At 38.2% G+C, this 72,089-nt stretch overlaps 1 protein-coding gene across 1 annotated transcript; it reads right to left on the bottom strand.

Annotated features, from left to right (window-relative positions):
• Positions 1-30,823: 30,823 nt before the first annotated feature.
• Positions 30,824-35,760, bottom strand: LOC149165737 (acyl-coenzyme A oxidase 2, peroxisomal-like). The gene is made up of 7 exons (XM_089432375.1): positions 34,934-35,760; positions 33,207-33,322; positions 32,240-33,120; positions 31,965-32,144; positions 31,693-31,859; positions 31,478-31,601; positions 30,824-31,322 (listed from the first exon to the last, which is right to left on the bottom strand). Exons 1-7 carry the CDS (start codon positions 35,359-35,361, stop codon positions 31,167-31,169), a joined length of 2,052 nt encoding a protein of 683 aa, XP_089288501.1. The 5' UTR covers positions 35,362-35,760; the 3' UTR covers positions 30,824-31,166.
• Positions 35,761-72,089: the final 36,329 nt, after the last annotated feature.

The following is a 72,089-nucleotide window of genomic DNA, read 5'->3' on the forward strand; positions in this document are numbered from 1 at the left end:
TTTAAATTATAATTGATAAAGTAAAAATAGAAATATTCACAATAATAAGATATTAAAAGACATTCATATTTTTATAAAGTTATATTTAGAATATTGAATATCTATGTGTTTTTCATTCCTGGCAATAATTAATAAATTGTAAGTTAAAATAAATTTATTAATAACATGTATATATTCTAACTTAATTTGGATTGATGTCAATTTAATATTGGACATTTTAAAATTTCGGCACCCAATTTATTTTTATTTTTTAAAATTATTAAAAGAAAAGAAAAACCATAATTTTATTACGTACAATAACAATACATGCATATACGCGTAAAGGCATTCATGCGGCTTGAGAGTTGCCACATATGTGATGTTACCAAAGTCAAAGTTTCAAAAAATAAAATAAAAATTGCCTATCAAGTGATTCACGCATCATCATTGTTTTCCAGAATATAGAATGAATTTATCAAATATATAGGTCCACCGACAATATTAACTTGTTTTGACTTTTTTCCTCCATTTACAATTAACTTCCACCGACAATATTAACTTGTTTTGACTTTTTTCCTCCATTTACAATTAACTTCCCTAATGTAGTTGTATATTATGAATAAGTGGTGATGTGCAGAGAGAGATAAAAAAAGACATGCAGAGTGATGTGGGTTTAATCAAATTCTTAGCTTTGTTGGTTGGGTATTTTTTGTTTTCTCATAGGTTTCACTCTATTTTTAAGGGTGATTTTGGATAATTTTTTTGTTTTTTTATTCATGTCTCTCTGAACATGATCAAATGAGATATAAGAGAAAAATGATACTTTTAGTTGAATAGGTTGAAAAATAAGTTATAAATGGTAATTTTTAAGTCTTTTATTTTTATTCATCTAATTTATGAATGCTAAGGAATCTCCATGCACATGAAGTTGAGTGATCCTTCGATCCTAATCTTGTTGAAGTAGGAATTTAAGAGCCAATAGCTTTGGATAGTTGAAGTTGGCTAAGCCCATGGCAGCAACAAAGGAGATCTAGTGTTATCGGGAGAGGAAGAGAATCCCCCCTGCTCCCCCTTTTGATGGAGAACCTTGGGCAGCTCCGTCAAAAAAAGCCCAAGGGTGATATGTTTTTATGGAGATGTAGTTGTGGGGGTGATTTAGTACGAAGGGTTTTTAAGGCACATAAAAGCTCATGATAGCTAGGCTTTGAGAGGCTACTTTCAATGAAGAGAAGTTGGCATTCTCAAAGATGGCATGGTTTCATTCTGACCATACTCCCCATGCAAAAACTAAAGGAAGATCACAATGTTGAGCCTTACAGTGGTCTAGAAGCTAGTTTTTAGGGCCTCCTCAATGAAAAGCCCTTTCCAAACATAAGAATTGTCTTCATAACTATGGATATCCTACCAAACCAACCACATAAAGGGGAAACTAATAAAGAAATCTTCTATTGTTTTAGAGGATTGGGAGTAGAGGGCACATTTGTTGGGTTCGTGGAAGGAACACTTATGCACATTGTCCTAGGCCATGGTTTTATTGTAGAGGGGTGATCACATGAAAAAAAGTGTCTTGGGAGGGCAACTTGGTTTCTGAAGTCTCTTCCCCCACCATAGATAAATTGGTTGATGATTAGAGAGGTATTGCTAGAGATATCCAAATTTTGGCACATATATTACCACAGGGTTTGAATCCCATATGATCTAATACTCTTTATCAAATAGGGCTACAAAGGAGAGTTTTAGAGATATTGTGTAAGATTCTCAGGAAGTTTCATGATCCCCTTCCAACTGTAAATCGAAAGCAATTAGCCAATCATATTCTCTTGTAAGAAAGCTTCTCTCAGCGATTTTATTCAAGAAGTGATAACCTTATCTCTTTATCTTTGAAATGAGCGATTCTAAGAGGACACGGTTTTGTATACTTCCATTCCAAGGATCATTCCCAAGGAGAACCTAGGATTTGTCCCTTATCTTCCATCTCAGCCCCTATCCCACTAGTAGAAATAACTGAATGATAGTTTTCCATATGATGGATCCACTTTTTGAAGCTTTGCTTGGGGATCTTGCCCAATCAATGGTTGTAGAAGGAATAATGTATTTTTATTTGATTACCTTAGGTCATAATGCTTCCCCTTGAACTAAACTCCATACACATTTTTCTGCTAAAGCATATGCAAAACAGGTAAAATATTTGAAGCCCACCCCTCCCCAAACCTTCCAAGCAATTAAAGAAAAGGGGTTTTTTCCGTTCTCCCCTACCCACGAGAACCTGAAAGAGATCTACTTGATTTTAATTAGGGTGCCCCTAGGAATCCTTGCTAGGGAGGCTCACTATACCACATTTGCTTCTATAAGATCTTTATAAGGACCAATCTACCACCACACAGAGCCACCTATTGCACAAAATGTTTTCCCTCTTCTCAATTTTGGCTAGAATCCAATTCTAGTCTACCCTTAAGTAGAGTTTTGGTTTTAGGAAAAAAACCTAGATATGTTATGCCTCCTTAAATGTTATCCCACTGAGTGGAGAAGAGATTTTCAACCCTTTCCTGTTCCTCTTCTATCATGTCCCCCTAAAGAAATTGAGATTTAGAGTTATTGATGACCATAGAAGTTCCCAATGAAAATTTAAGTAAGATATCAGCGAAGCATTCGAGATATTTGAAGTTCCCTTTTGACAATATCAAAGTGTTATCCACAAAGAGAATATGGGTGAGGAAATAGTCTGGATTTATATAAATACCTTTAAAAAGATTCTTCGAGATAACATGTTTTATCAGTCTACTTAATCCTTCCGCTACCAATAGGAAAAGTAAGGGTGAAAGGGGTCACTCCTAGTGAAGACCTCTTTCTGCATTTAAAAAGGGGGTTGCTACCCCATTGATAAGTAGAGTGAAGTAGGTAGAGATGATGCAATTTAAGACCCAAGCTACAAAGGATTGACAAAAACCAAGGTAAATGAGAAGTAGCTTGATGTATAACTAGCTCACTTTGTCAATTGCTTTTGAAATGTGTACCTTGTATACCACCACTTTCTGAGTCCCAATTGAATGGAGTGGAGGCCTTCTTAATCCAAGCCAATGGCCTCATGAATTTCTCTCCCCTTTAAGAATCCAAACTACTCATAGGAGATGTCATTAGCCAAAATGTCCCTCAGTCGAACAATGATGGGTTTTGAAATGATTTTGTAAATCGAGTTGCAAAGCGAAATAGGCTTGAAGTGGTCAAAGGATGAAGGGTAATTATATTTGGGAATGAAGGAAATAAAGGTGGAGTTAAAAGGAGCCAAAATTTGTCTCGATGTCTTGGATAAATCCCCAGATGGATGAAACTAGATCCGGGGTCTTCAAACTCATTCAATCTTTGCCCGATGTACAAGTCGATCCATGTGAAAAGATGTCCTGAAGTCAAACATGGAAAGACATCACCTGATTATCAGCCAATAATGTGAGCTGTTAACAGACGCGAGAGGAATCATCGATAATGATAATGACCCTCAAGGTACTATAGTACAATTCACGTGGTGTGAATATATGATCCGATGTTGAACACCACACAAAATCTTTCGGTCGAAGGCCATTGATATTAACCTATCGCCGGAAGTGAGAAACTTGCCATTAAGGCATGCAAGCTTCAAAGTATTGAAAGGGTTGTTTCTAAGTCAACTTCTTAGATAATTAGTTGATATCTACAAGAAGTGACCCATCGTAGGAGGGCCTTAATGTATCCCACATCTACAACACGAAACGAAGCAAATGATTTTCTGGAGGTGAAAACGATCGACGACACAAGGTTCAGGAATGGTGGTCATGAAAAATGGAGGTTGAAGGTATTGCAGTGGATGAGGCATTAACTGGATGGTGAATTCTCAACTGAATGACTTCTCTTGAACATATCGGCGACACTGAGATGGATTGGTAGCATTAACCCCAAAAATGGATGGTGTGAAAGACCAATGGTGAAATGACCGGTGAACGGAATAACCCAACCCGACTCAATCATGGTGATGGAGTGAAAGTGTCATGTTCAAGAGCGACCTGCTACCATAAAATTCTTCAAGTTTTCTTCCCTTTTTCCCCAGTCATTGCTGACCAGTACCTCTTTATTTTTGTCAAGCTTGAGGAGGATAACATATGCTTGTTCTATAATTTTCTCGCTATGTTTTATCTCGTCTAACGACAGTGAAACTCGTTCTCGTCTGGGTGGATAAGTTTGTCGCTATTGTTTTAACGAGTTTAACGACAAAGATAACTCGATCCTTTTCATGTTTAGAGAGTTTGAAAAGGGACGAAAAGGAAACTCCAAAAGTTCTTTTTCGTAGCATAATCCCTTAGGTCCGAAAAAGATTAAAATAATACAAAAGGGATGACTTTTCGATCATTTTAGCGAGCCAAAAAAGACAAATGCTAGATCTTTTTCATGAGATAATCCCTCAAGTCCAAAAAAGATTAAAATAATACAAAAGGGATGACTTTTCCGATCACTTTAGCGAGCTGAAAAAGACAAGCGCTCGATCTTTTTCGTGAGATAATCCCTCAGGTCCGAAAAAGGATTAAAATATACAGGAGGGATGGCGCTTCCAATCACTTTAACGAGCTGGAGAGGCTAATTGCTTGACAATCTTTTCATATTTAAGGAGTCTGAAAAGGGTTTAAAGAGGACTCATTTTTTAGGAACGAGTGGTGTTTTAGGGTAGCAACTGGTTCCGGGTAGGTTTGGAACTTCTTAAAACATGGTGATGTGAAGAGGTTGACTAATGAAACCATTCATCGCAGATGTTCCTCAAAAGGGTAAATAATCAAGTGGAAGCGTATGATCGGCCAAAAGAATGGAGGTGATGGCAGGAACACAACCAAGGCTCAAAAGGTTGATGTAATGGCAATCACAAAGGTTATTTACCGAAGGTAGGTTCATTTTTTACTGAGCTTGAACTCTGGGGGAACATATGCTCTGTGTGGGTGCGGGTTCATTTTTTAACGAGCTTGAACCTTGCGGAAACTATGCTCAGGGGTAGGTTTATTTTTTAACGAGCTTGAACCATGCGATAACATATGCTCAGTGAAGTGGTCAAAGATGTTCAATTTACTGTTTGGCACATGAGATTCTTTCGACGGTCATTTAACCTGCTCAATCACTCCATCAAATTGATTAGAAATACATATATATGTATGAAAAAATGAATTAAAACTAACATTTTACTTGAAGTACGTGAATAGTAAACATAAAAAGTAGTTTTACCTTTCATTTTCATCATTTTATTTCAAATTTGGAGCTTTGGAGTGGTTTTCCCTCTCAAATTTCATTAGTTGACTTCAGGGGATTCAGTGGACTATTCTCCGCGCCATTAAGACCAGGTAGGAGCTAACCTTGAGCTCTTCATTTTCATTCCATCTTTTCTTGATTTTGAGCAAGTTTTTCCATTTTTCTGGGCCCCTGGGGTTTGAAGAATTCATTCTCCAACCATCACACCTAGCCTATATCGAAAGGAGCGATGCATACTGAGTTGTACACTGGCCAGTCAGTATGCATCTCACCTTGCTCAAAGGTAGGGTGCGATGGGCGCAGAAGGGAAACTTTATACAGTGATTTTTCATGTAATTTTTGCCTTTTTTTGCTCAAATTTGGATCCTAACCCATCTTTTATTTGTGCTTCAGATATTTGTTGGATCAAGATGGTCGTCACATGGTGTGAACACAAACATGAAGAAGAGGACATGACCAGGGCACAGTTTCTGCATTATGAAACTGTGGCTTGCTAAAGTTCTTCCGCATATCCAACATGAGGCAACAAATCAGTTTGTTGCAGTATTTTCTCGATGCTTGGGATCCGATCGACCAGGTATTCCATATCAGAGGCAAATCTATTCCATTGACAGTCGAGGATATTTACTTTCTGACAGGGTTATCGAGGCGTGGTGCCCCTCTTTCACTATCAGGATCCGCCCGTGGAGGTGAATCTGTGAAAGATTACATTCGTCAGTTCTGTAGAGATGGATCTTAGCCCAGCAGAGATGGCAAGATCAATATCCGGGATGTCACTGATCGGCCCTTGAGGACCATTTTATTTACTTTTGCTAGACTGGCTGGCAGCGCGGCTTTACACTTGGCAAACAGATCTTACATGCAGTACGCCTTGGAATGCCTGGAACCGAAGGTGTTCAACTAGTGCGAGGCGGTACTTCCTGTCATAAAAGAACAGCTCTCCAAAGTAAAGAATGGAAGATCCAAGAATTTTGGCTACGGTTCCATATTGACTGCTTTCGCTTTGGAGAGGATTCCACTGATGCAGCCTCAGAACATTTCACTGGGATTGCCAGCACCGAGGGAACCACGGATGTAGAGATGGGTTGATCTTATGGCCAGACATGCCAGTCAGTCACAGATTTCCTTCTCTGATGCCTTTTTCGAGTATTTCAACTGTCAAGAGATGGTCTTTGCCGAGTATCCATATGTCGGGATGGATTTTCGAGGCGCCCGGATTTGGCGTTACCAGCGGGCGAGCAGTGGAGTGCTATAGGTAAAATGACTCGACCACATCTTTGTTTATCAATTTTATAATTTTTTTGTGTTTTTTAATGTTATCAAGACTAATGAAACTCATATGTGTATGAAGATATTGGGCCAGTGCGACCAGCGACACGCCCACGGGCGGCAGCTGACGCTCCAGCAGGAGAGACTGTAAGGAGGGCCGTCCTTCGGGATTTGGACATATCGGAGACCCTGGCAGTGCTGCAGGATCAGATCGAGGGCCTCATTCTCGATATTTAGGATGCCAGGACCAATGAGTTACCTTTGAGATTACAGTGCCATATTACTGGTGTGCCGAGTCGATGGACCAGGCTCTTGTGCATGATCGCACAGGCGGTGACATGTTATCACCAGCATCATTAGTCTAGGATGCTTCTCTGCATTCATTTTTGAGTTTCTTGGTCACGTGACTGATTTTGTCTTGGACACAAAACATTTTGTAAAGACTATAAACAGTTATATATTTTTTATTTTCGGAGTTTTATTTTGGTTAAGTTATGAAATCACGATGCAAATGTTAATGTGAAATGCTTTCTTTACAAATGTTGCAAATGTCTATCTAACACATAGTTGCTAATGAATCAGTCAATGTGTTTAAGTTTCTGGAAATATGTTGATATTGAATGGAATCAAACTGCCTTTCCAAAATCCTGACTCTTAGGAACATACGATAAATAGTTGGGTTCCAAACGGAATAAACGCCAGTAAGTTGTAGAATGACGAGCTGTGAATCTAGCCTGACAATAAGTCGATGTATGCCATGTGAAATGGCATCAGAGAGAAGTTCAATCAACGCACTATATTCAGCGATGTTGTTTGTCGACTGACCAATACATATCCTCCTGAAACTCACTAGGTCGCCACTTGGAGCGAAAATGGCCTAGGCTGCAGAAGATAGGTTCTGTGTACTACGACTGGCTCCGTCAGCGTACCCAAAAAATGGTTCCAAAAAGTTTGACATCTGCAACAAATGGGAAGTGGATTACCTAACCAAAATGACAACTCTAATAGAAAACACAAAAAAATATAAATAAAAGCATATTTACAATGAGTTTACTACACTTAATCAAGCATAGTAACGTTTAAGATACAACCCGTTTCGGGGCTGCGATAGTGGAATCCCATCATAATCGACTAGCTCGTAGGCTCCTTTTGTCAATACCCATTTAACAATGTAGGGGCCCATCCATAATGGTTCAAATTTACCTGCTCCTAATTTGTCAGAGTCCTGATTGTAAAGCAAGACCAGGCCACCTTCTGAGAAGACACGAGGCTTGACATTTTTGTCAAATTGCGCCTTGACACGTTTCTTATGTGCTTCGTTAGCCAATGCAGCATCACGACGGGTTTCATCCAGGTGGATTAGTTCTAAGAAACGAGCCTCTTCCTCAGAAGTTTCGGGAAGCAGATCAATTGCAAGCTTGAGGGACGAGATTTCGCACTGAATTGGTAAGACGGCTTCCAGACCATACACCAATTGAAAAGGCGTAAATCCGGTTGCATTTCTCACCGAAGTCCTATATGCCCACAGAGCTGAGTACAGGATTAAATGCCAATTCCGTTTGTGGACTCCAATCATTCTCTGCAACATGCACTTAAGGACCTTGTTGATTGCCTCAACTTGTCCGTTAGCCTGCGGATAATATGGAGTAGAACTGTCGTGGGACAGCCCTAATTTGGAAGTCAATTCAATCATCATGTGATTGCGAAAATGCGACCCATGATCTGTGACTATAGCCTGTGGAACACCAAATCTAGAGACTACATGATTGAAGAAGAAAAGAGCAGTCGTTTCGCCACTGTTGTTTAATGTAGGCATTGCCTTGGCCCACTTTGTAAAATAGTCGACAACGACTATAATATACCCATGCCCCCGGCCGAGGTGGGGTTACATGTCATGAAGTCAATGCCCCATTTAGCAAATGGCCCAACAACAACTACTGGATGCAGCGGTGCAGGTGGTAATCTAGTTTTGCGATCAAAAATCTGACAAGCATGGAAACTTCTGACTGTAGTGATGTAATCTTTGAATATGGTGGGCCAGAAGTAACCTGCTCGTAAGATCTTTTGTGCAGTAGCGTAACTAGATAGATGCCCCCCACAAGCACCTGAATGACAATCATTCAAAACCTTTTCGGCCTCCTCATGTGTGAGGCACCTTCGTAGAACTGTATCGACACCACGACGGTAAAGCGTATAGCCAATGATTAGGTAGTCTTTGGCTTGGTATCGAGTTCGTCGTTGTTCAGAGCGAGAGGTGTTAGGCTGAAAAGTTTGTGTTTGGAGATAGACCAGTATATCCCCATACCACGGATCACTTGACAATATCAGAAACAGAGTCTCATCCACGATTGTTGCTTTGGATGTTGAATCGTTGGATGACGAGGGAAGGTCACAAAGTAACTCCGCAAAGACGAGAGATTTCTTTGATTTGGATTTGGTGAATTCCAGATCAAACTCTTGCAAAATGGTTATCCATTTGGAATATTTTCCCCCCAGCAATTGACGCGACAGAATGTAGGTCATAGGGTTGCAATCTGACACAATGGTAGTTTTGCGAAAGAGAACATAGTGTCGGAATCTCTGTATTGCTTGAACGGCTACTAAAGCCAATTTTTCAACATATGAGTACTTGCTTTCTGTATCATTAAGATTTCGACTTAAATAATATATAGGATGTTTGATTCCATTATCTTCTTGCACTAAAACCATGGCGATGGTTGTATCTGTAGCGGCGAGATATATGTTAAAGTCTTTTTGATAGTCAGGAGCGTACATTAATGATGCTTTTATCAGGGAATCTTTTAAAGCATCAAAGGAAGCTTGCGCAACCTGATCCCAGTGGAAGGGTACTCCTTTTTTCAAAAGACGTGTATAACCTTTAGCGAGTTCAACATAATGTGGAATGAACCTCCTCAGAAAGTTAGCTTTGCCTTGGAGTCTCTGAATCTGAAGTAAATTTGAAGGTGGAGGCATGTCAAGGATTGCCTGAACCTTAAATGGGTCGAGTCGAATTTCGTCCTTAGAAACTATGAAACCAAGTAGTCGACCAGAACCAACACAAAACACACACTTGTGCAGATTGAGTCGTATCTTGTAGTGTCGACAACGTAGAAATATGGCTCTCAAATGCTGCGGATGATCAGTCCGCTTTCGCGAATGAGCCGGTAGATCGTCGAGATACGGTTGAACGATGTGTTTGATGTCATGGAAGGCGTAGTTCATTGCCCTCTGAAAAGTTTCCCCTGCGTTCTTCAAACCGAAAGGTAATTTACGATATGCGAATGTGCCCCACGGACATATAAATGCAGTCTTTGACTGGTCCTGTGGGCGGATATTGATTTGATTGTATCCGGAAAATCCATCCATAAATGAAAAGATTTCGCATCCAGCACATTCATCAATTATCTGGTCGATGAAGGGTGTAGGATAGTTGTCCTTTGGACATGCTTGATTTACATCCCTATAATTGACGCACACTCTAATTGTTCCTTGTTTTTTCATTACAGGAACAATGTTCGATACCCAATCAGTGAGAGGAACAGGGTAAATGAAACCAGCATGCAAAAGTTTTTCAACTTCTACCTTAATGGCAGCGGCTTTCTTCGGATGGACAAGTCGAAGCCGTTGTCATACTGGTTTGACATCTGGATACATCTTTATTTCATGTTCAACAATTCTCGAGTCAATGCCTGGAATTTCCTCATATGACCATGCAAAGACATCTCTGAATTCGCGAAAGAGAGTGCAATAAATTTCCAGTTCTGTTGGAGAACAAGATTTGCCAACGTGAATATTCTCTACAACATTAGGTTTGGTCAACATATTAATGGCGATAGGTTCTTCAATATTGGATAGATTTCGCTCAAAATCCACTGTATTTACAGTATTTGATAGAAAATCAAAAACTGAAGGATGATTAAGGACGCTTGAATAATCTTCATTATTATCTTGAAGGTGGGAACGATGGTGGTAATCTTCCCACAGCGTCTTTCCTATCATCATTGAATGGATGATTCCTTCGTTTGTAGAATGTACTAGAGACCAAGGATCGGAAGAGGTACCATACTCTAGAGACATATCTATCCAAACACTCGTTGAGTGCTGATTTGGGTTCGCCGCCCAGGCCCAGAATATTGATTGCTACAAAGATTCTATGGGGCTTGGGGGAAAAACCTCGCGGTGATCCACACTATCAAAATGGTCAGAGTTCTTCTTAATCTTAGATGATGTAGAAGAGATCATATGACAGGTTTCCACTGTGGCCACTTCCGCAAGTCCAGGTGGAGGCGGGAGGGCAAAAGTACCCATTAATGAAGGGTCTTTTAGGAGACCTACTCCGACATTTTGAAGTGATTGAGAGTTTCCATGGATCAATGGAATGCTTCCAGTAGCTTGTGAACTGTTGGGAAAAAAGGATAGTTGGTCAACGATTGTAATTCCGCCTTGGAAGGGAAATGCAATATTTCTAAAATATGTAGACACAATGACAGCCATAGCATAAATCCAGGGCCTTCCCAGTAAGATATTGTAATCAAGGTTTCCATCAATGACCTCGACTTCAATTTCTATTGTCTTGCCCCCCAGTTCAACTTGCAAGTTACTTAAAATCTTGTATGGTGTGTATGTTCTTCCATCGAATGCCTTTAATGTCGTTGATGATCGCGACAAGGGTGGTGAACCTAAATTTTTCCAGCAACTCATTGACATAATACAAGTAGATGCCCCCTCATCAATGATTGTTCGATGAACAGTTTTATTGAGGGCTTTTACCTGTATAAGGAAAGCGAGTTGGGCCGGTAACTGAGGTGTATATCCTTTATGGTTAAAGGCCACAAGATTGGAATCTGCTAGGTCAATCCCACCTATTGCTGATAACAAATCCTGCTTTTGGGAGGGGCAATTTTGCAGTGCTTTGAGTGTTGACATAGCAGATGGCGATTGAGCCAGATCTTCCACTATATTATAATTCTATGCAGCTCATGCACGAGGATTAAATGTCGATTTATGAACGACTCCCTTTGGTGGCTTTATTGTTAATTCAGGAATGATGGGCGAAACAACTTCAGGCGAAGTCGTTGTCGAACTAATGGGTTGATCTGTAGCCTTATTGTTCGATGATAGTGGATTCCCATAATCTTTATTCCTTGTTGACATCAAAGCATCATTTTGTTGTTTTGAGATGGATAGAAAAAGCACTTGGGATGGAGAAGCATGATCAATAGTAACCAGATTGGTCTCTGGGTTCGAAAATGGATCTGTCAACACCGCTAAGGTGTTTGAAGTCTTTAAAAATTTCGCAACCTCAGCTCGATGTGGACAATCTTTCGTGAAATGCTCGTCGTCGCATATGAAACATGGATAACGAGGTTTCTTTTGCCCAGTAGGGTTTTGAGAAGACTTTTCAGGAGTTGCATTCTCCTGTTTCTTCTTGTTATTTTTCCCTTTCTTCTTGCCCCCTGGTTGCTTTGGATTCTTGCCCTTGTCAGATGACACGGCATTAATCTCTGAGGCAAGAGGTTTGTGATTTGTTTTTTGACTAGAAACTGTAAGGGCTTTTTTAGATGGAGCCTTTCTGGTTTGCGTGCTTGAGACACCGATGACACCATCACCGACATGAGAGTCCTTGTTTGATTTAGGAGGGGGTGAAACGGAAAATTCTGGTCTAGGAGCGTCAGGAATTTTGTCGTAGAGTGTGCCAAATTGAGTATAGATCAAGTCTAAATATTGGGCACGAGCAGTGACTTGCTCTTCAGTGACAACCCCTCCTTTCGCCACGTCCTCAGTTATAGAAGGCAATAAGGACTTAATAAACCACCAGCTAAAAGCTGATCAAGAACATACGTCTTTACCATTCCACAACGACGTCGCGACTCATGAATATGATTGTATATGTGAGTGGTCGTGGTCTGTTTAAAATTGGTAAGGAGTTATGTTCATGTTTCGTACCTTATGGGTAACTGAAAGTGGGTTAGAAAAGTAATGGCAAGGGCGCTGAAGTTATGGAACGAAGCTCTAGCCAATTCAATATACCATTTCGTTGTCGGACCAGTGAACATTCTCTGACAAAGGTGAAGCCTAATCGAATCATCATTCAGGGTGTTAGATGAGCACCACAAATGAAAAGTCATTATGTGATTCGATGGATCTTCACCTGGATTTCCATTGAATTTAGGAATATCGGAGGGAAGTTTATGAGGAATCGCTGGCCACCAAGGGGCGTATGCAATTGGATCATTAGTCAACCGATTCAAATATGGTAATTCTAGAGTTGCTACAAAAGGAAACTGTTGATTCAAGTTAGGTGAAGCATACCTAGGATAAGATGGAATCGCCTGAGCAGTAGGTCTTTGCATACCAGCATAATGTATCTGATGTTGGTAACTTTGATAAGGTTGTTGGACATAACCATTATAGTATGGTTGTTGATAACCGTTTTGAAAATGCGGTTGTCCATTACCTACAAAGCCTTGTTGCTCTGGTCCTCAGTAGGTTTGTTGGAATTGCGGGCTTGTTGGTATTGTACCAGCCATGGTTGTTGGACCATTTGCTTTTGCCTAATACTGGAAGATTGACCAAGATGCAGAGTGATTATACCCGTTTGAGCCTGAGTCGTTACAGGTAAAGAAGCACTGACTTGAGGTTGTGATTGAGCCTTAGAGACAAGAGGTTGTTGTATTGCAACCTGAGAGACTTGAGGTTGACACACAACAGGCGGTGCTTGTACTTGCGACACAGTCACAATAGCAGGTGTAGTGGGAATATTCGACACAGGTTGGGTCGGTTGTATTGAATATACAACCCTTGGTTGTTGAGGCAGTATTGGTACCCAACCGCTGGATGTAATTCCAATTTGACCTGAATTTTGTTGTAAACTCTCATATGGTTGTTCTCCAGGAGGGAACAATGAAAAAGCATACTGCCCTCCATATGACGGAAGTCCAGTGTTCAAAGGATATATTGGCCTTTGAAGACTGGTCTGCCAAAATTGATATTGGCATGCCGGATCAACTTGCTGAGTTTCAACATAAGAAATACCAGATGGGACTCCGGATGAACAAATAGGAACAGACCATGTCGTCGAAACAACCCCTGAATGGACTCCATCTAGTGATTGATAACTAGCCGGGACAGATGGTATACCAGCAAACATTGTAGGAATGGTAGCAGGAAGCTCTGTTGTAGCTGTATCAGATGATACAGTCCTAGATGTTGATGGTTGCTCAGACATATTTAGTCTATCCAAAATATTTTCTAGCGATTCGACAGGAACTTGCGATGAAGGATGATTAAAAGAACCAACTTCAGGAGTAGAAGGATACAAATGAATCCCAATTCCAAAATGTAATGGGGTACTGGTTGGAGGATCCTCTACTATCTCCTCTATAGCAATCAGACCAGGAGGAAGAGGTAGACCGTCAAGTTCGTAAAATATTTCTGCAGTTGAAGAAGGTATAGCTTCCGCAGTGACAGATATTGGAGGGTGACACCTTCTGAATTCTGAAACTCAATTTCCAGATGTTCAGGTAAGTGAACTTCAATCTCTGAATCAACTCTAGATGGAGTTGTTTCAGGTATAGAAGTGTCTACCATTACACTAGGATCAGTTCGAATGTCCTCTTGTAACTACGGAACTTCTTCTCTAAAGGCAGATGTACAAGAAATAATCGGAGTAACTGTAGTCTCTGACAATGTTGACACAAAAGTTTCAAATAAACCAGATGAATTGGACTCAGTTAAACGAGACCGTTTTCCCCAGAATGGCTTCGTTTCTGGAGTCAAAGACGATTGACTCGCTAGCCTCCGCGAACGACGAGGTTTTGATTGACTTTCTTCCACGATTGCGGATTACTTGATCAACTCAAAATTAAGGAGAAAATAATGTTATTTCGAATTTAATAAATTTTAATGACGCTTTGACACAACTTTGCTTTTTCAATTTTTAAGAGTCGAGAAAAAACTAAAGATGACTCTAGTCCCCTTCGAATTTTAATGAGCCTGAAGTGACAAGTGCTCAAATGGACCTTTTCTTTTAAAGAGTCAAAAAGGAATGAAAGTGACTACTCTGGAAATCTAGACAGAGAGATTACGAAACCAATCGCAAAACTGCAAAATAAACCTTGGTGATAAATTAAAGAGAAATTACCAAGGACTTATGTACGGCAGTCAATCTTCCCGAATGTTGTGTTCAGTGCATTGCGATCGATAGGGCGGTAGACACGGCTTCCTATGGATAAAGGATATAAGCCTATTGTGGTCTCCCAATATATACGCGACGGTATGGGGAGCACAAGTCTGTGTTAGCACTTGTCGTATCAAGGAGGAGGAATCACCCAACCTTCAATGAAAACAATAGTTACTAGATTTTACGACGCCGGAACACGTCTCTAGCCTAGACCTCTAGATGTGTTGCGTTAGGTTCCAAAGCATTGTTAAGTTCATTAAAATTTATTTTAGAGTTGATCTTGTTTAAAAGTTTGCCTTTCAATGCTTCACCGCGTGATGTAGATTTAAAATTCCTAAATATGCAGTCTACAATGATAAACAATCGTTGTTTATTTTGAGCAATGAAAATCCTAGCTACTAAGGAAAGAAGATTATGATTCTTTCAAACAAAGAGCAAACAGCACACACTAAATGCACTTTTCCTAAATCATTTTTCGCACACAGTCTAAATGCAAATGCAAATGCATGTATTTGTTTTCGTTCTCTTTAATGTGAAAATGCCAAAAAAGAAAACTAAATGTAGTAAAGATCTGAAATATTTTTACTCAAAGCGACATTTCGACAATTTCTTTTTCAAAATAGAAAGGAAGACTAAACGAGACTTTTCAATTTCGAATAGAAAATGCTTTCAAAACTTCAATTATCAACAAATCAAATCAAATACATAACAAAAAGTTCAATCGACTATCTAGGGAAGGAAGACTCAACGACACTTCTCTTTTTGACACAAAACGACAATTACGACACTTCTCTTTTTGACACAAAACGACAATTACGACACTTTTTTGTACCAAAACGAGAGATCGATTTAAGAAACTTTTCGACAAAGGATCGTAAATGATGGACAAATACATAAAAACATCTACTAATCCTAATCAATGGAGGCTGATCTATCTGATGCAAGGAGGCTTCAGTAATGAGGTATTGTTCATAAGCAGCAAAACAACTAAACAGAGCTGAAAACAAGGACAAAAACCCCAAATTTCAAGAAGGGAAATAGGCTCAGTCAGTCATCACACCTAGGCTTCACAGAAACAAGGATGCATCACACTTTTCAGACTTGGGAGGTGCGATGCATACTGGCAGACAGTGACAGACAGTGCGATGGGCCAGGGAGCGCAACTGAGATGGGTTTTGGCTCAAATTTGCAGCTGATTTCAGTGAGTTAAGCTGAGCTATGATAGACAGTAAAAAGCAAAGTACAGAGGTATGATCTTGAGAGGTTACTGAGCTACCACAAGGGCATCTAGAATGTTTGTAAGTCAGATGTTCAATTCATAAACTAAACCAGAGATTGACTGAAGCAGCATTCATCTACTATGCAATTGCAGAGCAAGAGCAGTTCGAAGGCTATCTGGCTAACTTTAGGCTTCGTCTATAGTTTATAAAACAAACAACAAGAACAAACAGACATCTATTCGATCCCCAATGGAGTCACCATTTTGTTTCTGGGAAAACTAGTGTCTTTTCAATCGACTAGCCCTCTAGGATTGGCAGCTACCCTAGAAACAAACAGTTCAAAGCAATTTGCGATTTCCTCTATGTATGATAGATAAGAAAAAGGCAAAGGAACCAACTTGGATCTTCCGCTTAACTCCTTGCTTGATCTCTCTCCCCCTTGACATAGCTTGCACCTCTTATCCTACTTATCCCGCTTAGAGAATACCTGTAGAAACAAAGTAAAAAAACACCATCAAAGCATCTTGATCTATTATATCATAAGCATTGCAGAATCAGAAATACAATGAACATACAATGGCATTCACAAATAACAACATTCACAAATATGCAATTTTATGGAGGAAAACTCAAAGAACTTTATTAAAATAGAAGGGAGAATTACAACCCAGCTGTCTGATCCAGCATCAAAGCCGTCTTCACCTCATGAAAAGCAAGATCACCCAACAATATAATGCTCTTTCTCAGACACAAACTATCAGCACCTCCTTACAAATTACAAAATTCCAACCTCCAGATCTCTTAGATGAGGGATCCATTTATAGATGTATGCAAGGGTGTGAGTCATCTCTGGGTTTTTTATTAGTGTCATTCCACTTGTTGTTTTTGGTTCCTCTTGGAGATTTCTTGGATCTCTTACTCATCCCTGGGCGAATTCAAAGAGGCACGTGTCATAGGAGAAGTTTCTAGAAGATTCCATGAGCATCCACTTAGCAAACTGTCTCGAACATTTGTCCATCCTCGCTCATCGCACCCTACAGAAGGCCTCATCAATATGCATTGCACCTGGCTAGTGTAGAAGTCAGTATGCATCGCACCCTGACAGTGGAGCAGTCAGTATGGTCCTGTTTTGGCCAGTTCTTGATGGTTTTTCAAGTAGAACTTTTGGGGAATGATGTAATCAGTTGACCATGATTTTTTAGGGTATGAAACAACACTTTTAGGGGTTAAAGAGCCCTAGTTTATCGACATATAAGATTGGGGTTGAAGTGCCAAAATATTTCTATAACACATGTATGTGTTGAGACAATTGATATGTACTTGAATGTAGTTGATAGTTGTAGCATTATGTCTAATGACTATGGATTATGACATGATTGTTTGTAAAAGTTGATTTCAAATTGATAAATATGATTGTCTTGATATTTGGAACATGTGGTTGACATGTGTGAGCATGATGCAGGGAGTTGCATGGCAAGAGAGATTTCCATGAATCGTGAAGAAGGCTTAGGTTGAGCTTTCCCTTGGATGCACTGGGAACCATGGGGATTGAGTCATGGTGTTTGTTGTTAGTCTTGTGCTTTTCTTCTTTTGTGATTTGCTTGCGCTTGATTTGTAGATTTGTTTATGTCTAGAGTATGGTCATACCACTTTGTTTGTGGAGTCGTGTTGTTATTGGTTTTCATGATTTTCTTCTTCTTGTTATTTTCGTTCTTACCTTTTATGTTTTGAGTCTTGGGAATTGGTTGGGAAAGAGGAAAGTTGATGGAAATTGGGAGAATATGTGTGGTACCCAACCAATGATATAAGACCCAGATGAAGCTTTGTGCATGAGTAAGCGCAGCGGAAGGTAAGACTATGTCAGTTGGTTTCACTGGTTGGGTACATGGTGGTAAATGGACAGTAGCAGTGCAGACACAAGAAATGTAACCAGAAAAGGTAAAGTAAATGGATCAGAGGTGTCATATTCTTTGGCTATGTTGGGAATTGTTTCTCTCAATGCTTGTGCATAAATAAATGAATTTCTCTTAACCTAAACGTTATGTTATTTGGTAATTATTTTATGATCATGATTATGTTGAAGTTTATATGTATACATGTATGTATGTATGTCGTTGTCTAACAGGATCATGATTGTTTTATGCTAACGTTTATATATGTATGTATGTATCCATATATCTATGTTATTATCTAACAGGGTTTTCAGGGATCATTCTTGTGGAGGAATGATTGTTTATGCAGGGAAACAACACGAAGAGGTTCCTGGTCTTATGAGGAATCAATTGGCAAGAATAGTCACAACAACCATACGAGGTCAGTATCATGTGGATATGATTTGATATTGTATACTCGTATTCTGCCTATGTCTATGTTATAACAGGTAATGTTGAAGGATACATCAACAAAGTGAAAGCAGTGTGGTATGTGGCATGCCAAGATAAGCATGGATGAGATACCAGAAGCAAGGTTTCTTGGTAAAGACAGTGTGGTTTTGGATGTGTGGTACTATTGTTGAGCATACGTTGTATATGTTGTACATGTTGCATCTATGATATGTGCACTTATGGTGTTGTGTATACATAACATGTGTACATGTTATTTATGCAATGTTATGTACAAGATGGTACAAATAGGGTTGTGAGAATATTGCATATGGGGTGTTGTATACATATTGTATTGTCTTCATGATGTATATGCGTGTGTGTGCATATGGTGCTCTGTGCATGTTGGATATGCAGTGTTGTGTACGGATGATGCTATGTACATGTTGGATATGCAGTGCTATGTACACTTGGTGTTGCGTGCATATTGTACATATGGTGCTATGTACATATGGTGTTGTGCGCATGATTGTACAAGTGGTGTTGTGAGCATGTGGTGCCATGTACATGTTGTACATAGGGTGCTATGAGGATGCGGTGTTGTGTACATTTCGTGCATTTGATACTATGTACATATGGTGTCGTGGACACATAGTGCATGTGGTACTGTGTACATGTGGTATTGTGTACACGTTGTATAGTGGTGTAGTGTACATGTGGTGTTGTGTACACATTGTGCAAGTGGCGCTGTGTACATGTGATGTTGTGAACATGTTGTGCAGGGGCTGTAGTGTATAGGTGGTACTGTGTACATGTTGTACATATGGTACTGGTGTACGTGTGGTATTGTGTGCATGTCTTCGATGTTGTGTTATGGACATGCGGTAATCAAGTATTCATGGTATTGCGGCGTGTGTACTCGTTGTGTAGTACTCTGTGTAGGTACATGCATTGGGTGGTATTTCACATCGGGTATAGATGGATGCATTGTATTGTATACACTGGGTGTAGGTGTATGTGTTGTATGTCTAGTGTAGATGCATGTATTGCATGGTGTGGTATGTCGTGTCGTTGTATGTGTGTGATGCACACTATGTGTCTATGCACATGGCTGAGGAGAAGGAATTGGGTGTTTGCTGAGTGTAGCAACTGATCCGGAGTACGTATGGAACAAAGACAAAGGTAGAAGCTAAGGATTCAGGGAATGATAAGTATCATCATTTTATTTCAATTTTATTATGCATGTGATTTATGACTATGGTATATGATGATTATATGTGATCTCTGATTCTAGTTTATGATGGTTACATGTGATTTATGATTTTGATCTATGATGGTTGTGTTTTGAGCTAACCTAATGTGATAGTTTTATACATGTTGATTTGGTCAAAAATGCCAGTTTGACTTCTTGTGACAGGAAGCAAATAGGATTCCAAGTGTACCTTATTGACGAACTACCTATGAGATAGGATTTGAAGTTATTTCAATTTATTTTGAATCTAATGGAAGTTGTGTTCTTGGTACAAGAAGGATGAAAATGCCCATATGGGTGGTTGAAATCGACTACAAGAATTAGCAACAACGAAAGAAATTGGAACATGCAGCAGTACGCTGGTAAAGCATTTCAGGCGCAGGGCCATTGTGGGGCATTGGTACCCAATAGTGTCCATTGATTTCCATGAGCATGCTATGACCAATATGGTAGTTTTGAGGCAAGTATATGCCTTGGTTTTTGAATCTTCGGATACGAGGAAGCCTTTCCAAGGGATGGACAACCCGGGATGGGGGTGCCAACGGAAATTGGAAGGTGAGTGACTGCACAGAGGAGGTGACCGGATTCCCGAGGGACTCTGTAGCAGAGAAGGGAAGGTCATGGATAGGTTTGTTTTGGTCATTAGCATTGCCAGATGGAATCAAATGCACATTAGGGGTGCGCCCTAAAACAATGAGTCAATCACTGTTCGCTGAAAGGACAAGTGGTGCAGGATTATAGTGTTGGACATTGGATGCAGATTTGACTTTGCAGTGGATTCTGGACTTCTTGCCAAGGAAGTGAATCCTGGTATTACTTTGAGGGTGGAGGTGTGAGCCTCTGAATTCCCTTGTTGATTGATATGAAATCGTATCATTTATTTGTTGGTTAAGCAAATGTGTATATGTGTATATCATTATAAGTACTGTAATGAGTTGTGTTATAAAGCTCCAAAATGCGGTATGGTTTTTACCTGGTCATCTTGTCATGATGTTTTGCTTTTGAGCGGATCATTCATTGTAAATACTGCAACAAGCTGTGTTATAAATCTCCATGGGCAGTATGCTTTGTTTTCAGTAGTCATGTTGGTTATAGGTGTCATTGAACACCAAGGACGGTGTTCCCCCAATGGGGAGGGTTCTGTAACAACCCTGGTGAAAATTCCGTGTAAAAATATATAAATACCACGGATGATGGGACACATATTCCAAGTTGAATGGTGGGCAAGACATCCTAGTGTGTGTTCATTTAGTTGTTTATCGCTAAGGAAATTGGCAAAGACAATGGCTAAGGCATTAAAGAGGCAAAAAGGTATTTTGGCACATTTATTTATGAAAATAATGGAAATTAGGAAAAAAGGAAGGTGAAAGGTCACATGTTGCATGTGAGAAGGAAATTGAAGGAAAATAATGGAAAATGAAGAAAATAGAAGACCTCATTAATAAAAATACTTCTGAGGATCATTGGGCAAGACTTGGTCAATTCAGTTTTGGAGCTCTCTCATTATTCTCTCTCTCTCTCATACTCTTGGACACTTAGAGTTTTCTTGGAGCACTTTGGCATTGGAGCAAGAAAGGCAAAGAAAGCAAGATGAAGAAAGGATTAAGCAGCTACAATAGGCTTCATTGCAGGTATCAACTTGCATGTGTATTTTCCTTGCTAGATTTGGCATGCATGGGATTGCATGTGTATTTTCCTTGCTAGATTTGGAATGGGTGGGATTGCATGTGTTTCTTTTCTACCATGGCATGGGTTTTTCCAGGTGTGACAATATTTTCAGCCTAGCCTTGCCATTTCCTAATAGCTTTGATGAGATGGGTTCTCTCATGCGTTTTGTGGGGGATGGTCGGATTGGATTCAAAGTTGAGTGGGGTGGATCTCTGAATTGACAAACACATGGTGGTAGTGGTCCCTGAACCGGACTGAGGATGCACGAAGCCACTGGCCTAGTAACCCCTGAACCAAACTGTGGGTTGCGGTAAAGCTAGATTGTTGGCCTCGGTGGGCCTAGGAATCCTTGCCGATGAATGGCGGGATATACGGTAAAGCCAAGAGGTGCATTTTCTCTCTGTTGGGCCTAGTGATTCTGGGATGGAATGCACGGTAAAGCCTAGAGAGTATGTCTCTGTGTAGGGCATAGTGATCCCTGGATCAGACTGCGGATGCACAGTAAATCCTGAAAGACTAGGGGGCACTCAAATTCCTCACGGTGTAGGCGGAGAACTTCGGTGGCATCCACATTGATTGGTGTTTTTTGATGTGTTCTATGAGTCCCACATTCATGCTTGGAATATGGCATGGGGGCGATTGGCTGAAGAGAGACTTGACTCAGCGAATCTATGGTCAGGTGGAACGTGGTAGTCCCATCACCGGTTGGTTCATTGCATTTATTAATAAAAAAATTCATTCCCTTGATTTTCATGTGCAAATGTACTAATGTATATATGGATTTGATGGATGATATGTTTATTGTATTTCTGTTCTTATTATGTTGTTTATATTCACATTTACCCGGAGGGTGTTACACATTTTGTACCTCAACCTCCGTCTTCGTACTCGGATGATCCTCCGAATGACACTGTCTTGTGTTCTTCCATTCCGGACTCTACACTTGTTGTGAACGAGGATCAAGACATCGACGGAGTTGGTGTTGCACAACCAACATGCGTTGTCATTCATGGAGTATGACTAGGAGCTTAAACATCCACCGACAACAGAGAGCCATCCCTGTCTGTTTGTACCTCCTCTATTTTTTCCTGACATCCTTGATGATCCTGCCATCCCTGATTTTTCATGTGTATCTTCATCCACGAATGCACCTATTGTTGATCATTTGCAGGACACACCATATGTCAGCCCATCATCCGACAATGGAGAGGACTAATCATTCATTGAAAATCCACTTGATTTTTCATTTTCTTTTTTCTGAAAACGCAGAGGTTGAAGATTCTTTCTTCTCATCTACCCCTCTGTGTGATTCATCAAACCATGAGGACGCCGACAAACATCCTGAATTTTCTGATCTTGATTGTCGTGATCTCTCTACTTCTTCATCCGATCACGATATTGATTCAACTGTTGTTAATCTGTCTAAGACACTAGTCTACGATGATCTATCTGTCGACGAAGTCGAAACCCCCTAGACTGTCATGGCACTTCAGCCCGAGCTGATGGTTATGTCAGGTCCTCACTGTCCTGAGGTTCGTTTCACTTCTGATCAGAAAATTATTGAAACACCCGAGGCTCCTCATCACTCATCTGTATACATTGAAGATCAATCTCACACACAGATTATGCTTCCTACACTCGAACTACACGATCCCATCGCTCATGCATTGGAGGAATCTTACACAACAAACACACTTGCACAACGTAAGTGGTCTACCTTTTTCACGTTTGTTTGCATGTCATGGTCAGAAGAATGTTTATTCTTAACATCTGCACGCAGTATAGCACAGCACCATGGCAAGCCCATAGAGTACATGTCATGTGTTTTCATTCACTTCTTTTCTGTGGATGCACTTAAGCCCGGAATGTGTTTGTCTTCATTGTTATATCTTTCGTGTTTGCTGGTTTGTACTGTTGTACCATTCGCGAACCATGCCTTCACCAACATGGGTCAACCAATGCGTTGGTCGCTGCATTGGAAATATCACTTTACATAAGCAGACCCATGCACAGTTAGCCTAGAAGTAGGAGTAGTGTTTGATTTTGGTTGTTTGCTTACATGCTTGTTCGCTTCTTACTTTGCATGTTTGTTTGTTTCCCTGCTTGTTTGCTAACTCGCTTTGCTTACGCATTTACTTTTGCTTTTGCTTTGTCTTGTTGTTTGTTGCTTATTTACATCCGTAGGCTAGTTTTGCATGAGACCGTGCGCGAATTTTGAAATGGGTTGGATAAAGTACAAGAGGACTTGTGCAGTTATCAATACTTGGTTATCTTTCATCCTGCCTCTATATGAAGAACTTGTTGTCTTTAGTCCATGATACATCAATGGAAAATATGAGTTGTTCAAAGTGAAGCTTGGTGAAAACACAACGTTTGCGCGCTAACTAGTGTCACCTACTCTAGTCGGTTTTTTTTTATTAACCCTTGTCAGCGCAGTCCAGTAGAGTAAGGTGAAGGGAAAACCTTAACAAGCACGTCAGAGGTATATACAAACTACTAATATGAAAGAACAACCTCTTCTACTCTCAATAAGTCGGGAACCCTCTTCCGCCGCTGAAATGCATAAGTGCTATGCACAGTTATGAAAATGAAAATGAAAATGTGAAAAAATTTCAAAAAAATGAAAAATGAAAAAGGCAAAAATAAGAAAAAGGGTTCTTGCACAGAGAGGTGATGCAAGTAACTCCGTCGAGGAATTGACCAAGATCGCTAGCAGCGGAGCGATGCTTGTGTTCCTGCGTGACTCTGCCGAGGTATTGTCCAGTACTGCTGGCAGCAGAGAAACACTAAAGATGAAACTAAAACTCTGACGACCATAAAGCTTGTGCACCAATATACCTCTCATCCCCGATCAAAACAATTGTTTTGACTTGGCTTGGAATGTGTGTCGACTAACCAAGAGCTTGGCAGATACTACATCTTACAATCTAGCAAGTGTGGAAACCAAGACGAACATAGAACTGAACAATACTTCTAGAGGTGTTAGACTTTCTTTTCACAAACAAGGTCCATTCAAAGAGCTGGAGTTCTACCAGTGTGTTGCCGAGTGTTGTAGCGGCTACAAACACCCTCCAAAATTTTTCCTTAGCTTCGTTTTGGAGCCTCCCTACCAACCATCCTCAACAGCATGTCTTGCACCATCAAACATATAGGCTTCAGTTGTTTCTCAGTGTCTTGTCAGCCTGTGCATGTCAGTTTGCTTCACTCCCCTCGCAGGTTGTCTTTCCGGACTTCGACCATGTGCTAGCCAAGCAGCTCCCCCATAAAATTACGCAATTCTGGAGGGGAACTAGCCTTCCCTCCAAAAATTAAGCAAATCCGCTGGCCAGCCTACTGAGCTCAAGAATTGTGCAAATCAGTCTGTCAGGCTTCCCTTAGAAAATTGCGCAATTCTGGAGGGGAACCAGCGTTCCCTTCAGAAATTGTGCAAATCAGCCTGGCAGCGTGCTAGGCTCCAGAATTACGCAGAGAAGTCAGATAATCTTCCTCCAAAAAATGCGCAATTTGACCCAACACTGCTACTCAACCCAAGAATTGCGCAATTTTGGGAGCCAGTCACCTGCTAACCCCAGAAATTGTACAATCCCTCTAGGAAAGCTGGCCCAGCTCAGCCCAGGAACTGTGCAAATTTTCATCCTAGGCTTGCAAATCGATGCATGTGCCTTCAGGTTGACTGGTTCCCTCCGGGACCGAGCAAAACTGATTTGCATGCATGGACTGTTTTTCCCAAGGCATCATGCAAAGGCATCCCTAGATTTAGGGATCTATTTTTAGCAGTGGGAGGTTACATGCAATGCTCATTTTAGAAACCTCCCGCCAAGTGTCGCTTTTCCTAGATTCGTGGCATGCGCTTCATAACCTCGATTTTATCAAAACTTATGAACCGGACGATGCAGAGCTCATGCCTCACATCGATCTTGCATCTCTGACATCCCACATCGCATCTAGGAATCGTCGGCACATTCAACTCAGTTGTTTTGGTGTAAGCCCACTTTGCATGTCTTGCGCTGCATTTCTATCGCTTTTTGTGTTTCGACTTGTGTGAGTGTTGTCTACTTGATTTCAATGGATGCTTGTTGTCGTTTTGATGTATGTTAGTTTGTAGCAGCATTGTTTCAATTTTCGTTCACATCTCACTGCTATCGCATGCATGACACTGCACCGACGGTAGTTGTTACAACGACTCACTTCACACACATGCATGCCTTCTCGTTTTCTGAATCATGCACTTGCTCTTTGCATGCATGATCATTCACTCTCGTTTACACTCAGTTTCACCATGCATTCAGAGTTCTCATGTTTTCAGTGACCCATCGGCAGGTCTGGGCTGCCTTAGCCCGGACCTTGCCTTGCCCGGTTAGTATTGCGCATTTCTATAAGTGAAGGCTTTGCCTTCCCTCCATAAATTACGTAAATCTGGCCCAACACTGACCTCCAGGCTTGCATTGCGCAATTCTAGGAGGCAGTGCCTTGCTAGCCCCAGAAACTGCGCAATGCAGTTTGTTGGTTTGCATGTCACTATTGACTGAAATTGCGCATTGCGCAGTTTCAGTCCTCAGCAGGCTAGGCTGGACTGTGCATTACGCAGTTCCAACAATCAATCAACCTCCCGACAGCCCAGATTGTTCCTTGCATAGTTTTGGAAATCAGTGTCCCAACCTCCTGGTGAAAATTGCACAATCTTCACAGACAGTGACACGGGTATGTTGCATGTCAATCCTCTAGTTTGTTTTGGTTTTCAGCTGATAGATTTCTTGTCATGATTGTTGCTATGTCTCCAAGTATCACAGGTGTTCGTCAGTCTCTCACCAACACAGGTACAATGGCTTCTAGGAGAGCAGAGTTGAAGACACCATTCATAGCACAATTGGGGATGAAGTCGATTAAGTTTCTATGAACTTGCCTATCTATGAAGACATCAAGTTGTTCATGGACAAGGATATCAAGATGAAATGGCAGCGACGTCACAATGAGCAGCACCATCAACAGTAGCAAAAGGTATCACACCTACATGCGACAAATGCAAGAGGAAGGTTGTTGACAGTGCAGAGGTAGAACACAGTTGCAAGCTCAAGCAAATCCACTTGTGATGAAAGCAGCTTTGGAGGTTGAGGCTATGAGGCGACGGCGCGATGAGAGGATCACACGAAGGCAGAGAGAGAAACAGAGAAGTTGCAGGTGTTGAAGCGGAAACTCAAAGCAGAACATGAGCTACATAAACAATAGAAGGAGTTGCAGCAAGAACATGCACATCAGGAGGTGCAACATGCGCAAACTGATGAAACTGCGCCCATACAGGTTATGGACCCATCCAGCCGCTGGCATGGAGCAGATAGGGTGAGCAGTGTTGTCGATCGCATGCAAGGATATTCAAGAGCATGGATGTCATTGTGCGCATGCATGCGATGCCACCCATTTGGCACACTCACCGAAGTGAAGACAAGAATCAAGTCCGACTGAAGCTTAACATGTATTTCAACAAGTTGATGCGCATGGTCACCAACACACACTTGGAGATTAGCATAGACACTATGCATCAGTATGTTGCTGCTCCAGCTGCACTCAAGCCGATGATGCGCATGTTATCAGACGAGTTGGACAAAGGAGCCATATCAGTGTACCCACATGCAACGGAGGCAAGAGTTCGCTTTCAACAAGATGTCACCATTGAACGCACGGACACCATCACGGATGACCAAGCTTGGCATCAATTCGTCATCGTCGATCATCGCAAGGATGTTTAAGAGTTGGTCTTCCCACAATTGTTAGAGTCTTAATGATGTCTTGCATGGCTTGCTCAACCCTATTTTGTCTCACATGGGTACATGTGCAAATTGTATGTAACGTCTTGTCAAGTGGAAGTTCAAGTGTCAATAGCTGAATGTAACAGTGATAGAGTAGTCATGAGGGTAGATGAATAGTCAACAAAGGGGAATGTCAAGGGTCACCCCACCCTTTGCTATATATAGTACCTCATAACTCATTGTACAGGGTTTTGGTCATCCAAGTTTCCGATAGAAGTATCTTAGAGAAAGCTTGGAGAGTATTGTAACGAGCCTTGGCTTCTCCACTTCGCAGAGCTAGTATATCTCTTTAGAGGAGCAGGCAGCAGTGACTGTAACGTTCCGCTGTCGAAACTAGTGGTTAGTCATGGTTGTATTGTATGGTTGGAACTTTCACTTCTTAATATAACATAGTGAACACATTTCATGCATATGTTGTTATTTTATTTCAGCGAACTTGTTTACTCTAATGATATATGTATTTGTTTACTTACGCATGCACATATGGACTTTTCTGTATATGTATGAATTTGACCGAAATGTGATGTTGGTTTAACCATCACTTTGGATTGTTAACTTACTTGCCTTCCAGTTTGTGATGCATCTTTGCTCGTGTGTTCCCTTCTTAACTTCGTGCTTTCACAGGTTTCCAATGGGCGCACTAACATCACCCTCCATATGTTAGAACCGTTCATGCACATTCCTTGACTTGTTGCATATGTCACACCCTTGCTATCAACAGGGACATCTTACTTGCCTCTGTGCGCAACCGCAGTCAAAGCGATACCGTACGACCCACTGCTAGGACTCCTACACCAAACGGTCTAAGGTCTAGTTGAGACTTCTTACCGGAGAGATCCCTTGACATGTTGGCAGGTCCAACATCGTCAACAAGGTGAAAATAAACTATTTTTATCTTTTATTTTCTTTGTTTCTTTCATAATTTTTTTATTGATTTTTTCATATTTTCTCATCCTTTTTACCAACAAAATTAATCTTTGGGAGCTCAAACATCTTCCTTCACACACACAAAAAAAATGTAGATGTTCTCATTTCTACTCCTACCCATGTTCTTAATTTCTCCCTTAAGAACAACTCTTTCCCTTTCCTTAGTCTTAGCCTTTCAGAGGTTAGCAAGTTAGTGATGTGCATAAATGCCTTAATTTATAGGGATCTACCATTTATTTCCTTAGTTGCATCTTTAAGTAGCTAAGACACCCTAAATCATTGAGTAATATTTATTTTCTTTGCCTAGATTTAATGGGCATGTTAAAGTCTTAATCCATTTTACTCATTGTAACTAAGAATATAAATCCACGTGAATAATCATCTAGTTTCAATATATGTTTCAATATATTCTTTAGGCAATTATATAGAAAATATCTACAAAACTATCATTCCCTATTTTCTCATTTATTCCCAAATAACTTTTCTTAGTTGTAACAACTTGAAAACTTTTAGCTCCCAATATATTACACTTTAGGTTATTAATTTGGAAAATTACAACTACCTCTTAAATGGAGGTCCTATAAGGTTTTGGAAAAGTTTAATGTTTTATTTAAAATTGTTTTTGATATATATATATATATATATATATATAGGTTTTTTTTTTTTTTTTTTTCAATTAGGTTGAGACTAGGCTAAGGTCACCTCCAAAGTTGGAGGGGAGAACAATCTGCCCACCTATGTGAAACTGTCACCAAGATTGTGTGAGATACATTTTTTATCCCCCCACAAGTGGCTGTCACCCTCAACTCATTCCTATGAGATTTAGACCTGTAACCTAATCGAGACTAAACCTCACACATACCAACCATTTACAAAAAGTAAATGAATAAAAAAAATCATTAATTAAACTATATAATCAGTTTATATAATTAGTTTTAAAATTAGATGATGTATCAATTTTGTTTTTATATTTTAGATGACGTATCAATTTTGGGAACAAGCAGCATGATATAGTTAGATGGCATTTCTATTACGCAATATCATGATGTGGACAGCAACAACATTTTGAATAGTTATTAAAGAAAGTTGATGCTCGGTATGAATAAGTTGGTACTTGATTTGACAAACTCGCTGGAAAAGAAATGCAACATACATGTGAATAAATAACATTCAAATAGTCAATATACTAATATTGTTTTGGGATTTATTATTCACTTTGAAGCTTCAGAAATTTTGCTATGCAATATTGACACCAATAGTCAGCTCGCCAATTTTTGCCCTTTCACAGACTTTTAAAAGTAGTCCTAATCAGGCTGCTATCTACCCCTTGGGGTAAATAAAAGTTGGTGAGGGATATATATATTTTCAATTTTGATTTTATGTCAGACTAGCTGGAAAAAAAATGCAACATTCATGCGAATAAATAATATTCAAATGGTCATAATACTAATATTGTTTTGGGATTTATTACTCATTTTAAAGCTTTAGAAATTTTGCAATGCAATATTGACACCAATAGTCAGCTCGCCAATTTTTGCCCTTTCATAGACTTTTTAAAAGTAGTCCTAATCAGGCTGCAATTATCTACCCTTGGGCTCAATAAAAGTTGGTGAAAGATATATATATTTTCAATTTTGATTTTATGTCTGCCAACCAGGTCTGTGCAAACTCAACCCTGATCAAGTCTCGACAAACTTGCCCAGTCTTTTTTTTCAGAGGAAAACTTGCCCAGTCTTTGCCAGTTTAGCCAACGTTTACAAGTAATTTTGCCCTAATAGCTCACTTTTCATCTGGCCAAGAAGGCTCACAGCATAGTCAGGGACTTGGTGAGTCTTGTTTCTATGGCATAACCATGGTAACAGACAATTTAACAAACAACATTGACATTAAAAGCACTGTAATTCAGAGACATGGAAGCAATGCCATTAAAAAATCCATTGGTGTTTGAAATCACATGATGAGAACAGTTCACGTAATCTTCCACTGTGCTAATATACACGCCTCAATGTACACCCCCAAGAAAATTGAACACCTCCAAATATAAATCTCTAACTTAATGAAAAATTAACAAGCAAACAGCTGATGCAAACTTATCACGTCACAGTGAGAATGTAAGTGCCTATTAAGCACCGAGTTACATTTAAGCCTTCAGACGGATCAAAATAATATAAAAAACATAGTATTTTGGTGTAGAACATCTATTTTGCTGTTGACCACATTACACATGTTTTCCTCATGCAACAATGCCCGGAAGTGAAAACTAAAAAGGATGTTGAGGTACCTTACACTTGGATTGTTGGATGTGGAGGTACCTTACACTTGGATAGTAGCCACTATCACAAACTCTTTTTTGGGGAGGAGGTAATGGTACAAACACAAAGGCGGAGATTTGTGCATTAAGGAGTATTCTACATTTTTCAAGGTCTTTGGACATTTATTTGATGCACATATTTGGGGATTCCAAAACAGTTGTTGCATAGGCAAACAACACTGTTACTATTAATGCTTCACATCTTGATCATTGGAAAGAAAGGATTTATGGACTCAGACCTTATTTCAGACATCTTACCATCACACACATATTCCGGGAGATCAGTCATGAAGCGAATACAACTCTCTAAAAAAGGAATTGGAGTTGAACATGACACATTTACATGGAGGAGATCTTCAATGAAGAGCATCAGCTTCATTTCTTTTCCTTTTTGACAATCTGATCTTAGACTTCTCTTGTTGATGTTGTTTTTTCTACTATGTTATAGCTTTTTACAGTTTTTATGTAGGATGAGATCCATTTGTTATCTGCTAGTAGATACTGTTCCTAAAATTTGGTATGAAGAAATCTGAAATATGTGCATAATGTAGAAGTAAAACACTTATATTAGTGAAAACTAAAAAAATTCTGAATTGTGCTAACATCAAAAAACATCATTTAGAGATGAAAAGATTATCGAACCTTGGTACCACATCTTTCAATTAATTCAAACAACCATTATATCCAATATTCATCTTTATCATACAACCCAGACACAAGGTGCACGATATATCTATCCTTACATCCTGCTATGTCTACTTGCAATAGCTTCTATAGAAAGCAAGGAAATTTTTATGAAATTCCCATCTAATTCAGTTGATGGGTTCCAAGCTTCTTCTGGCTTCTCCAACTGATATTCAGAAATCTATAATGAATATTTTTCTCTGCTTTTCTCATTTAAAATCATCAATTGTCAAATAGTGAGTTTAAAATATACGTATAGTTAGGCCTCTGATTCAGTCTCAATGGATGCATTAGAAGCCGACAAATTGTGTATACTCAGCATACTGTCCAGACTGCATACCTATTGGTGCACGTAATGCAAAATCAGGAATACCAAATGCATCAACAAGTTCTCTTGCCACACTCCTCACTTCAAAACACAGGTATTCGGTGAGCCGAAGAATTGCCTAACCACAATAAAAACAAAAGTCAAAATAGCAGAACTGAAAGCAACATGTGACAACGCTGGTATATTGCAGTCTAGGAACGAAACAACAGGATTCAAAGTTGCTTAGAAGTTATATTTATTTCAATCAATGGACTTGCATAAAAAGGAAGCTACCTTAGCCTTGTTGGGTGCAACATAGTCTACATTTCTATAGCTTCCAATGTCTTTCCAAATTCGATCAAGTGCATAAAGATCACAGAGAAGCTTTAAGACTGCACGAGCATTCCTGTCTTTACAGCTGCATGGCAGAGAGGATGATTAAAAACTTAAAACTATGTTATGCATATTTTCAAATTGGAAGGAAAAAGTTCAAGAGACAGACAACTGACCTATTGACAGCCTCTATAAATCTTGCAAGGATCACAGACTCTATATGTGATTCAGCGAGTATTAGTAAATGATTCAAGCATCTATTCCATGCCTCAAAACTGCCAAGTGACTTTGAGTGCTTCCTTAGACGCAATGCAGCAGTATGCAGCAATCTTGACGTCCGATACTGCAAGAAGCAAGAATCCAACAATTTGAACAGTTGGGCAGACCTCTATCAGGAAAATGGACTGTCTGTTCTGGAACTTACTAATTATAGGAGTTTTAGACATACCCTAAATGCATCGAGCTGGAATTTGGGGTCTCGCAAATGATCCTGTCCTTCACGGCGAGCAATTACTGGATTTGCTTCTGAGAGATATGTGGTCATCATGTCTCTCAAGTAATTCCAGGTAACATTAAATGTCCCTCCTCGAAATTTTTCTTTGTATTGTTTCAATAGATCAGCAGAAACCTGCAACAAAGAGCAAAGAGTTCAATGTAAAATTTTACATAAATCTGTCATGTAAGGTTAAAAAATCAATCACAGGATACATGTTACAACTATACCTGCTGTAGCAGAACGGTGTTGTCCCCTTCAAAGGTCTGGAAAATATCATGGTCATTACGCAAAGCTCCAAATCTGTTAACAGCAGCATAGCCATGCCCTCCACAAGCTTCTCTGCAGACACTTAGGGATTTTGCTGTGTAGGAAGTCACGTAGGCTTTTAGCCCAGCTGAGAGCGCATGGACATCTGCAATAACCTCTTCATCTTGTGATTTTTTCATCTCAGAGTATTTTTCTACCAAGTAGACCGTTGCAAAATGAAAAGCATATGTAGAGGCCAGCATAGGCATGAGTTTGTGTTGTTGAGATTGGTAATCTAAAATGCTAATCTCTGGTTGTTTGGGAGGACCAAACTGCTGTCGAAGCAGTGAGTAACGTACAGCTATTGTAACAGCAGTTTTCAGGACTGCAACAGATCCATGGGCAAGTCCCACTCTTCCCCCAACAAGCTCCCCAAGTGTTGCAGCAAATCTTTTATTTATTGTTGGGAGGTTGCTAGTGTATTGTCCATCCCTGGATACATCCCCAAATCTATTGAGCAAATTTTCTCGAGGGATTCTCACTGAATGGAATTTCAAAGCTCCATTGTCCACTCCATTCAGGCCAACTTTGTAGCCACAATCTCGGATTTCAACCCCTGGGAGAGGTTTGTGAGAATCCAAGTCCCTGATCGGTACAATGAAAGCATGGACTCCCATATCAAGAACCTCATCAGCTTCATTACCTGGCAAGATTAGCCTTGAAAACACTGCAGCAAACTTGCCATGTACTGCTGCATTGCCAATCCACCATTTAGTGGCTCCCTCATTGGGTGTGTCAATGATAAATTCATCTGTCTGGGGATCAAATCTTGCAATTGTCTGAATACCTTGAACATTTGAACCTGAAAGAATCACATTATAATGAATAAGACCCAATCACCAAAAAAAGAAACCAAGAAAAAGGAAACATTATTGTCATGATGCTCACCATGGTGTAATTCTGTCATTGCAAAACAACCTAGATAATCTAGATTGTCAATTCCAGCATAGTATTTATCCCGGTGCTTCTGGGTTCCCAAATTCATCACAGCTCCCCCCCACAGGCTGTACAGAGCGAAATCCAACAATAAGAGAGTGGTAAAGTGAAACATATTCTGAAGCTTCAGTTCTGAAAATTCTGTTACAACACAGCTTTAACAGTCTTCCAAGAATAGTAGAACGGAAGTCAACAACAACGTATCTATGCATTTAACCTGTAAATTCCATACCCTAATTACTAAACTGACCATTTTCAAATGACTTTTCTGCAGGTGCAGATAGCGAATGCTACATATTTTATGCAGTAAGTTATAGAAGAAAACTTTTAATGCAGATTGGCTTTGTAGAGAAAAAACAATACAACCTCGATAATAGAAAATATCAAGGTACATAAGGATCTGATAAACAGCCCAAGGGGTCAGCACAACTGGCAGTTGCTAGCTAGTGTTGTTAAGATTTTGGCTAGTTCCATCTTGGTAGGTGCCCTGTTTGAATCCCCTTGGGTGAGGTAGCACTAGTTTACACCAATAGATTTACTAGGGATGATGTTAAGAATTTGGCTAGTTCCATCTTGGTAGGTGCCCTGTTTGAATCCCCTTGGATGAGGTAGCACTAGTTTACACCAATAGATTTACTAGGGATGATATCCATGAATGTGCAGAGACATTCTTTTAGTTTTTTATGAAATTTTCCTTGGAAAAATGTTTCAAAAGGACCTGCTAACCTGAATCCCTGTGGGGTGAGGTAGCATTAGTTTACAGGAATAGGAGTGAGGTAGCATTAGTTTACAGGAATAGGTTTACTAGGGATGCCATCCATGAATCTGGGGAAACATTCTTTTGATTTCTTCATGAAATTTTCCCTGGAAAAAAGTTTCAAAAATAAGGAACTGCTAACCCAAATAGATATAGATTGGCATCAGCCATACCCATACCCATAGATGAACCTCTGAGAATGGAACTAATAACCTAATGGATGCAACAAGTAATGCCTTTCAAAATAGATCAAGACCATTTCATCCAGCGATTACAAGCAGCCTTTCAGAATAGATCAAGACCATCATCCATCGATTGGGAGTTTATGTATACAATAAGAGGTAGAGTCACGCATCCCACCCCCAAAATCAAGTAAGTTTGTTGAATCCTTTTTGGAAGGGTGATTCGGAGCGTGCTCTAGGTCACCGTAACTCCAATGAGTCAGATCATAAATAGACAGGGTGTGATGATAGAAAATGCATACGCAATTGGTGCAAAAAGATCCCCAGCCATGATGAGAAGCCAGGTGCCTAAGGAGCGTGGAGTTATGCTTGAACCCTGTGTTTCCGGGTTCAAAATCAAAATCAGATGGAATCGAAAAATTGCAATTTTACTTTTGAGGATAAGATCTTTGTTTACTTTTGGCGCTACGGCCTCCGATTATGTGATTATGTGATTGTGATATGATTTGTAACTATAGTGCAACCCTTATGTTTGTTCTAAGTTTGTGTTGATAGTCAGGGCTTTGCTTTAGATACTAATGCTCTACTTCGTTTGATCCCTGATCTTACTGAATCAGAATCAAAATGAAGTTCTGTTAATTGAGAGGTTAATCCTCATATCAAGGGGCATCATATACATTTGCAGAGAAAGAGAACTACAGAAAAGGAACATATTAGGTTCATCGGTGAAACAAACGAACCTGAATTGGACCCCCAATTTTATAGCAAGGGAGAGATCGATAGTGCCCGCGGCCTCCGTAATTGCAAAGTACTGAGATGGGTCCTCCAGAAGAGCATTAAGGGGTCGGATCCCGGCCTCTCTCACAAGCCCCTGAAGCTGTCTCATTGTCAGTTCTCGATGTTCATCCTTCGATATTTCAATCGGGGTTTGTAATTCCGGGCGATCACGAAAATACTGAAGAATCTTCTCCTGAAAACTCCTGTGTTTACCCTTCATGTAATCAGCCAGGACTACAGAGCTCACCGGAAACTTCACCATCACCTTGGCACAGGAAGCCATAGCTAACTGGTACTCTTCTGTTATGGATTGGGCGCCCAAGTGAGAGCAGAGGCGTTCAATACGCCTCTCGACCATTTCCTTCTCATCTGACACGGTTTTTCTTTCCATTATTTCCTGTAATTGAATGAATCCAATAGGTAAAACTGCTGGAAACTGGAAATGGAAACCACTCTCTTCAATGGATTGAGAACTGGCCCAATTCACCAGCTTCAAACAGAAATATTGTGATCCTAGAAGAAAGGGAAACCCTGAAACACTGCAAATTGCAACACAAATCCTAAGGGCTGCCCAGTTGAGAAGCAACAGAATAAATAATGCAGATTGTTCAGTAGGCGTGGCTGGGGGAACACGCAAACGGCAATGGTTACGGTTAAAATATATGAATCCGGATTGTAGGCGGATAAGATGACGTCTTCGAATAGGACAAACCAAGGTACCAGGTCCAGTTCCCGATCTCTAGGGCATATTTTAATATTATGACTGATTACGATGCGATTCAGACAAATCTGCCGACCTGTTTACACGTATAACCTGACTGATGCTTATCTCAAACATTTGAACAGGGTTTCCATATTTAAACACAGTTGTAGTAAGCTATGTTCCAAATTTGATTAAAAAACAATTGTTGACATTATACAAATAAAAAATGCGAAATTTGTATACGTTTGTACAGCTCCGTATCATGTTGTATGTTAATTTTTGGAATGTCACAAAATTCAAAAAATTGAAATATGTGAATTTTTGGAATTTTACACCATTTAAAAAATTGAAATACGATATTTGAATGGAGGTTCATCACATAAAAATAATTTCATATTTCACTTTTTTTTCTTGTGTTTTTTTTAATAGGTTATCAATTATTTTTTTCAAAAAATTAATTTTTTATTTAATATTAATTTTTTTATGATTTAGGAAACAGTTTTTAGTTAAAAATGTTATAGTCTAACTGCTATATGTTTAGAGATTTTGTGGACAGTTTTTTATTAAATTTGTTATAAATTTAATAGAAATTTGTGAAATTTTCAAAGTGTTAAATTTATAAATATAAATAAAATTACATTTTAAATAATAAAAAATCAAAATTTTATTAAAAATTGTTTTGTTTAAACATTTCAACACATAATAATTAGACAACTTAAAAATAGTCTTGTATCACATCAATTTTTAATATTTGTGATTTTTTTTTTGTAGTCATGAAATTTCTAGCAGGGAACTCCAACAAATATTTTATTACTAATTATTTTATATTTTGTAAATTAATAATTAATATGATTATTTTTTTTTATTTTTTTAAGTTTGGTAAGAGTACATCTTTATCATGTTTAACTTTTGATTACCATACTAATTATTTTATATTTTGTAAATTAATAAATAATATGATTAATTTTTTTTTTAAAGTTTGGTAGGACTACATCTTTATCATGTCCAACTTCTCACTGGAATAGCACAATATTTAAACCCAAGACTTCCAGTTGGTGAGATCTGAGGCTTCTCTCCAAGCTTTTTGAATATAGGAATAAAATCTTAAATCAAACTAAATAATTCGTTTCTTTAAGTCTGATAGACCAAAATTTGACCTCAATAGACGTTAATCACCATCATCATCATAATTATTTATTAAAACAATGATATTTTTTATTTTTCTAAATTTTAATTATATAATTGATAGGTTAAAAATATAAATATTCAAAAACATTCATACTTCTATAAAATTGTATTTAGAATATTGTATATTTATGTGTTTTTCCTTCCCGACAATAATTAATAAATTGTAAGTTAAAATAAATTTATATTAAGTTTATTAATAACATGCATATATTCTAACTTCATTTGGATTGATGTAATTTAATATTGGACATTGGATTGATGTCAATTAGTATTGGACATTTTAAAATTTCGGTCACCCAATTTATTTTTATTTTTTTTAATTATTAAAAGAAAAGAAAAACCATAATTTTATTACGTACAATAACAATACATGCATATATGCGTAAAGGCATTCATGCGGGTTGAGAGTTGCCACATATGTGATGTTACCAAAGTCAAAGTTTCAAAAAATAAAATAAAAATTGCCTATCAAGTGATTCACACATCATCATTGTTTTGGAGAATATAGAATGAATTTATCAAATATATAGGTCCACCTACAATATTAACTTGTTTTGACTTTTTTTCCATTTACAGTGAACTTCCCTAATGTAGTTGTGTATTATGAATAAGTGGTGATATGCAAAGAGTGATAGAAAAAGATATGTGGAGTGATGTGGCTTTAATAAGAGCTGAGAGTTATGAGGAAGTTTTGTTTGTCGGGTATTTTTTTTGTTTTCTGGTAGGTTTCACTCTATTTTCAGGGTGATTTTGGATAATTTTTTTGCTATAAATGGTAATTTATAAGTTTTTAATTTTTTTTCATCTAATTTATGAATGCTAAGGAATCTCCATGCACATGAAGTTGAGTGATCCTTTGATCCTAAGCTAGTTGAAGCAGGAACTTAAGAGCCAATAGCTTTGAATAGTTGAAGTTGGCTAGGCCCATGGTAGCAACAAAGGAGGATCGGGAGAGGAAGAGAACCCCCCCTACTCCCCCTTTTGTGGAGAACCTTGGGCAACTCCGTCAAAAAAAGCCCAAGGGTGATATGTTTTTATGGAGATGTAGTTGTGGGGGTGATTTAGTACGAAGGGTTTTTAAGGGACATAAAAGCTCATGATAGCTAGGCTTTGAGAGGCTACTTTCAATGAAGAGAAGTTGGCATCCTCAAAGATGGCATGGTTTCATTCTGACCATACTCCCCATGCAAAAACTAAAGGAATATCACAATGTTGAGCCTTACAGTGGCCTAGAAGCTGGTTTTTAGGGCCTCCTCAATGAAAAGCCCTTTCCAAACATAAGAATTGTCTTCATAACTATGGATATCCTACCAAACCAACCACATAAAGGGGAAACTAATTAAAAAATCTTCTATTATTTTAGAGGATTGGGAGTAGAGGGCACATTTGTTGGGTTCGTGGAAGGAACACTTATGCACATTGTCCTAGGCCATGGTTTTATTTTAGAGGGGTGATCACATGAAAAAAATTGTCTTGGGAGGGAAACTTGGTTTCCAAAGTCTCTTCCCCCAGCATGGATAAATTGGTTGATGATTAGAGAGGTATTGCTAGAGATATCCAAATTTTGGCACATATATTACCACAGGATTTGAATCCCATATGATCTAACACTCTTTATCAAATAGGGCTACAAAGAAGAGTTTTAGAGATATTGTGTAAGATTCTCAGGAAGTTTCATGACCCCCTTCCAACTGTAAATCGAAAGCAATTAACCAATCATATTCTCTTGTAAGAAAGTTTCTCTCGGTGATTTTATTCAAGAAGTGTTAACCTTAGCTGTTTATCTTTTAAATGAGCGATTCTAAGAGGACATGGTTTTGTATACTTCCACTCCAAGGATCATTCCCAAGGAGGACCTAGGATTTATCCCTTATCTTCCATCTCAGCCCCTGTCCCACTAGTAGAAATAACTGAATGATAGCTTTCCATATGATGGATCCACTTTTTGAAGATTTGCTTGGGGATCTTGCCCAATCAATGGTTGTAGAAGGAATGATGTATTTTTATTTGATTACCTTAGGCCATAATCCTTCCCCTTGGATTAAACTCCTACACATTTTTCTGCTAAAGCATGTGAAAAATAGGTAAGATATTTGAAGCCCACCCCTCCCCAAACCTTCCAAGCAATTAAAGAAAAGGGGTTTTTTCCTTTCTCCCCTACCCACAGGAACCTGAAAGAGATCTACTTGATTTTAATTAGGGTGCCCCTAGGAATCCTTGCTAGGGAGGCTCAATATACCACATTTGCTTCTATAAGATATTTTATAAGGACCAATCTACCACCACACAGAGCCACCTATTGTACAAAATGTTTTCCCTCTTCCCAATTTTGGCTAGAATCCAATTCTAGTCTACCTTTAAGTAGAGTTTTAGTTTCAGGAAAAAAACCTAGATATGTTATGCCTCTTTAAATGTTATCCCACTGAGTGGAGAAGAGATTTTCAACCCTTTCTTGTTCCTCTTCTATCATGTCCCCCTAAAGCAATTCAGATTTAAATTTATTGATAACCATAGAAGTTCCTAATGAAAATTTGACTAAGATATCAGCTAAGCATTTGAGATATTTGAAGTTCACTTTTGAAAATATCAAAGTGTTATCCACAAAGAGAATATGGGTGAGGAAATAGACTGGATTTATATAAATACTTTTAAAAATATTCTTCGAGATAACATATTTTATCAGTCTACTTAATCCTTCCGCTACCAATAGGAAAAGTAAGGGTGAAAGGGGTCACTCCTAGTGAAGACCTCTTTCTGCATTGAAAAAGGGGGTTGCTACCCCATTGATAAGTAGAGCGAAGTAGGTAGAGATGATGCAATTTAAGACCCAAGCTACAAAGGATTGACAAAAACCAAGGTAAATGATAAGTAGCTTGATGTATAACTAGCTCACTTTGTCAATTGCTTTTGAAATGTCTACCTTGTATACCACCACTTTCTGAGTCCCAATTGAATGGAGTGAAGGCCTTCTTGATCTAAGCCAATGGCCTCATGAATTTGTCTCCCCTTTAAGAATCCAAACTACTCATCGGAGATGTCATTAGCCAAAATTTCCCTCAGTCGAACAATGATGAGTTTTGAAATGATTTTGTAAATCGAGTTGCAAAGCGAAATAGGCTTGAAGTGGTCAAAGGATGAAGGGTAATTATATTTGGAAATGAAGGAAATAAATGTGGAGTTAAAAGGAGCCAAAATTTGTCTCGATGTCTTCGATAAATCCACAATCTTTAAAATATCCTCACTAATAAATTTAAAGAATTATAGATATAATTCAATGGGGAGCCCATCTAGGCAAGGACTCTCCCCCTTTTGAAAGTTGTGAATGCTTTTAACCAATTCTTCCATTGAAAGTTATATCATCATCTAATCGTTCCCTTCTTGATCAATGAATCTAGGAAAATACCCTGTTATCTAGATGATGTGATATATATTGACTCACCCATTTTCCTTAAAAATAGATTTGAATTGATTTGAGGCCTCCTCTACCATGTCTTGGAAAGACGTAGTCTATGAGCCATCCTCCCTTACTAAATCCCAGATGATATTTATGGCTTTCTAATGTTTTTGTATTGGTGAAATAATTTCGAGTTTACATCCCCTACCTATAGACAAATGGATTTGTTTTTCATTCTCCATCCTTTTTCTCAGTCTAGAAGAACATTCCTTCACTGTTTCTATTTCCTTGAGCTAATCTCTTAGTGGATCAATCAAAGGACTTTTTATGTCTTAATCTACAGTTTACTTGATCGTAACTTTTGTTTCAGCTATAGTTTTTGTATCCTTTTCCTTTTATCCTTTCCCCAAGAGATAATAGTTTCCTTTGATCCCTTCAAATTTTCTTTGAATTATAATGTTAGAGAGTCTCTAGTATCCTGATTTGTTGGTCTCCATCCTTCCTTAATCACAGTTTTAAAGGATGAATCCTTGATCCAATGGGAATTCAAATTGAAAGGATTGGGCAGATTTGGGAGACCAAACTCCAATTCCAGTATGATAAGAATATGGTTTGAATCACCTCCAACCAAGACCCATTGTCTAAGTCTCAAAGTGAGTTATAGGAAGGAGCTCAAATGGGGAAGTAATATAAATTCTTAGCTATTCTAACTTCTCTAGTCCTATTATTCTGTCGAGTATGCTAAGTTTTGGGAGGTTGGATGTCAATTACTCCCACCTTCTCTAGTGACTTGCGAAATAATTCCACCAATGAATCTACATTAACACCAACATCCCATAGTTCATAGGATCCTAAAGAGAAGTTTAAGTCTCCCCCATATTATCACTCTATTGTAGTGAAGCCCAAGATTCCTAAATTTGGTGTTCCGGAATTCTCTTCTATCTAAATAAGGCCCATATAGAATGATGGATTATATGGACATGTACAAATAATTTGAGAAGAGATCCATGGTCAGGTCATATCTTATTGAATATGTAAAAGAGAGTTTTAAGATGGCTAGTTAGTAGCCAAATACCTCCTAATTTCCTGGTGGCTTTACAAGACAAGAAGTCCTAGTTGGGAAAGATGTCTTTCAGAATTTTTAAGAATTTATCACCTTCCATCATTGTTTCCTAGACAAAAAGGCCTTGGTGGGAAAGGTAATCCACCAATCTTCCAAGGGCCAAATTTTTTTAGGGTTGGCCAACCCCCTACATTTGAGAAAAAGTGTTTTCATGGGGAAGCCCTAAACAGGGTTGCTACTCTAAGGGCCCCAAAAAGATATTTCTATTTCCCAAAACAAATTGTTACATTTTCCTAGGTTTTCATTTTAGAAAGAAATGACTTTCTTCCTCTGGTAGAAGGCTTAGGATTATTCTCCTCAAAGTACCCAAACTGATTCCTAACAAATATTTTGGAGGGAGATCTTCCATCTAGCTAAGGTCCTTCCAGAAGGAGGTTTTCAATTTCGACTAAAGTTTTTAGTTGGAAATGGTTGGGCCAGGGAAGGTAGTTTAGCACAGTTGAGTCTTTGAGAGAAGAAGGGGGTAGGGTATTAGAAAAAGACAGTAAAATAGTATGGGGGAAGGAGTCGACAGAGGTTTTTGTAATGAAAGAAGGAGAAAGCTCTATATCAAAGTACCTAAGATAGAAGAACAATCCAGAGAGTCATAAGAATAAAGGGGATTTGAAAAAGTAAGAGAAGGGAAATTCATAATCTGCAAACCTTCATTTGGAGAACTTTCCACCATAGTCATTGGCGTTCCCAAAGAAGCCACCAATGTAGGTTAATCACCCATCACCGAACATTCCTCAAAAGTTAAAATTTCCATTTTTCTAGCCTTTTCTTTGTCTAAAGGAGCTAGGAAGACAAGGATAAGTATGCTTTTTGAATCACCATTAAAGAGATATTTTCTATAAGAAAGGAAGATTTCTTATGGAGAGGCATCTTTAGAATACACATTTTGATGATTACAAACTAATAGAGACTCCTATCCGAAGTGGGCATAAGTATGGTAACACCCACATTGGAGTGGAATTTCTTTGGCGGGCCTCCAAATTAGATACAAACTAAGGCCCATCTAACCTTTCTTAGGCACATAAAGGCTATATTAAACCTCTCCTTCTGCACTTAATAATGTTTTTTTTAGCTTTAATATGGTCATTAGGAAGGTTTAGAGATAATTGCATATTATGTGCCTAATAATACATATTTTTGTAGAATATTGTGAGAATACTGGGCAAGTTTTGAAGATTTGGAAGATGATATAATCTAGGGACTTGCTCCCTACTACAAGATGCACGAACAAATGAATAGGATATCATGAAATCATTGACAGATTTTTGAACTCCACCGATTAGGAAAATCTAGGAATGTGTTCCATGTCTACTATTGGGAACCAGATCCACTTTTTGAGGGATCTTGGATGGGAAAGATGCCTCCTTTCAGGGATGATTCTTCCCATAGAAGAAAAGATAGATCAACAACTTAAAAATTAGCCTCTTCGAGGGGGAAACCTCCTTTACATTACATAAATTAACAATTCTTGGATGATATAAATGATAAGACCTCAATGGTATATATAGGAGTCTAAGGGGTCACAATATAATCAAAGCCTACATAACAATAATAATGTAAGGGCACAACAATAACAATAGTGGGCTTCTATGGGGCACACCAATAGCAACATGGGGGATACATGGGTACAAAAATATCAATAAGGGCTACACTAATAATAACAATAAGGGGGATACACTATTATTATAGGGACCTAACATGCCCCTCTCCTTCAAAAAAGTGTTGTCCTTAACACTTGAGTAGTTTTGGATGCTTCTGTATAAAATTCTCATCCTCCCATGTGGAATCTTCAACGGGTAAATTCTTCCACTTAATGAGATACTCTAAAGTTAATCAATTCCATAGATGTCAAGTTCTTGTTTCCGTGAATGCTTCAGGGTCAAATATCATTTTTCCTTCTTCGTCAAGTTCTAGCAACACTGTTTGAACTAGGAGCTTGTCATCGATAACCTTCTTTAAGTATGAAATATGGAAAATTAGGTGTAGTCAGGAAGATGCAGGCAACTCCAATTTGTATGCCATAGTACCAATCTTTTGCAACACCTTGTAAGGACCATAGCACTTGAGTGATAATTTATTATCCTTCATAGCTTGCCTGAGAGACATTTGTTTGTATGGTTGTAGCCGTAAAAATACCCAGTCGCCTACATTAAAACTTATTTCACTGTGTTGTTGATCTTCCTATTGTTTCATTCGATTTTGTGCCAGAGTGAGGTTAACCTTTAAGAGTTTGAGAACTTGTTGTTGATGGTTGATGTGATCTTCAACTGCTTGAACCTTAGAATTTTCTCTTAAAGATGATGTGATGGATGGTGGATGATATCCATAAAGTGCCATAAATGGGGTCATTTTTGCTTCAGTATGGAAGGAAGTTTTAAACCACCATTCAACTAGTAGTAACCACTTAACCCATTATGTTTGTTTACCAGATACAAAGCAAGGAAGATATCCTTCCAAATATTTTTTAACTATCTCAGTTTCCCCATCAGATTGAGGATGATAAGCTGACTATGAGCTAATTGAGTACCAAGGCAAGAAAATAATTTCGTCCAAAAATTTCCAGTGAAAATGGGATCTCTGTCACTTACAATAATCTTTGGGTTTCCATGTAGCTTTTGAATTGTTTCCATAAATGCAGTAGCAACTGTATTGGCTTTAAAAGGATGAGATATTGCACAAAAGTGTGCATACTTGGTAATTCTATCAACTACCACCATGATGACAGTCTTTCATCCAGACTTGGTGTTGACAGTGTTAGACTCGCCAACATCAGGGGATCTCCTCGGTGTGAAGTCCCAACTAGACCTCACACCGTTTGGTGTAGGAGTCCCATCCAGTACAATGGACCAGTTGCCATTATCTTAAAGATATGCCTTAGCTCTTTCTTGTCAGCACATGGAAGTGGTTTGGTTTGTCTTCGATTAGCGAAGTTTGCATGCCTAGTGATTGATAGTGTTACTTGTGTCAAGGTTCTTTCACTGTAGAGAGAGAGGGTGGGAGTGAGTCCCAAGTCTGATGGGAGGAAGCCCAACTTTGTTAGGAAAACACAACACAATAGGACTTGCGTAACTTCCAGAAGAGCAATCCACACGGATGTGGCCGTCACAACACACAAGGGAAGATAGCACGTAGAACACTCAATGGGCAATCCGCGCAAGTGCAACAGTCGTTATAGCGAGTTTACGTGAAACATTTTGTCTGATGTCCGTGAGGTAACCAACACGAGACAGGATAACATTAACAACTTATACAACACATTTTCATTAATATATGTATTAGAACAACTGAATGAATTCAAGTGTTAAACACAAGTTAAAGCAACATGTATTACAAGTGTTCAAGACAAATATTACAAACAGTTACAACACATGTGCGAAAACGTGTTGGCTTGTTAGAATGCTTCTAAATTATGTGAAAGTTCCAAGCCACATCGATACACCATACATCACTAACCCCGTGGACGGGGCATTGGAGCCACTACTTACCCCTCAAATAAAATATTACAAACTCTCAAGGCTATATGGGAGGATCCAAGGTGAAAAGTCCTTTGCATGTACAAATGAGGGGGTATTTATAGTTAAGGGTGAAACTGGCCCTTGTGGTTGTTCGACTTCCGTCATGATTGTTTGACTTCCATGACCTTTCAACTTTACATGACTCTTCATATGACAAGTGGATCTCTTGGACTTCCACGTTAAATTACATTGATAAAAAATATGGCCCACAGTAGGGATGTGGACGACATGACTCATGACAAGACTCGACATGACAATGCTGGTACATTCGTGCTATTGTTGGTGTGCATGTCGAGCTGCAATGCTGCTCGGTGATGGATGTCCTCATGGTGTGTCACAACTTCACCTCCACATGGCAAGATGTGCGGAGTCTTCGATAGTCATTGTTTTCACTTGATGTTGCATTTGTACATTACTCCTTGCTTGTATGTTGGCACGCTTGAAAGGTTCATCCATTTGCGAAAAGTGTATGTTTGTCGTCCATCCGTCTGTCCGCTAACACATCTTTGCATGATCGTCCATTCACGAACACATCTCTTTGCATGCATCATTTTTTCATCTGTTCGTGAACATGTCCTTTTGCATGTACTTCCCTTGTTCATCCCATCTGTCATCGCGCCATGTTTATTCATGTACCTGTATCTGCAGTCACTCATGACGAGATGACATCAAATCCATAAACCTCATAGTCTACCATGATGCATGATCATTTCGGATGCAGGCGACTGGGAGAAAAGACAAGGTTACGAAACTACACGAGGCAAGTTTTGAGCTTGGATGGAGGCTCCGGGCACAACTGGTGAAAAATTTGCAAAAGTTACTAGGAGACAGTGATGGGAAATCTGGATCGGTAGTGACTATCTACGGGATCTCACTTGGTTGGTGGAAAAATCTGCGCAAATTTTGGGGGAGCAATCTGGGCTGCAGGAAGGCTTGGTAGGAAAAATTTGCGCAATTTCTAGAGGGAGCAGGCAGTGGGAGCCTGGCAGTAAAAATTGCGTAGTTCTTGGAGGGAGTTGACAACGGGCTGCGGGAAGCTTGGCAACAAAAACTGTGCAATTCCTTGAGGGAGCTGGCAGCAGATTGTTGGGAGCTGCTGGCGAGAAAAACTGCAATGATGCTGGGAGGCAGACCTGCTGACCACCTTTGCACAGTTTCTGAGCTAAGCGGACTGTTGGGCTGCAGGAGGCTTGCCAATGAAATATGCACTGTTTTCTGGGTGAGTAGCTGGTCGGTTGACTGGTGACTGGCTGGGAAAACTGCACAGTTTTTTGAGGGAGATAGGGACGGGTACGGGGTGTTTGTCCAGCATGTCTGCACAATTTTCTCAGTCAGTGGAGCGGGTGAGGTCTGTAGCCTCTATGCAATTTTTTAGGGGAGTGAGCCACGGGGTGACTACCCGGTCAAACTCTCTGGTTGATCAGTAGGAAAGTCGATTAATCAGCTTGCGGGTAGCGCATCTTGAAATGGCTTGTCGGATGCTTCTACATTATTTTGGGTGACAGTCAGTCGAGTCGATGGTGGGGTGGAGGTCTGGCTGTTAGAGGGTGATCTTGTCATCAAAACTTTAGCAAAATGACTAAGTGTGTGAGCGAGTGAATTTGTGCATACACGACCTTGCAAACACACTCACATGACTTGACGACAAGACGCCTCAAACCATCAAGACACACATGTTCAACATGATTGAATGATGGTGTGAGCAACAAGCACGATGCTTGTGATAGATCATTGAATGACCACGATGATGCTTGCGCGATAGTGCATACAACTTCGTGTGTGAGCGTGATGGATGTTTTCATAGCGAACACAACATGTACACATGAAGCGAAGACCTTGTGCATGACCAGAACATGGTCGCAAGCATGACATAGCAATCAACATGCAGAAGACGATAGTTGGTCAAACAAGTGAAAAAGAATCATGACATGTAGAAGCAACACATAAAGTGACTTTTCGCGTTTGCGCACATGCATATTACTAAGGATAGGATGATATGATAATGACAAGCAGACCTGCAAACTCAACTATGAGGTGTACTTTGAAAGATGTTCCATACTTACCATACTTACCCTCAATATGATCATGCATCCGATGAAGTTTGCATGTGGTCCTGATCTTTTCCATTACTAAGTTCCTTGGTCCTTCTCCTCAACTCCTTGGAAGCGATTTCTACATGTCACCTTTCCTTGTAGCCTGTTATGAAACTAGCTCACAAAAAGATAGAAAAGATAGATCAACACCTTAGAATTCAGCCTCTTCAAGGGGGCAACCTCCTTTACATTACATAAATGAACAATTCTTGGATGATTCAAATGGAAAAACCTCCTTTCTATATATAGGAGTCTAAGGAGTCACAATATAACCCAACCGACCTAATAATAATAATATAAAGGCACAAAAATAACAATATAGGGATTCTATGGGGCACGGTAATAACAATACGGGGACAATATGGGCACAACAATATTAATAAGGGATATAACTACAATAGTAATGGGGTAATCACTAGTATTATAGGGACCTAACATGCCCCTCTCCTTCAAAAAAGTGTTGTCCTCAATGCTTGAGTAGTTTTGGATGCTTCTGTAGAAAATTCTCATCCTGCCATGTGGAATCATCAGTGGATAAGTTCTTCCACTTGATGAGATACTCCGAAATTGATCGATTTTGTAGCTGTCGAGTTCTTGTTTCTGTGACTGCTTCCGGTTCCAATATATTTTTTCCTTCCTCGTCAATTTCTGGCAATATTGTTTGAACTGGGAGCTTGTCGCCTATAACCTTCTTTAAACATGAAACATGGAAAACTGGGTGCACTCGAGAAGCTGCAGGAAGCTCAAATTTGTATGCCATAGTACCAATCTTTTGAAACACCTTGTACGGACCATAATACTTTGGTGATGATTTCTTATCCTTCTTAGCTTGCTTGAGGGACATTTGTTTATATGGTTGTAGCTATAGGAATACCCAATCGCCTACATCAAAACTTCTTTCACTGCGATGTTGATCTACCTGTTGTTTCATTCTATTCTGCACCAACACGAGGTTATCCTTTAAGAGTTGGAGGACTTGTTGTTGATGTTTGATGTGATGTTCCACTGCTTGAACCTTAGAATTTTCTCTTAAATATGATGTGATGGATGGTGGCTGATATCCATAAAGTGCCATAAATGGGGTCATTTTTGTTGCTGTATGGAAGGAAGTGTTATACCACCATTCAGCCAGAGGCAACCATTTGACCCATTGTGTCTATTTATCAGATACAAAGCAACGAAGATATCCTTCCAAACATTTTTTTACTATCTCAGTTTGCCCATCAGATTAAGGATGATAAGATGAGCTATGAGCTAACTGAGTATCGAGACAAGAAAATAATTCTGTCCAAAAATTTCCAGTGAAAATGGGATCTCTGTCACTTACAATAATCTTTGGGTTTCCATGTAGCTTTTGAATTGTTTCCATAAATGCAGTAGAAACTTTACTGGCTTTAAATGGATGTGATAATGCACAAAAGTGTGCATACTTGGTAAGTCTGTCAACTACCACCATGATGACACTCTTTCCCTCAGACTTGGGTAAACTTGTGATAAAATCCATTGAAACCTCCTCCCAATGTTGGCTTGGAATGGATAAAGGTTGTAATAGACCCGGGGTCTTAATTGTTTCAACTTTATTTTGTTGGGAAACCAAACATTGTGCTACAAACTTTTGAATATCCGATTTAAGGCCATCCCAAAAAAATTCCTTCTTAACCCTGTGGTAAGTTTTTAAAAATCTTGATTGCCCTCCTAAGGGAGAAGTGTGCAATTCCATAAGAATCTTTTGTTTGAGTTGGGAATACTTACAAAGGTATAAGTGATCTTTATACCATAATGAATCATTTTGCTAAGTAAATGTATCAGATGTACTGGAATCTTGTTGTAACTTTCGAATAAGTGCCCACACTTCTTCATCATTCTTCCATTCCTCCCTTGCTTCATTTATCCAATCTGGTTGGATAATAGAAATGGCGCACAACAATGCTTCCACATCCTCATCCTTTCTTGAGAGTGCATCTGCCACCACATTTTGCTTCCCTTTTTTGTAGATGATTTCAAAGTCATAACCCAACATCTTTGTGACCCACTTTTGTTGCTCTTCAGAGGATAGTCTTTGTTCTAAAAAGTATTTAAGGCTATCATGATCCGTTTTTACCTTGAAGTGTCTTCCCGTTAGATAGGGTCACCATTTCTTAAGTGCATGTAGTATTGCCAACATTTCCTTCTCATAAATAGCTTTGTGTAAAAACTTTCCCTTGATTGGACGACTTTCAAAAGCAATGGGTCTTTCATCTTGCATTAAAACAGCACCAATTCCATTTCTTGAAGCATCACATTCCACAATAAAGGTTTTTGTGAAGTCCGGTGTAGCTAAGACCGGTGCTTGGCACATTGCCTCTTTAAGATGTTTGAAGGCCTTTGTTGCTTCTGGAGTCCATGAAAATGCTTCTTTCTTCAATAATGTTGTTAGAAGTGCTGCTATTCTCCCATAATTCTTAACAAACTTGCAATAATACCCTGTCAACCCGAGAAATCCTCGCAGATGCTTTATGGATGTGGGGATTTTCCATTCCTTAATGGCTTTAATTTTGCTAGGGTCTACCTTAACTCCTTCATGAGATACAATATGACCCAGATATTCCACCTCTTGTACTCCAAAGAAACATTTGGATCTTTTTGCATATAATTGTTTCTCCTCCAATAGTTATAGCACCCTGTCAACATGTTCAACATGATCCTTCCAAGACTTGTTGTAGATTAGTATATCATCGAAAAATACTAACACAAATTTTCTAAGGAAGGGTTTGAAAATGGAATTCATCAAACCTTGAAATGTAGAAGGTGCATTGGTAAGGCTAAAAGGCATGACCAAAAATTCATAATGACCCTCATGAGTTCTAAATGTTGTTTTAGGAATGTCTTTAGTCTTCATTCTGATTTGATGATATCCTGAACGAAGATCCAACTTGGTGAAGTAAATTGATCCATGCAATTCATCCAGTAATTAATCAATGATAGGAATGGGAAACTTATATTTAATAGTGAGCTTGTTGAGCTCCCTATAATACGGACACATGCGCCATGATCCATCCTTCTTGTGCACCAATACTACTGGAGCAGAGAAAGAACTTTGACTAGGTTGAATTATACCAGCCTCTAGCATTTCTGCAACCATACGTTCAATTTCACTCTTTTGGGCATAGGGATATCTGTACGGCCTGATGTTTGGAGGAACAATTCCTGGAATCAGATGAATAGCATGATCATGATCATGAATAGGTGGGAGACCTTTGGGAGTCTCAAATACCTTGGAATGATTGTCCAAGACTTTTTGGAGATCTAGAGAAATAGATGATTTCGATGTGGAAACATCTAGCGAACATAATTGTGCAATTACACCTCTTTGTTCCTTTTTTAGAAGCTTTGTCATATTGTTAGAGCTGATTATCTTTCCCGGTTTCCCTGCAATACCCCTTAATTCAACTTCCTTTCCTTCCTCAAAACATTTAATGAAAAGTTCTTGAAAATTAAAAGCTATTGTACCCAAGGATTGTAGCCATTGGACTCCTAGTACAACATCAGCACCTCCCATTGGAATGGAAAGCATTGGGCTAGTCAATACATATTCTCCCATGGATAGCTTGATATTATGGCACTTTCCAGAGCAATTTATTGTTCCTCCATTTGCAACCATCACTTGACACTCTGGTGCTGGATATAGGAAGCAATTCAATTCTTTTGCTACCTTACAATGAATAAAATTGTGGGTACTCCCTGAATCAATCAACACTATTACCTTTTTCTTCTTGATTTGTCCTTCAATCTTGATGGTTTGAGGAGTGGTAATTCCAGCCAATGCATTACAAGATATGGTCAGATTCATTTCTTCTTTAACTAGGCTTTGTTCCTGGAGTATATCCTCTTCTTCTGACCTTTCTTTCTCCTTTTCTTCTTCCTCTTCACAATCTATATAGAATAATTTCTTCTCAGCACACTTATGACCTTTAATGTATTTGCTATCACAACTGTAACAAAGCCCTTTTTCTCCTTTTTCTTCCAATTTTTGTGGTGTGAACCTTATAGGTTGTGAAAGGCTAGGGGCAACAACACTTCCATCTGTATAGTTGTGAGTGGTATGCTTCCTGGTTGCCATAATTTTGCTTTCCATTTTTCTTGCTAACCTGAATGCCTTCTCTAATGAATTAGGTTCCCAAAGGCGAACATCATGTTGGATATTATCCCTTAAAGTCCATATGAACACATCAATCCTATGCTCCTCTGGAATATTTTTACCCTTATGTTCAATTTTTGGAACTCCTCAATGTGCTCCATTATTGAACCCTTTTGTTTGAGACTTATCAATTGGCTAAAAAAAGTGTTGCTTTTTGTATACTCATAATGTGCTGTCAATTCTTCCATAAAAATGGCCCAAGTGATAATTTGTTTACGAGAGCAAAGCCATTGATACCATACAAACTGATTTGGTTCCAAATATAAAGTTTCAATACGTACCTTTTGTGTGTTTTGCACATTATTGAGATCGAAAAATTGCTCCATCTATAATATCCATGTTGCGGGATCCTTGCCATCAAACTTCCTCATATTGATTTTTGGAATATGGCAGGTCTTCGATCCAACATTAGAGTCTATAAAATCATGATTAACATTTCTTTTTTTCGCATCATGAGTTTCCTTTACGACCCTTTCACCATTAGTAAGTATTTCTTGTAGAAAATTTGTCAAATCTGTCTTCAAATCTATTTTCAAATCATCAATCTTAGCTTCCACGCACTTTATCTTAGATTCCATGCCATTTATCTTAGCTTCTGTTAGCTTTTGTGAGAGTGAAATTTGTTGCACTTGGTCTTGTAATTTTGATATATCATGTAGCATTTCTTCCTCTTCTTCATGAGTCATGCTAGAGCTTTCAAGTTGCTTACTAGGTGTTTGAATTTTCTTTCCTTGGGGCATCAGTTACTGATAATAATGCTCTACTATGCCCTTTGAATTCCTTCAAAATAATTTTTCAAACCAAGCTTAAGAAAAAATATTAAAAAATCTACACACCTTTTTTCACTTTGTAGGAGCCCGATATTGCCTCTGATGTATATCTGTAATTTCGGATCATCCAGTTCTGAAATTGCGACCTACAGTAGCCCTCTGTGTCCTCTTTCCAATGCCACCAGTATGATCCCAATTGGATTCTCCAAGGAAGAGTTATGCCAAATCTCCCACAGTGACCTGATTATAGACTAGTTCAGTAGAGCGAACTTGTACAACGTGCCACGTGTCCCTGTTTCTACCTTTGGCTCTGAAAAATATATATAAGAAACTATAGTCCGTTCTCTTTCTGTACCTTCTTACGAAAATTCAATCCGATGCTCAGAGAGAAAGTGATGATATTTTCCTCAGGTCACCTGTTTGGAATGTAATTCAGGAGTCTGCAAAAAAGACCAACTTCCTCAGATCATATCTCCGCAAATATAGTGCAAAAAGCTCTAAAATTCGGACCCGACGTTCAGTGCAATTTCGTCTCAAATGGGTTTTTTTCGCTTCTGAAACATCGCAGAAAATAGTTATCGTGAAGATGCCACGATGACCTGTTTGGAGCATTGAAACTCTAGAATCCAAAGCTCTGATACCAAATGTTATGAAACCAGCTCACCAAAAGATAGGAAAGATAGATCAACGCCTTAGAATTCAGCCTCTTCGAGGGGGCAACCTCCTTTACATTACATAAATGAAAAATTCTTGGATGATTCAAATGACAAAACCTCCTTTCTATATATAGGAGTCTAAGGAGTCACAATATAACCCAACCGACCTAACAATAATAATATAAAGGCACAAAAATAACAATAGAGGGATTCTATGAGGCACAGTAATAACAATATGGGGACAATAGGGGCACAACAATATTAATAAGGGATACAACTACAATAGTAATGGGGTAATCACTAGTATTATAGGGACCTAACATAGCCACTGAGAGGTAGATCTATGTAATTTCAGTAGGCAGTGGCTGCTGTCAGAATGAGGTCCTAGGAGGCCCGTCTGCATAATTTATGCATGCAAGGCTGACAAGACAACTTTGACAACACTGCGCATTTTTTAGGCTCAAAGCACTATTGCGGGACAAGGGTCCCGGGAGGACACCTCTGCGCAATTTCTAAGTGCGTTGTTGTTGGATTGCTCTGCGCATTTCTGGAGAGCAATGTTCGCTGGGGCCTTTGCGGGCTGTGGGATTTTAGCAAGCAAGGAAGGTTGGTGTACCTACGCACTGCTAGGTTTTAGCAGGCAAGGGAGGTTGGTGTCTCTGTACACTGTGGGGTTTCAGCAGGCAAGGGAGGAAGCTTGATTGTTGCAAAAACAAAGCGCATAGTTCTGGGAAGTTGGATGAGGCTAGGTTGCTTGGGAAAATGGCTAAGTGCGAGGTCAGTGAAACATATGCAAACATTGATAGGACTCGACTGTGATCACACACGGACATGTAGACCATCCAGAATATGTAATACATACTTTTCTTGATGCAACAACCTTCGTGACGTGAGTGCATGAGGTGAGTGTGAAACATGTCTATGTGATGACAACCACTCATATGCACACAATTCCCTTGAAGAAAGACAACATTTCCTTTGCATGATGGACAACAACTGCTATTCCTGAAAATGACATATGCTACAAAAATATGAGAACATGGACAACTCTTTAGGATCAAGGAGGGGAGCTTGAAATCATCATCTTACCAACAAACAACCAAGGATGATCGATCGCAGGATCCAAAGTAGGCTCTGAAATTTGCATGTGAGTCAAAAGTTTGGAGGGTGGTTGTAGCCACTACAACACTTGGGTAAACCTATGATAAAATCCATTGATACCTCCTCCAAATGCTGACTTGGAATGGCTAAAGGTTGTAACATACCCGGGGTATTAATTCTCTCAACATTATTTTTTTGGAAAACCACACATTCTGCCACAAACCTTTGAATATCATATTTAAGGCCATCCCAAAAAAATTCCTTCTTGACCCTATCATAGGTTTTTTAAAATCCCGAGTGCCCTCTTAAGGGGGACGTGTGCAATTCCATTTTTTTTTGCTTGAGTTGGGAATTCTTACAAAGATATAAGTGATCTTTGTACCCTAATGAATCATTTTTCCAGCTAAATGTATCAGATATATTGCAATCTTGCTGCAATTTTTGAATAAGTGTCCACACCTCTTCATCATTCTTACATTCATCCCTTGCTTCGGTTATCCAATTAGGTTGGATAATAGAAATGGCACAAAACAATGCTTCCACATCCTCATCCTTCCTTGAGAGTGCATCTGCAACAACAATTTTCTTCCCCTTTTTGTAGATTATTTCAAATCCATAACCCAACATTGTTGTGACCCATTTTTGTTACTCTTTTGAAGATAATCTTTGTTCCAAAAAGTATTTAAGGCTATCATGATCTATTTTTACCTTGAAGTGTCTTCCCATTAGGTAAGATCTCCATTTCTTTAGTGCATGTAGTATTCCCAACATTTCCTTCTCATAAATAGGTTTGTGTAAATTCTTTCCTTTGATTGGACGACTTTCAAAAGCAATGGGCCTTTCTTCTTGCATTAAAACAACACCAATTCCATTTCCTGAGGCACCACATTCCACAATAAATGTTTTTGTGAAGTATGGCATAGCTAAGACCGGTGCTTGGCACATTGCCTCTTTAAGATGTTTAAAGGCCTTAGCTTCTTCTAAAGTCCAAGAAAATGCATATTTCTTCAGTAATATTGTTAGAGGTGTTGCTATTCTCCCATAATTCTTATAAACTTGCGATAATACCATGTCAACTTGAGAAATCCTTGAAGATTCTTTATGGTTGTGGGGATTTTCCATTCCTTAAAGGCTTTAATTTTGTTATGTTCTACCTTAATAGGCTCATGAGATACAATACGACTAAAATATTCCACTTCATGTACTTGAAAGAAACATTTGGAGGTTTTTGCATATAATTGTTTCTCCTTCAATAGTTTGAGCACCCTGTCAACATGTTGAACATGATCCTTCCAAGACTTGTTGTAGATTAGTATATCATCGAAAAACACTAACATAAATTTTCTAAGGAAGGTTTTGAAAATGTATTTCATCAAACCTTGAAATGTGGAAGGTGCATTAGTAAGGCCAAAAGGCATGACCAAAAATTCATAATGACCCTCATGAGTTTTGAATATTGTTTTCATAATTTCTTCAGTCTTTATTCTAATTTGATGATATCCTGAATGAAGATCCAACTTGGTGAAGTAAATTTCTCCATGTAATTCATCCAACAATTCATCAATGATATGAATGGGAAATTTATCTTTAATAGTGAGCTTGTTGAGCTCCCTATAATTCTAACACATATGCCATGATCCATCCTTTGTTTTCACCAATACTACTGGAGCAGACAAAGAACTTTGACTAGGTTGAATTATACCAGCCTCTAGCATTTTTGCAACCATACGTTCAATTTCACTCTTTTGGGCATACATATATCTGTAAGGTCTAATGTTTGGAGGAACACTTCCTAGAATCAAATGAATAGCATGATCATGATCACAAATAGGTGGGAGGCCTTTGGGAGTCTCAAATACCTTGGAATGATTGTCTAAGACTTTTTGGAGATCTTGATAAATAGATGATTTCGATGTTTGAACCTCTAGTGAGTATAATTGTGAAATTACGCCCCATTGTTCTTTCTTCAAAATATTTTTCATGCCATTAGATCTGATTAAATTTCCCAATTTTCTTGTGATACCCCTTAATTTAACTTGCTTTCCTTCCCAAAAGAAAATCAAGAAAAGTTCTTGAAAATTAAAAGCTATCATCCCCAAAGATTGTAACCATTGGACTCCTAGTACAACATCAGCACCACCCATTGGAATGTAAAGAATTGGACTATTCAATACATATTCCCCCATGGTTAGCTCTATATTATGGCACTTCCCAGAGAAATTTATAGTTCCTCCATTTGCAACCATCATTTGACTCTTTGGTGCTGGATATAGGAAGCAATTCAATTCCTTAGTTATCTTACAATGAATAAAATTATGGGTACTACCCGAATCAATCAGCACTATTACCTTTTTCTTCTTGATATATCCTTTTATCTTGAGAATTTCAGGAGTGGTAATTCCTGCCAATGCATTACAAGATATGGTCATATTCATTTCTTGTTTATCTGGGGTTGGTTCTTGGTGTATATCCTCCTCTTTTGATGTTTCTTATTCCTTTTCTTCCTCCTCTTCACAATATATGTAGAATAATTTCTTGCAACACACTTATGACCTTTAGTGTATTTTATATCACAGATGTAACAAAGCCCTTTTGCTCTTTTTTCCTCCAATTGTTGACCTTGTAGGTTGTGGAAGCCTAGGAACAACTACACTTCTATATTTATATTTATGAGTGGTAGAATTTCTAATTCTGGATTTAAGACCTCTGTGGTACATTATTTTTGAATTAGTCAACGGAGAATCCACAGTAAGAACAATTTTCTGTCAACGTTTCAAATCCCAACCGGGATCCATCATCAGGACAACTTGAATGCTTGATAGAAGAAGAGCAGAATATTAGGGTTTAAATAGAAATGAGGAGAGAGAAGAGGGGAAGGTCGGCTCTCAATTTTTGAGAAGTCGGCTGCCTCTTGATTTAATTGATTAATTTAATTAATTTTTTTTTTTTTTTAATATAATCATTAGTAATTATTAATTAATATATATTATTATTGAAATTAATTGAAATTATTATAATTATTTTTAATTATAATTATTAATATAATAATTAGAAATTAGAAATATTAATTGTAATGATCAAAATTAATGATTATTATTACTTTAATTATTATTATTAATATAATAATTAGTAATTAGTAATACTTATAATATCAAATCAATAATATATATTATTATTAAAATTAATTGAAATGATTATAATTATTATAATTATTATTATTAATATAATAATTAATTATATTAATTACTATTAATATAATAATTAATTATTAATATAATAATTAATTATATTAATTACTATTAATATAATAATTAATTATTAATATAATAATTAATTATATTAAAATAATAAACTAATTATATTAATTATTATTAATTTTTTAATTGAAAATTAATTATTATTAATTAATATAATATTATTAAAATTAATTGAAATGATTATAATTATTATTATTAATACAATAATTAATTATATTAATTATTATTAATATAATAATTAATTTTTTTATTTATATTAATATAATAATTAATTATTAATATAATAATTAACATACTAATTAATTATATTACTATAATAATTAATTATATTAATTAATATTATTGATTATTATTAAATTATATAATTATTTGAAAGAATAAATATTAATGATTATTATTATTATTATAATATAATTATTGCCACCATGAATGCCTTCTCCAATGAATCAAGTTCCCAAAGTCAAACTTAGTGTTGGATGTTATCCTTCAAAGTCCCTATGAAGACATCAATCCTATTCTCCTCTGGAGTATCAGTTACTCTAATATTCAATTTTTGGAAATTCTCAATGTGCTCCACCATTGAACCCTTTTGTTTGAGATTTATCAATTGGCTAAAGAAGGTGTTGCTATTTGTATCCTCATAATGTGTTATCATTTCCTAAACTAAGACATTGATACCATACAAATTGATTTTGTTCTAAATAAAAAGATGCAATGTGTACCTTTTGTGTGTGTTGCACATCATGGAGATCAAAATATTTCTCCATCTGTAGTATCCATGTCATTGGATCCTTTCCATCAAACTTCCTCATATTGATATTTAGAATGTGGTGGGTCTCAAAACCAACATTGGATTCTCTAAAATCATAATTCATATTCCTTTTGTTCTCCTCATGATTTTCATGGAATACATTTTCTCCATTAAGAAGCATTTCTTGTACTAACTTTGTCAAACCTTCCTTCAAACCTTCCAAATATGATTTTAAACCATTCATGTCGCCTTTTAAGCCATCCATGTCCCATTTTAAGCCATCCATGTCCCATTTTAGTTCATCTTTGGTTGCTCTTTGTGAGAGGGAAATTTGTTGCACTTGTTCCCGTAATTTTGATATATCATGTTGTAATTCTTCCTCTTCGTGAGTCATAGTAGAGATTTCTAAGGGATTAATGGGTGTCTTTTGTTTGGGAGGAATTTTAGAACCAAATACTGATATCTATGCTTCAATATTCCTTTTGAATCACTTCAAACTGATTTTTCAAACAAAAGTTATGCAAAATTTAAAAAAATACACAAATTTTCTTGCTTTTTAGGAGCTCAATATTGAATTTATTGTATCTCTGTAATTTTGGATCTCCAAGGTTTGAAATTTTGTCTTGTGGTATCCCTCTGTGTCTTATTTACAACCCCACAACTCAGACTGAGATTGGATTCTTCAAGAAAGAGTTATTCCCAATCTCCCACAATGACCTGATTATAAACTGGTTCGATAGAGTGAATGTTTATGAAGTTCCACGTGTTGTTGTTTCAACCTTTCATCCTTGAAAATGAAACAAAAAAAAACCAAATTTCATGCACGTTCAGTAAATTTTTACAAAATTCAAATTCAATGCTCGGAGAGAAAGTTATGACGATTTTCCCTAGGTCACCTGTTTGAGATGGAATTCTGGAGCCTGCAAAAACCCTAAATTCCTTGGATCATATCTCCAAAAATGTAGTGAACCTTGATCTTAAATTCATATAATAGGTTTACCAATATTTTGGCTTCACGTGGTTGCAATTTCAGCTTCTGAAGCCTCGTAGAAAAACATTTATAGCAAAAATGCCAAGATGACATGTTTGAAGAAGCAAAACAAAGCTCTGATACCAAATGTTATGCAACCAACACACAAAATAGAAGAAAATATATATCAACAACTTAAAAATTATCCTCTTCGAGGGGAAAACATCCTTTAAATTACATGAACAATTCTTGGATGATACAAATGATAATACCTCCTTGGTATTATGGGAGTCTAAGGGGTCATAATATAATCAGATCCTACATAACAATGTTAAAGTAAAGGCACAACAATATCAATAGTGGGATTCTATGGGGCACAACAATAACAATAGGGGGCTACATTAACAATAAAAATAAGGGGAATACACTAGTATTATAGGGACCTAACATTTGAGATAATTTCATATTATGTGCCTAATAATATTTATTTTTGTAGAATATTGTGAGAATATTGGATAAATTTTGAATATTTGGAAGATGAGATAATCTAGAGACTTGCTTCCTACTACATTATGGACCAATAAATGAATAGGATAACATGAAATCATTCACATATTCTGGAGCCTCGCTAATTGAGAAAATCTAGAAATTTGTTTCCTATCTACTATTGGGAACTAGATCCAATTTTTGAGGGATTTTGGATGGGAAAGATGCCTCCTTTCAAGGATGATGCTTCCCCATCAATTTTAAGTACCAATTCGAATTAGCCTCTAGGGGCATGTATTTCTTAGTCTTCTTGTGAAGAAAACTTGTTATTTAGGTGTTCTACTTTCATTTCTAGTAGAGATTTACTTGGATTGACTCTAATAATCAAGTTTGGTGTCATTTTTAGCTTTCAAGGCTTGGTTTCCTTCAGAGGGCTTTGAGTATCCTTGGGCTTGGCCATCCTAGGAGCCTCAGAGCCCTGCTGTACAATTTCCTTATCTTATTTGAATACCTTGTTGTAATGACCCACTTATAATAAAAAACATAATGTGAATATTAACATGCATACAAGACATCCATATGATAGCTACATATGCATGAACCACATGTATTACACTAGTATACATACTAGATAATATTGGAAAATGTCTAAGTTTAGGTTAATAAATCGATTATCGAAGTAACTTCCTAACTCACCAGAGTATAATAAATATATCGAGTGGGGTCCTTGATATGTGTACCACCTTTATATATATATATATATATATATATAATATAATTAATCCTTTAATCAAAAAATATATATAATAAAGATAATGAAATATAAATTACATTTATTTAAATTATAATTTAATTTAATTAAAGTAAATAAAATAATTTATTTAAATGTTAAAATAAAGTAATTTGTTAAATCTATAAATAAAAGAATTTAATTAAACTGAAAATTAAATAAGATAATATATTATTAACTCCTAAATAAATAAATTAATTCAACACTTCTTTTCAATTATGAATGTAACCACTTTTAAACAAAAGGAAAACAAGGGTTGAGAAGGTAGGGGAATGTCAGCAAAAGGAATTGGGAGACGGTGGAAGGGAAGAGACCAACATCAGAAGATGGAAGGCAGTGATTTATTTGGAGGCATTGGACATCATAGGAATATAAAGAGACTGGGGAGGAAATGAAGGAGGAAATTTTGAATTTTTGGTATAATGGATGTAGGAGGAATTGTTGAGAGAGTCACAAATAGAGAGTGAATATTGAGCCTTCATTATTCTTGGGGTTTTAGGCATGGGGACCAGAAGATGAGTCTTCTGGATATGGGAACTAGACAGGTTTATACCAGATAGGTTGGGAGGAAAATTCAGAGGAAAATTCAGTTTGGTGGTCGCAATGGGAGTAGCAACATCTCCAAATGAAATTACAAGTAAGTACTTGCTAATGGTTTATTGATATTTAGGAATGTCTGGTTGCTTCATTAATTTAGGACTTCATTTCTAGATGAATGGTTAAATTATGGATTTTCATTATGCTATTGTGAATGTCTAATTTTAGTCTTTCGTTAAACCTTTAATTTAGGGTTTTTCACTTGTTCTCTTGCATCTCTTATTTATACATTTATTATTCATGCTTCATTTGTTGTAGGTTATATTGGTTAGATGATTGAAGTGAGTTTTTTTTGTAGGATATTTAGAGTTTTATGATGCATCCTTAGAACAACTTTTCAAATTCATATCCATGATTGAGCTACTTGGATTGGTTTACTAGTTCACAATTATGGAATTTTTGGTTGTTTCTTGTAAAAAAGTACAAAGTACAAATTCCAAAAAGGATCGAAGATGCATCATAAAAAAAAACTTGCAAGTACAGTAATGATTTTTGGAAACTATTTCCTTGCGAATTAATAGTTTCCATTTCTTCCTGTCCCAGAAGCAAAGGCACTGGTAGTCGATCCGGAACCCATTGACTAAGCACTAACAACAACAGAGCCAACATCCTCCCTGACTTGATTTGATATCCCTTGTTTGTGGGGCCCCTTCCCTGAGAATTTTGTTTTAGACAATTTGGTACCATCAGGAGCACATGTGACATGAATTTCTCTCTTCATTTCTTCCCAATCTTTGGAAAATTTAGGGACTTGAAATAATAATAATGCATCCTAAAAAAAAATAAAAAAATTGGAAGTTAATAAATCTGATCTATTAACTTCCAATTTTTTTTTTCTTTTTTTTTTTGGATGCATTTTTTTTTCAATCCTTTTTGGACTTTGTACTTTGTACTTTTTTTGGTTTCATTTCATCTCTTTATTTCCCTTCCCCAAGTTCTTTTGGAAAGTCATGAGAATCTTTGACATATATTAATTTCTATTCGATCTGAAAGAGTTGATGATCCATGATTGGGTAGATTGGAAAAAGTATAAAGTCCAAAAAGGATCAAAGATGCATAATAAAAAAAATAAAAAAAAGGATCGAAGATGCATCCTAAAAAAAATAAAATAAAATAAAAAATTGATGGTACAAGGGTCAAATAGTAGTAATTTTCAGCTGAATTTTAGAATGTGTTAATGAAGATAATTTGAGTTGTTTCCACTTGTATTGAAGCCTAAAAGCATCCAAATTAATAACAAAATTTACCCCATATCATTTTCACTTGATCAATTTAGTCATTTGGGTGCTTAGATCAACTTACTAGTTCACTATTCGACAAATTTGGTTACCTAGACCATTATTTTGACTTTTCCCCTTATGCAAGATGGGCTACTAAGTAGATCTAGGCTTGGAAAGGTTTTTTTCACTTTTCTACAAACTTTCACCATATTCCCCCACCTTTAGATCGCCTCTAGAGTGCTTAGAATGCTTTCAGATGCAATCTTCTAGCGATCTTGTAGCATCCTGTAACACGTCATAGAATCCACTAGAACTTGACCGAATTTTCTCCTTAAGGATAATTTTTGCTTCTTGCCCATCCACAATGTCTTCCAGGCCTTGGAAGTAAGCTTGAGGGAGGTCAAATACCTATTAGAACTCTTCTTTTCATCATTACAATTTATTTCTACAATTAGGGCTAGTTGTTTTGAGCATGAATTCAATAGCATAGTGATCCAGATCTTTTCACTTTAGAGATACATATAGAATTTCTTTTAGAAGAGCATGTAACCATGAAATGCGTACACATAAATAAAAAAGAAATAAACGACACCCATGAGAAGAAAAGACACAACAGGTTGATAATGGAGTTCATCTAGTGTGGCTATGTCTCCGGGCTCTGCTCAAAGTGGGGAGGCCTATTTCATTAATCTCCAACAAAATCAAATTACAAGCATGTACAAAAGGTACCTTATACCTCCACTTCCAGGGATGGCCTAAAAATGCACACCTCTGCTGAAGAAATGGACTACATTGTTGAATTCCTGGCGTGAAATCGTGTCAAATGATTGTAAACTTGACCCCTTTCTGCTTCGGTGAAAATCTAGACCCATGGGAATCTCAAAGATTCCTCAAATATTCCTTCTCACTTTTTGGCTAGAATTTTGTTGCTTGGATGAAAAATATGACTTCAACACTCCGCTCCTTGTGAAAAACTGAGTAAAATGAGTATAAAGTTAGCCTGGTTATGAAACTACCAATTTCAGGCCCCCAAGGAATATTTTAGATTCCTCTCTACAAGTTAACTGAAATTTCTCCACTCAAATTAGAAAAATAATCACGCCATCAGACTCTTGGCGAAATTCTGATTTGTTTGAGTATAACGCTGGCATGATTTTGTCACTATGAAAATTTTGTTCCAAGGCAATTTTGTAGATTCCTAGCATATTCCCTACATTAAGGTTCTGCTCCTTATTTCCCATGCCCGATCAAGGTTCCACTTGCATTGGACTTCATTCTCTGCACTCCCCTCTTGGGGAATGATGAGTTCAGGTTATTTTATAAAATTATGGGCAAAGTTTTTAATGCAAGGTCCATTGGGTCGTTGGTGAGAGGTTGTATTTGGTGGATGGAGGTCCTGTGGTCAAATCCGCATGCCTCCCCCATATAACATTTTTGGTTGGCGCGTTTATTTTTTTAGGCGGTCATTAATTAAGTGGGGATGCCATTCGGTTAGGAAGTTAATTAATATGGAGCCACCACAATGGGCAGGCCGACCACCTGGCCGGCATGGGTTGAGCCCCGCCGACTCCGTTGTTTTATACGGTGTTATGACCATTTTCACACACACACACACACATACATAATTTCAAGTGGATGGGTGAGGGGTGGCGGGTCCACTGGGCCTGACACCCGTTTTTTTTTTTTTTTTTTTTTAAGTAAGTCATTTGAATTTTGTCACTGGATTTTTAGGGGTCACTGACAAAATTAAGTAGGCGATAATTTTGCTAGTTCCTGCCGCCAGAAACCATTGCCTCAAAGTGCCAAATTGTTTGCTCATTAATTTTCGTCAAATTTAGCGGCTTCGCCAGATTTAGCCGACCTCCAAATTTAGTTGGTGCTCTGCTAACTTTAGCCAAGGGGCCTAGTTGACCAAAACTTTGACTGGTCATAACTTTCACATACGATGTCAGATTGAGGTATCGTTTGCATCATTGGAAATATTGTGATGAGCTCTTATATCCGACCTTAGTTTCATTTCAATCCATATTTTTTTTTTGAGCATTTTCAAAGCCCTCTTTGGCTTTTGGCCCTCTCTAGAGCCACCTTGATCATTCCTCACCACTAAGGAGCTTTTGTTCCTCCAAAAGCATGAATGCATTTTGAAATTTGTTGTACTCCCTTGTATGTACAACAAATTCCCTGTCAAGCCACACTTCCTTCTCCAACATTTGCATGTCATGCAAACCTATGGTACATTCTTTGGAAATTACATACAAGACCAAACATGACTCAAACAACCCCATACTTGTCAAAATTTTATAACACACTCTTTGGTAAAGTTTACATCAAAATCATAACAAAAACCCATACCCTGACTATCATCAAAAGGAAAAAATATCATCATGTTCCTTTTATAAGTGATGGAAAACACATCATCAATTTTACAATTATTTCACAACATATGATTTACAAAATGTAGCCATGACAAGCTACTATATCTAATAAAACCATCTCTCACTCAACAAAGTGAATCGATCATCTCCTTATGTTAGATTCTCTTGTTGAACATATTCACCAACTGGTTCCTTCGTAGGTACTTCATGAGCATGGAGTATCTGACATGTGGTTCTCTAGTGTCCATCTTTGTTGCAGTGACTACAATGATTCTTTCTCCTCCAAACTTTCTGGATCGTCTTGGAATGCTTATTCCTATTGTACCTCTGATAAGTGCCCATGGAATCCTTTCTATCACTGGAATGTGATGAGGTGCTCCCATCATTCATTGTTGGTTGGTCACTAGTTGTCTTGGAGCATTCTCCAACCTCTTTTTTGACATACCAAAGTCCTGCATAATGAGGCAATTCCTCCACCCTGATGGGATTCACATGCCATGGCCATTAATGTCGAGGCCCTTCTCTTGATACCCCATCTTCTTCAACAATTTTGATCCAATTCTTGTACTATGTGTCTCAAAAGAAGCAAAATCATCATCATAAAAGAATATGAAATTGAAGAATCACTTTTTATCTCAGGCTTGTTATGTTGCAACTTTTCCAAGGCCTCCTCCTTGGATTGTAATTGATGTTGCAACCTTTGTTTCTCCTCCTCTTCTTTTTGTAGGAGTCTCCTTAGTTTCGTGTTCTCTGCCTGAATGCTTTGGTTGATCTCTTTGAGTTCTTGGATCCATGCAACATTTTGTGCCCTCATTTTTGGCACAACATCTGCTAAAATATTTGTCTCATCGTCCAAATCAGAACTCAAGTTGATAGGTCCATCTTCTACAATCCCAAGAGCTGCAATATTCATTTCATCACCTGAGTTTGATCCTAGGTCAATTGGTCCAACACCTACAAATCCTGTAGCTATGATCTTCTCATCATCCTCTGATTCAAATTCTTGGTCTTGTTGCACAGTTGCAATTGTCTTCTGCTTCTCCTTCATGTCATTCCTCTTTGGCCTCAATTCCGGATGCAGTTTCTAGCAATGTTCCTCATCATGCCCTTGTTTCTCACAATGAGTACAAGAGGGCTTTGATTTCTTTCTCTTAGTTGTTGTTGTCCTCTTTGGGAGGTCTTCTTGCTCATGTTTCCCCCTGCTTTCAAGATGTACAACCTTCACACTAGCTTCATTAAGAGTTTTATGTTCAAATAATAACAATGAATGACACAAATAACTATGCAAAGAGCCAATATATTTCATCAATGTCTCATGAGTGTCTAGTGGAACATTCAATGCTAATGCTTGTTTCCTAAACTCCTCTGTAAAATTTTGAACAATTTGACCTTTACTTTGTTTCAAATGTTTCCATTCCATCATGGCCTTCTGTCTGTAACCCAATGGGTAAAACTGTCCTCTTAAAGCAGAAACAAACTCAGACCAAGATGAAAGAAGTTTACGACTATTCTTACCACCTTTCTGTAGCTTTCCTTCCCACTAGACGAGAGCAGTGCCACTCAATCGAAGGGATTCTAGTTGGATATTGGCTTCATCCACTTTGATTCATTGTATGTGAAAATATACTTCAACTTGTCTGATCCAGTTATCTAGCTTTTCTACATTAGATTCTCCACTAAACACATACAAATCAAACTTGACATCCAACTTAAAAAATGGCTTTTTTGATGCATTCCTATGATTCCTGTTAGAATGATGAGAAGAGGAAGAAGAAGAAATTTCACTAGAGGACGAAGAGGGAGGGGGATCTTCTCCTCCACCTTCATGATTTACCAAGGCATGATCATTTGGTTCTTCTTCTCTTGCTTCATTGTTTTCTAATATTCTGTAAACAATTTTTCTTCCATGGTGTAGAAGGCCTTGCGATAATTTCACTCTTCCTCCAACCAAGCATCTTCGTCTACAATTTTCCTTCTTCGTGTTGCACGCCCTGCTTCTGGATCAAAAGACTTAAGTTTTCCTTCACCTCTTTGGAGGTTTTTCCTAGTTATCATACACTTGCAATTCACATCAACATAAGACCTTCTCTGATACCAAACTTGCTCTGAATATCGTCACTTAAGAGATGCATACATAATTGCTTTTAAAAGAGCATGTAACCATGAAATGTGTACACATAAAGAAAGCATAAATAAACGACACCCATGAGAAGCAAAGACACAACAGGTTGATAACGAAGTTCACCCAGTGTGGGCTATGTCTCTAGGCTCTGCTCAAAGTGGGGAGGCATCTTTCATTAATCTTCAGAAAAATAAAATTGAAAGCATGTACAAAAGGCACCTTATACCTCCACTTCTGGAGATGGGCTAAAAATGCACATCTTTACTGAAGAAATGGACTACACCATTGAAGTCCTTGCATGAAATCGTGTCAAATGACTGTAAACTTGACCCCTTTCTGCTTTAGTCAAAATTTGAGCCCTTGGGAATCTCAAAGATTCCTGAAATATTCTTTCTCGCTAGTTGATTGAAATTCTGCTACTCAGATGAAAAATATGACTTCACCACTGTGCTCCTTGTGAAAAATTGAGTGAAATGAGTTAAATTGACTTGGTTATGAAATTGTCAATTTTAGGCCCCCATGGAATCTTTTAGATTCCTCATTATTCCACAAATATTCCTCTTTGCAAGTCGACTAAAATTCCACCGCTTAGATCAGAAAACCAATCACGCCATAAAACTCCAGTTAAATTCTGATTTGTTTGAGTATAAATTTGGCATGATCCTGTCACTACAAAACACTTGCTCCAAGGGAATCTTTTAGATTCCTGGCATATTCCCTACATCAGGGTTTTGCTCCTCGGTTCCTGTGCTCGCTCAGGGTTCCACTTGCATTGGACTTCATGCTGGGTGCTCCCCTCCCAACGAATGACAAGTTCAGATTCTTATATAAAATTTCGGGTGGAGTTTTTAATGTAAATCCCATTGGGCCGTTGGTGAGAGGTTGTATTTGGTGGGTGGAGGTCCCGGGGTCAAACCCATGGGCCTCCCCAATATAGAATTTTCAGTTGGCACGTTTATTGTTTTGGGCGACCATTAATTAAGTGGGGTTTTCAGTCAGTTAAGCGGTTGAGTAATATGGAGCTGCCACAGCAGGCAGGTCGACCACCCAACTGACATAGGTTCGAGCCCCATCGATGTCATTGTTTTATACGGTGTTACAAACACACACACACACACACACACACACACACACACATATATATCTATATATAATTTCAAGTGGACGAGTGGGGTGGCGGGTCTGTCAGGCCCGCTGCCCGTTTAATTTTTTCTTTGAATTTTAAAATAAGTCGTTTGAATTTTTCCACTGGATTTTTAGGGGTCACCAACAAAATTAAGTAGGCGGTGATTTTGCTAGTTCAGCCATTAGAAACCATTGCCACAAAGTTCCAAATTATCGCCTTGTTAATTTCTTCCAAGTTTAGCGACTCTGCCAGCTTTAGTCGAGCTCCATATTTAGTTGGTGCTCTGTTAACTTTAGCCAGGTGGCCTAGTTGACCAAAAAATTGATTGGTCATAACTTTAACATACAATGTGAGATTGAGGTTTTTCTTGCGCCGTTTGAAATCTTGCAATGATTTATTCGATCTGACCTTAGTTTCATTGCAATCCAAGAACTTTTATTGTTGAGATTTTTCAAAGCCCTCTTTAGCTTCTGACCCTCTCTGGAGCCACCTAGATCACATAGGAATAGCTTACATTGATATTCCTTGAAACATTTGTTGGATTGTGTAACTATAATAGGATTTAGATTCATTCCATTACCCTCTTCAGCTTGCAAATGGTCTATGCATATCTTAGTTCGATTCATTGCGTCAGACCAACGAAAGGACACATTGCATGTTGCACACATAGTTCCAACACCTCTTGTTACACTAAAAAATTTCACCATGACTATTTGCAGTTAGTATGGCTCCATCCACTGTCATACTATCCTCCTTGGCAAGTCTCATGCCTCTGCTCTTCATGTCAAACTTCAAAAAAGAGAGAAAAGTCATTTAAAGTCAATTATCTCTGGTATGCAGTTTCTCTTAGCCTTACCTGCGTGTACGCAACCCATGCTCACAATACCTGCGTACTTGTACGCTCTGTATGTAAAGGGGTGGGTGCGTACTCCTGTAAAGGTCAAAAGGCGCAAGTTTCACTCTAAAAAAGTTACTTGTGGTCATTTCTAGAGCATTCTAGAAGCTTGATTGACGTGTATGAAGCGCCTCCAGATGGTTCATGTATCCCTACCAAAGAGGAACTTATCCCATCAAGAGGGGAGCTATCCCATCCAAAGAGGGGCTTATCCCATTGATGGTGGACCTGAATAACTTCCTCTAGAGCACTATAAATACAGGCATTGGGCCAAAGGGAGGAGAGGTTGAAAGCTGAACATTCCTAAGGGTAGATGCTGCTGGAATTAGGACTTCCTTGTAGAAGCTTGTGAGGAGAGATTACCATCTTTGCTTGTTCTATTTGGAAGTGGGTGAGCTGATCAGAGTAAAGGAGAACTCTTGTGGACCCTGGGAGGGACTTGCACAACACCAAGGCTCAGGTTGTAATGGTTCCTTTTGTTACCTTTTAATACAAATTAGTCCATTCTTCTCAACAATTTGTTATTTATGAGTTGTTTCATATACTCCTTGGTCTATATGTTAAATATGTTTTATTTTATGTGATATTCAGGTGCTATTTAATCGTTTGATTGTTAGTGAATGCAGGTTTCGAAGGGAAGGAGGAGCTCATCCAGATCAACGAAGCTGGACTACTACAACAACGTTGGGTTACAGGTAGGATCTAAACACTTGATTTCTCATATTGTAAAAGCATATTTAGAGAAGGATTGCTCTTATTTGTCTTGTTTGTCACTAGAAAGTCTTAGGCTTCTAGGGAGGTCGGTTGTGTCCGCACTAACGACTCATTCCGTGTGACAAAATGGCGACTCCGCTGGGGAATCCATTGATGTGAATGTTTTTTCCTTTGTATCAACTTTTGGTCTGAGAAAAGTCATTTGTTTTCTGGTTTTTGGCTGTCTGACTGTGTATTTGGGTGGGCTAGCTTAGGGTTAAATTAGATTTTAGTTTTTCTTTGTTTTGCTAGAAGTACGCAACCTCTGAGTTGAGCACAGTGCGTACCTGTACGCACTGTCGCTTTGTGCACAGAGCGTACCCACACTTGTGAAAACAGGTCGCCTGCGTACCCCTGTCAAAATTAAGAAAATTTCAATTTTCTCCTTTTTGCCTTTTGGTTTTAGTTTTTAATTTGTTTTTTCTGCCCAGATCCACTGGTTTTCTGCCATAAATCTTCACCTAAGCTAATTTCATTGGCATTCCTGCTTTAAGCTTTCATCAATTGGGTGTTTTGAGTCTCTTTTTTGAGAAATTCTTAATTTGATTTCCTTTGGTCATTACTTGGAGGTTTGTCTCAGTCTTTTCACAATTGTGTATGAGTGTTAATCGCCTTTGAGTGTTTTTATTTTTTGATCTTTGGAACTCTCACCCAATTTTCTCGACTTGCACTTGATTGGTTCTTAGATTACATTAGAATCATCTTGTGTCTGAGAATTCTCTTGCATAGATCACATTTTCAAAATTAGAATTCTCATTTTCAGAATATTAATGAAAAATGTGCATAGATTACATTTGCATACTTTTCAAGTGAATTGTGCATAGATTACAATTGCATAGTTTACATTCTGAAAAATCAATTGTAGATTTAGATCAGTTTTCTTTGATTTGAATTTACAAAAAAAAAAAAAAAAAAAAAAAAAAAAAAAACTATTTTAGAATTGATTTGCATTAGTTTTTCTTGATGAAATTAGTGCATTAGAGAATTTGTTATATTTTCTCTTAGTGATCAATTTTTTGCATTGTCGGAAGTGAATGGAAACTCTCTCCTTACTTTAATTAGGATTCATCGAATTGAAAGGATTGCATTATCATTGCATTCAGTTGAGTCGGGTCATAACACCATTGGTTTCGTATCCATTTACCCATTTGAGTAAAAACAGCCTTAATAACACAGCGCTTAATTAAAATTCATCTAGTAATTTTTACATTTCTAGGGCTCTGATACACCAACATAGCTTAGGCTAGTGTCTTGGAGTAGGAGAGTAATTAACTCTCCAAGACAGCAAAACCAAACAAGTAGCTCATCTTGTGGTAGGATAAATCCAACTGTTACATTTATGCTCTGGGAAAGCTCCTCTTAAAGGAGAAGCACGAGACCGTGTCCGAACCAGTGAGGGGATCAATCCTCCTTCATTGGGAAAGACGCCAGATACGCACGGACTACAAACGGTAAACCTCGGATTATTGTTGAGGAGCCTGGGGTCACTTGTCGATAAACCTTGGATTATTGTCAAGGAGCTGGCAAGGGGATTGAGCTTGTTACTCTGCCCTTGCATGCTATCGGGTCGTAGACTGTTCCCCCAGGTGTATATGTTGCTGTTGGTGACCTTAGTGACCATTATCTTTAGGGTTCTACCCAAGGTGACGGTGGAGGGAAGATCCCACTGTACATGGAGCAGACGTCGGCTAGACTCACTTGGATTTTCTGGGGGGTTCACTTCACTCGAGACGGTTAAAGTGGAGGAACTTGGTCCAGTCTATTCATTAAGCAGGTTGCCGGGGTAACTGTTCCACCCGCCACTTCTGTACTGAATTCTGCGATGTTGGATTTCATCACCAACTAGTGTTTTCGGTCCGGAAGGCTACTGTTTGTGTGTGGTTTGACTCCTAGATTTGATAACGCGTGTTAATTTGTTTGTTTTTACTTTTAGAGACCATAGGTGTGAATTGTGAATTTTAGTTTTAAATTGTTAATAAAATTCACTGAAGTTGGATATAATGGCAAATGTTCCAGAATTTACCAACCTAGGAACCCCTCCTAATGAGAATCCTAGTACTTTTCCTTACTTTGGAAATGTTGGTCCTCCTTATATGGCTACTTTGTCATTACCTGGATTTACAATAGGATTACCGATATGGTTATTTTCAACTTCGTTGGCCCAAAGTACTCCAATTGTTCCACCTCAACCGGATGCTTCACCTCAACAGAGTTCACCATCTCAACATCACCAACCTTCTGTTGACCCTTTACCTTCTTCGCCTAATTTTTCTTCCTCCATTTCTTCCTCTTCGCCTGGTAAAAGCCTTGATGCTAGTAACCAGGAGGCTAAGAAGAAGAAGAAAGGGAAGAAGAAGAAGAAGAAGAAGAAGCAAGATAAAAACGAAGTCAACCAACCAACCATGGCTGTAAGTGTTAGTAGTGTTGAGGAAAATTCCGACATGCATCGTAAACCCAAATACCCTTGCAGGCTTTGTAAGGGTGACCACTTCCTTGTCAATTGTCCTGGTATTCCAAAGGTCTTGGAAGTATGGTCAGAAACATCTCATCAACTTTCCATTGATCCATCAACCAGTGATAGTCAGGTTCCTGGGAAAAAGGGTAAAGTTAGGTTTCCTTGTAAGTTATGCAAAGGGAGTCATCAAACTCACATTTGCCCTCACATGGATGAAGCCTCAACATTGTTGGAAAAACTTACTGTTCCACAGCAAGAATTTCCAACTGGTTACCGTAAAATTTCTCCCAACCTACCGTCAACTGACGGAGTGATTGATCTAATTTCAAGTACAGTCGATCACACTCTTCCATTGGAGAGTGAAACTCATGTCACTCGGGTTGATGATCAATTAGTTGATCAAGTGGTCGATTCAATTTCACAAAGAGTCGATCCCACTTTCCCTTTAGAGAGTGAACTTCATACCACTCAGGTTCTTCTTGTTACATCAGATTCTTCTATGCCGGGGGGCACTTCACCTGTTTCTACAGAACCCCCTCCAAGTACTGAGGTCTTTTCCTTTGATTGGAATCGACTGGCAGAACCTCGTCTTCCTTCCTCCATCCCTT

Source organism: Pinus tabuliformis, chromosome 5_1 (assembly GCF_031772625.1).
Source record: "Pinus tabuliformis cultivar Carrire ecotype Pingquan chromosome 5_1, CPIR1, whole genome shotgun sequence".
NCBI lineage: Eukaryota > Viridiplantae > Streptophyta > Pinopsida > Pinales > Pinaceae > Pinus > Pinus tabuliformis.

Coding starts and splice junctions, on each gene's coding strand:
- LOC149165737 (XM_089432375.1), bottom strand. CDS start 35,361: ATGGAAAGAAAAACCGTGTCAGATGAGAAGGAAATGGTCGAGAGGCGT. Junction 32,145..32,239: donor ACACCGTTCTGCTACAGCAG/GTATAGTTGTAA, acceptor TCTTTGTTGCAG/GTTTCTGCTGATCTATTGAA. Junction 31,860..31,964: donor TCCAGCTCGATGCATTTAGG/GTATGTCTAAAA, acceptor TGCTTCTTGCAG/TATCGGACGTCAAGATTGCT.